Source organism: Phoenix dactylifera, unplaced genomic scaffold (genome assembly GCF_009389715.1).
Source record: "Phoenix dactylifera cultivar Barhee BC4 unplaced genomic scaffold, palm_55x_up_171113_PBpolish2nd_filt_p 000546F, whole genome shotgun sequence".
Taxonomy (NCBI): Eukaryota; Viridiplantae; Streptophyta; class Magnoliopsida; order Arecales; family Arecaceae; genus Phoenix; species Phoenix dactylifera.
Genome location: NW_024067955.1, coordinates 130,838 through 191,785, shown reverse-complemented (window position 1 = coordinate 191,785; position 60,948 = coordinate 130,838). Strand labels below are relative to the sequence as shown.

Here is a 60,948-nt window from a genome sequence, read left to right as displayed (position 1 = left end):
TATATAATCTATGTACTTGTTTCTATATCGACTTGTCAAACTTGCAATTATAGTTGTAGAAGGTTACCCAATCTTATAAGCTTGATACAACGCAAGATGAACCAATAAGAAATTAAATTGGTGTTGACTTTGGAGGATAGCTTGGAGTTCATACCATGCATGCGAACAATCTTTATAACGTATTCCATGTTATCAGAATGATAGCTTGCTTTATCTGACAGGGTCCACATCATATCATCTTTATCTTAATGCACCTGAAGGATATGCCCATGACCCCAAATCTACTGCAGCTTTGGGAGCAACCGGACAACAAATCATCTGTTGCACCTATAACACAAAACAGCATAGATACGTCAAAATCCCCTGTAGTTGGTGTGATCTAGGGAGATAATAAGAGTACGTGGCAAGCAAGCATGGGGACAGCATGTAAGTCTCGAGCCTTCAAGTTAGCAGATTGAAGAAAGGGGGTTATATACACGTGGTGAAGGGTGCGAGGCGTTTTTCATTAGAAACATGACGTACTGAGTGATAATACTCCAAATTATTGCTTCGAAAGGGCTTCCCAAGAGTAGCGGTATGCATGTTCCCAGAAGCAACTTTTCTTACAAATAGCTATATTATACCAAAGATCGGCACAAGATCAGAAGAAAGCAGCCATTGAGCTCTCCTCTGAAACCATTTTCTTGGAGCTTTTACTGGTTCCAGCGAATGGCTAGCGACGCTGAAAAACTTGCAAACTCTCCACCTTCTAAGGGAAGTCTGGTCACGGTTCTGAGCATTGATGGTGGCGGCGTGAGAGGGATAATCCCAGGAACCATCCTCGCCTTCCTCGAATCAAAGCTCCAAGTAAATTTTACTTCAACTATGAAATGAATCACCTTTCTTAAGCTTCTTCCTTCCTTCAAAATTTTATTATGATCTTAATGAGAGGTTGGTGGAAGCAGGATCTTGATGGAGAGGATGCAAGGATAGCAGACTACTTTGATGTCGTTGCTGGAACGAGCACAGGAGGGCTCGTGACTGCAATGCTTACAGCTCCCAACAAAAATAATCGGCCACTCTTTGCGGCAGATGATATCACCAAGTTCTATTTAGAAAACTCCCCTAAGATTTTTCCTCAAAAGTAAGTAGGACAAGTTATAACTTGGTCCCTTTGTGATTGCATGAAAGAGTAGCAATTGAAATAAAACAATTCAACCGCAACAACGGATCATGCATGGCCATTAAGGAACTGATTGTAATGGGTATGTCATATCTAGTTACGTACCCCATTTTTAGGGATTTAAAGAAACTTTTCCTTCTTGCAGGACTGGGATTTTCTCTTCAACGTGTAATTTGTTTACTGTAGTCACAGGGCCTAAATATGATGGGAAGTATCTGCACTCGATAATACGAGAATTACTTGGTGAAACAAGGCTTCATCAAGCTCTAACTAACATAGTTATTCCTACTTTTGATATTAAGCTTCTTCAGCCCACTATCTTTTCCACCTTTGAGGTATCAGTCTGCCATCCCTCCATAACCTTATCTCATTTTGTAAGTCTCATTTTGCCCTTGTGCGTGCAGGCAAGACATGCACCTCTGAAAGATTCTCTTCTGTCTGATATATGCATTAGCACATCTGCAGCTCCAACCTATCTTCCTGCCCACTACTTTGAAACAAAAGATGCTAATGGAAACACGAGAAGCTTTAATCTTGTTGATGGAGGGGTTGCAGCAAATAATCCGGTTAGAGTTTATAGATTAATATTACCTTTGTTTTAACACCATAAGCTTCTAATAATAATATAATCCAATAACTTGACAGACATTAGCAGCGATCAGCGAAGTTACGAAGGAGATCCTCAAGAAAAATGAAGATTTCTCTCCCATCAAGCCAATGGACTATGGCAAATTCCTTGTGATCTCTCTTGGGACGGGGTCAGCAAAGAACGAAGAGAGATTCAGTGCACAAAAGGCCTCCAAATGGGGTGTACTAGGATGGTTGTACAACAATGGTGCTGCGCCTCTGATCGACATTTTTACTCAAGCTAGTGCTGATATGGTTGATATCCATGCATCTGTGGTATTCCAAGCACTCCATTCTACGGGAAACTATCTTCGCATACAGGTAATTAAGCTTCCCTATTTCTCCACTATTTCGTCCCCCCTTTTTGCAGCAAGGGTTACGATTATGTCGATCATTGTTAAATATAGGATGACAACCTGACTGGAAATGCTTCATCTGTGGACATCTCTACGGATGAGAACTTGCTAAAGCTTGTGCAAATTGGGAAGGATCTCCTCAAGAAGCGAGTGTCAAGGGTTAACTTGGAGACTGGCTTGTCTGAGGAGGTCAATGGGGAGGTAACCAATGAAGAAGCACTTATCCATTTTGCAAAGCTTCTCTCCAATGAAAGACGGTTGAGGTGTGGGAAAATGCTGGAACTCTGACAATATGGCTTACCCTGGCTTGTATTGGCTGTTACGCACAAATGTTTCAGTTACCAAAGTGTAATTCTAAAATTGCCTGGAGCACAGGAATCTCCTATTTCTACCTTCAAGTCACTTGTTGTTGTTGGTGTACTCGTGGCATAAATAATATAATAAAAGGTTTTTTTTGCATATTCCATCCAAGATTTCATCAGTATTATGTAATAAAATTCCTTTAATCCCCATTAGCAAATTGACTCAGACAAAGTTATGTTTATTTGCAATACATGCTTTAGGTTAAATTTCTAACACTAGACCCTAGATAAGGTTGCAAGTAGGTTGGGTTGACCCGCGACCCGACCCGACTCGCTTAGACCCGATCCGACCCATTTTGAAGGACCCGTGGGCTTGGGTCGAGTTCTAAAATTAGACATGTTCCATTTTTTGAGTCAGGTCTGGGTTTACTGAATTTAGACCCAACTCGACCTGAACGGAACCAAACCCTAGATTTTTATTTTCTTGGATTATTCGGGAGAGTAACGACGGTGCCTCCGATGGCCAGGCCTTCAGGCTTACTTCCTAGAGCTAAACCCAGCAGCTTCAGAGTTTTGGCTAGATCTTGCACTTTCTGGACCTAGTGAACTAAATGAGAAAAAGCCTCAGAGTGCATGGGGAGACAAAGGAGCGAATCTCGTCGGTGGAGCGGGTGTGGAGTAAGGGGCCAGAGCCGTCTATGATGAGGATCCTAGTATTATTTTGATGCTTACAAAGCTATTGAGGCCATATGGAAGTGCTAATGCCATTAACTCAAATACGTATGCACATAAACACTCAAGGAAGAAAGAAATGATACATTCTTGATACGCTCGATACATCACAAAACATTATGAATATAAGGTCAAAACAACTCTCAAGAGTTAATTTCGAGATAAGGTTTATAGTAGAGCAAGAGAGAAAACTTAGAAATTTATTATGACAAAATTTCAAGTTAAGATAACTGTAAAGGGTAATTCTGTAATTTTTACTATCAAGAGAGTAAGACCTTATTGTGCCGAGCATCCCAATTTCCTTGGAATATATTTTATATACCCTATATGTAAGACTAACCTTAAGATGCAGAAAATTATGGGTTGAGTCGACCCCAAAGAGGTTTGGAGTCGACTCTGATACATATGGCATGCATTGGCATGGAGTGACACACTTGGCACAAGGCTAGAGTCGACCCTAGAAAGGTTAGAGTCGATCCTGGCACGATTTGACATATTCTGGCACATTCTGGCAAATATAGCACAAATAGCACAGAGGTGGAGCCAACCCCAAGAATTCTTGAGCCGACCCCAGATGGAGCCGACCCCAAGAATAGATCAGCCAACCCCAGCTTCAACCATTACAAAAACAACTTTCTGGAAATTGACTGAGAGGGCCGACCCCAAGTAATCTTGAGCCGACCCCAGGTGGAGCCGATCCCACTGTAGCTCGGGTCGACCTCACTGTAGCATGGGTCGACCCCAAGAAAGCTTGAGCCGACCCCAGCCTGAAAAGTCAGAAAAACAAGGTTCTGGAACTTCTGAGAGGGTCGAACCCAGAAAAGCTTGAGCCGACCCCACTATAGCAGGAGCCGACTCCAGAAAAGCTTGAGCCGACCCCAACCCGTGAACAGTAACTTAAGACGACCCCAGATTTGCTCGGGTCGACCCCAGCACGGCTGACAGCATAACGGCTAGTTCTGCAAAAGCACTTTTTGAGCTTCCAACGGCTATAAACGGCTAGTTTCTCCATTCTGACGGCTTGGAAGTGATCTTTGGAGATTGGAGAAGTATTTAAGAGCCATTATTCATTAAAGGAAGTGACCTTGGTGGAAATTAAAGTGTACATTCAAGAGAAAAGAAAATCCAAGAGAGTTTTATTCATTGCTTCATCTCAAAATCTGAAAAAAGATGATTGAGCAGAATTCAAAAGACTTCAAGAGCTCTACCAACCCTTGAGGAGTGAAGCAATCTCAGCAAAGAAGAGAAGAGGATCTTCAATGCGATAATTATTTTCTTATTTCTTCTTGAAGTGTATATTTATTATTTGCTCACTTAGGAACTTTAAACCTTATATTTTTCATTCATTGTAAGGTTTGTTGGTGAGCCCATAAAACCAACGGTGTAGGTTGTTGGTGAGCCCGTAAAACCAACGTAGGTTGTTGGTGATCCCGTAAAACCAATTGTAAGGATTTTTGGATTGTGAGTCCGGAAAAACAATCCAACCATAATCCGAGGGATTATAGTGAATTTCCAAGGAAACGCTTGGGGAGTAGACGTAGGTGCTTTGGGGTGCACCGAACCACTATACTCGATTGTGTTTGCATTATGTGCTTCTTGATTTATTTTCTTTACTTAAGTAATTGCTCTAGCTTAAATTCTAAAAGTGACTTAATCACAATTATTTAAAGTTTTACTACAATTGCTTCCACTGCACCTATATTTTTCACATAGGCTAAACCGCATTCACTTAAAAATTAATTTAAGGTCTTAAAATTTAGAAAACCCAATTCACCCCCCCCCCCCCCCCCCCCCGCTCTTGGATTGTTACCTTGGACAACAAGTGGTATCAGAGCTGGTGCTCTATAATCTCTTGCCTTTTGATTAATTTCCTAATCTCATTAGGAGAATTAATTGATTTGGGAGCATGCATCCTACGACGCCATGTGGACTTTAAAGTCCGCATAGTGTGAATACGACTTAAGTCATATTCATCCTACGACGACATGTGGTCTTTAAAATCCATACAATTTTTGGTTTAATCAAATTGACCCAATCATGAACCCAAATCAATTTGGGTCGAACCCAATTTGATTTGGCTCATTAAATCAGCCCAATTGCAATCCAATTGCAATCAATTCCACTTAATTCTTCTTCCATTAACTCACTAACACTTAGTGGGTTAATTCAATCACCAATCATATTGATAATTGACTTCAATTGAGATTCTAAATTGTTGCCCAGATAGACAACCCAAGAGGGGGGGGTGAATTGGGTTTTAAAATAATTATTGCAATTTAAAAGCTTTGTGAGTAACTAATTAAAACTTTTGCAAGTGGATTAATTAGTTGCTATATGCAGTGAATGAAAGAAAAGTAAGAGACAATAAAGCAATCACAAACACAAGAAAATTTATAGTGGTTCGGAGCTAACCCTTGCTCCTACATCCACTCCCCAAGCCTCACTTGGGAATTAACTATAATTCCTCGGATTACAGCCGGTTGTTTTACAAGCTCACAACCTAACTTGTTGTTTTACGAGATCACAACGAACTCGGTCGGTTTTCCCAAGCTCACCGACTAGAACCACCCGATTGTTTTTCCGGGATCACAATCAAACCCTTACACCGTTGGTTTCAACCTAGGCTTACCAACAAACCTTTACACCCTTGATTCAATCAGGGGATTGAATCAAGTAAGAAACAAATGGTTTGAAAAACAAACAGAAAAATAAAGCTTCTTAACAAGTAGATATTCAGCGATATAAATAATAGAGAAGTTAAGAGCCCTCAAACAAATTTATGAAGATGTAGAGAAGGGCTTCTCGAACTCGGAGTCTCCTCTTGAATGTCTCAAAGACTTGATGACTGACGGAGACTTCTTGAATGCTGGGAAGAGTTGGTTGGATGGAGTTTAATGCCCCTCTTCCTTCTTTTCCGTGTATTCCCTTTGAAAAATTTTGGTAGGTAGAGATTTCTTGTTTTTTTTTAAAGGAATATCACTTCTCTACCTTGCTACAGTTCTCTGTGGCTATTTAAGCCATTTCCCACGAAAACTAGCCATTAGACACAATATTGTAGCCGTTCTGCACATTCTGCAACTCCTGACAATGTTTCCGTTGGGATCGGAGTCGACTCGCGCGATCTGGAGTCAACTCGCCTGTTGCAGGAGTCGACTCGTGCTTTTCTGGAGACGGCTCGGCAACTGTTCCGGATTTGAATTGAAGTGCTGTCTCAACTTGGAGTCGACTCGACTCAACCTGGAGTCGACTCCCCAATGTCCGGAGCTGACCTGGCATTTTTGGAGATGACTCGTTCCAAGGAATCCTGAGATGTATTTTTCAAGTTTGCTCACTCGAGTCGACTCGGAAATTCTGGAAGTCGACTCGGCGCTCAGACCCAGAAATTCCGATCTTCTGTCTGTCGACTTGTGCCGTCTCGAAGTCGACTCGGCTCTCAGTATCCGAAAAACAGTCTTCTGTCTTTTGGGGTCGCGCTGCCTTGGAGTCGACTCGAACTGTCTTGGAGTCGACTCGCCTCTCAGAGACGAAAATACCGTCTTCTGTCTTTGGGGTTGCGCTGTCTTGGAGTCGACTCGGACTTTGCGGGAGTCGACTCGGCTCACAGTGTCCGAAATTTGCTCTCTGACTTTTGCCTTGTTTTTCTCTGGGAGTCGACTCTCGCTTTCTTAGGAGTCGACCTGCCAGCCATCAGAGTCGACTCGAGTTCTTCAGGAGTCGACTCGGCTCTCAGGGTCCAAAATAGCTTCTCTGTCTTTCTGTCTGTTACTCCCTAGAGTCGACTCGTTCTACTCTGGAGTCGACTCGGCAAGCATCGGAGTCGACTCGCGCTCTTCAGGAGTCGACTTGTTGACAGGTTCTAAGATGATTCTTTCTGTCCATCTGTCTGTTCTCAGTCGGAGTCGACTCGTAATGTACAGGAGTCGATTCGAGCTCGTGCCAGTGCTACTGATACGCTTGGAGTCGACTTATAATTTTCCGGAGTCGACTCGAGTCTCAGACTTTGGTTCAAATTGAGTTCTTTACTTATCCAAAATGTATTGAACCAAATCTAGAGACACTTAACCATAAATTTACAAGTATTTGACTGAAACACTAGATTGAATTCATTAGTACAACATAAGATACACTCAAATGCTTTGAGCTCATCAAAATCAAATAGGGTTATAATCAATCACTCCACAATCTCCCCCTTTTTGATGATGACAAAATATTGAGTATATGTAAAGTGAATTGCTCAACAAACAAGGAGATTTATAGTAAAATTTTAAAATGAATTCAAGTGTCTAGTTATTTAATTTATCCAAAACTGAAAGGTGTGAAACAGTAAATTTTGAAGTTAAAGCTCTCCCTTTCATTTGGAATTATATAAGCCTTCATGTCATACAATCAATTGTTTGGCTTATATATATTTAATGAGTTTGCTTTCTTAAAATTTCAGATTCTCTCCCTCAACACATGCATTCAACTTTGTTTAGATTCTCTGAATTTTCTTTTAGTGTATTGAAGCTTTTGAACTTGAATTTTTGTTTTTAGAGAAAAAATCTGTCAATTTGTTCTTGAGTATGATTCGACTAATCTCCGAATATCCCTTGAATAGATTCTGGAGATTACTCCTTTAGGAACCCCAACAGAGAGATAATGAGCCTCGAGGTATCGAATCCACTTAGAACAAATTATTTTGTGTTTTAAAAGGTTTCTTTTATTGATTCCCTTTACATGTCTATTCAATATATTTTCTCTCCCTTTTTGTCATCATAGCAAAAAGGAAGAAAGCACATCACAAAAGCAATTAGAGATCAAATTTGCAATATTTTGGAAGAGAAATGTCTACTCATTGTATTGATGTATATTTAAGTACACTTGTAGACACAACAAAAAGTAAAGCAGTAAGTACATATCAAAAAGAGAAAACAAGCTACACTAGAATTTCTTTGTGGAGGATGTGGCTCCCTTGCTCAGTCTAGATTATTGCATAATTAGACTGATCCCGTCTGTAATGTTTCCTAGTTGCCTTATGATCTTCGAGGTGGCCCTACTCTGGATCGAGGTGAGCTCAGTCAGATTCTCCTGAAGGATATCCAACTTGGAGATCAGTACATTGGCTAGACGCTCGGACCCCTGACTCTGGCTGCCTAGGTCCTGTCGGATGTCATCTCGCATCTTTCTTGTGTTACTCGTGATATCGCTCATATTTGAAAATTGGGCTTATATAAGGCTTCTGACATTGTAAATCTCTTTCCTCAGATGAGCCGTCATCTCGGTCATGGCTGCCAATGAAGGAACCAGGGCAGTGGAGGGAGCAGCCGCTGGACCTCGGAGCTCCCGCAGTAGGTCGTCCCGAAGATCCCTCACGATCTCCTGCCGCAACTCCCGGAGTTGCTCAGGAGAGATCCGGACCTCCTGTGGCTGAGAAGGTGGTGCAGTGGAGGGTCCGGCTGAAGTGGATGGTGCTGAAGTGGAGGGATAGGTGGAAAAATCGGAGTCATGATCAAGGCTGGGGGAGTGACGAGTAGTAGGGTCAGTAGGTGTGGAAGAGGATGGTTTCCGGACCCAGACTCCCTCAACCTTATCAAATCCCATCCTGTGAAGAGTTTCCTCACCCATGCGATCTGTGTATCGCAGTGCGCGAGAGGGTTCCCCCTCAGGAATGGGGACCTCTAACTCCCTGAAGATCAATGTGTACAGCATCCCATAGGGAAGAGTAAGCCTTGGTTTGTCTTGAGGCTCACATAGGTATTTATAGATGAGCTTAGGAAAGTTGATTGGGGTATCTTGAAGAATGTAGTACATTAGGACTAGGTCCCTCTCAGATACAAAGTCAAAACGGCCAGTCTTAGGGAAGAGAGTCCTAGATATAATACTTAAGAGGAGCCGCATTTCAACTGATAGCTGACTTGCAGACATCTCATCTAGGGGGGACTGGGGTGGACTCCCTAGTATGGCCGTAAGGGCCTCAATCCTATCGGCTGGGTGAGAGAGAAACACCCCTACTTGGGGAAGATGAAGGATTTGTGCAATGAAATCCTCCGAAATAAATAAAGGGACACCCGCTACGGTTTCCTGTATCCCACCATGACCCCTAGCTACTGTCCCGTAAAACTCCCTAGCTAGCCCCGGGTAAGTAGGGAGATCTAGGGAGCAAAACATCTCTAACCCTTGGGTCCTTAACCTATGCCCTATTGTAAAGCCTTTCCAGGAGAGGAAGTCAAAGTTGACATACCTTCCGATGGAGACCGCCTTTCCGGCGCACGGACGCGAGGAAACCGGCCTCGGCGGGAAAGGAACCGGAGGTTGTGGCCTCACGGGTTCATTTCGAGCCTTGGACCGTCGCTCGGCGCCGCTCGCGGATTGGGGCCTCTTCCGGCTCGGGACAACAACTTTCTGAGGCATCCTAGACCGAAGGAGGGGGGAAAGACACGAGGAATCGGGGGGAAACTCGACGGAAATGCCCTAATGGAGGTCGGAGACGAGGTCAGAGACGACTCTAGGGTTTTTGAACAGTGGAGGCGGTGAATAGAAGTGTCGATTAAACGCTTCGATTAGAGTTAAAACATCGGATTCCCGACCGCTAGTCGACTCCAGTAAGTCGCGAGTCGACTCGACCTCGAGTCGACTCCAAAATATGCGCGAGTCGACTCCCCCTATGATGCCATCGACCTCGAGTCGACTCCTATCTATGTGCGAGTCGACTTCCCCTCATGAGCCGACTCTAAAATGTATCCGAGTCGACTCGTAATCTGGCACGCACCTAAAAATCATGTTATTTTCGTACCAAACAAGGGATAATCACTAAGTTTATGATCTGATTTGATAATCATAGATGAGAAACTCTATATTTAACACAAGCTAATCATCAAAATCAATGAACTAGAAGAGAACATCACTAGGATGGATCAATCACTCCTAATTCTCTTCTAAGCACACAAAATCGCTCTTCACTCAAGGGTTTTGTGAAGATGTCAGCTAGTTGATCATCAGTGCAAATAAATTGAAGTGTAACATCACCATTCAGTACATGATCTCTTATGAAGTGATGTCTTATTTCAATGTGTTTGGTTCTTGAGTGCTGAATTGGATTCTTAGTTAAGTTAATAGCACTAGTATTGTCATAATTAATGGGAATTTTATCTTGTTTAATTTCATAATCTTCAAGTTGTTGTTTGATCCACATGATTTGAGCACAACAACTCCCGGCAGCAACATATTCGGCTTCAGCAATAGATAATGCAACCGAGTTTTGTTTCTTGCTAAACTATGAGATTAGATTTTCTCCTAAGAATTGACATGACCCGTTGGTGCTTTTTCTATCAAGTTTACAACCAGCAAAATCTGAATCTGTATACCCTATTAAGTTCTGGCTAGATTCTTTAGAATACCATAAACCTATATTTTTTGTTCCTATTAGGTATTTAAAGATTCTCTTAACTGCAATTAAATGTGATTCCTTAGGATTAGATTGATATCTAGCACACATGCATACACTAAACATGATATCAGGTCTACTTGCAGTGAGATATAATAAAGATCCTATCATACCTCTATACATCCTTTGATCTACTGATTTACCTGATTCATCTTGGTCTAGTTTGCATGATGAGCTCATGGGTGTGCTGATTGACTTGTTTCCTTCCATATCAAACTTCTTAAGCATCTCCTTAATGTATTTAGCTTGATTGATGAAGATTCCTTCTTCAGATTGTTTGATTTGGAGCCCGAGGAAATAGTTCAGCTCTCCCATCATGCTCATTTCAAATTCACTCTGCATCAAGTCAGTAAATTCTTCGCAGAGGCGATTGTTAGTAGCACCGAAAATAATATCATCAACATAAATCTGCACTACTAACATTTCTTTGTTTTTCTTCTTTAAAAACAGTGTTGTATCTACATTTCCCCTAGAGAACTCATGATCTAGTAGAAATTTGCTAAGTCTTTCATACCATGCTCTAGGTGCTTGTTTCAAACCATAAAGTGCTTTGTTTAATTATACACATGATTGGGATATTGATGATTTTCAAAACCAGGAGGTTGTTCTACATACACCTCCTCATTAATGTACCCATTCAAAAATACACTTTTTACATCCATTTGAAATAATTTGAAATCTTTAGAGCATGCAAATACTAGTAACAATCTAATTGCCTCAAGTCTAGCTACAGGAGCAAAGGTTTCATCAAAGTCTATACCTTCTTCTTGATTATAGCCCTTTGCTACTAGTCTAGCCTTGTTCCTAAGTACAATTCCATTTTCATCAAGTTTATTTTTATATATCCATTTGGTACCTATTATTGCATATTCAGAGGGTCGTTCAACAAGGTTCCATACCTTGTTTCTAGTAAATTGGTTTAGTTATTCTTGCATTGCATTTATCCAATTTACATCCTTTTCAGCTTCTTCTATGTGTTTAGGTTCAAAATGTGAGACAAAAGCTAGATGATTATTCAAGTTTCTAAGAGATGCTCTAGTCCTAACAGGTTGAGATGGATCATCTAAAATTAATTCTTTAGGATGCCCATGAGCATACCTCCAAGCCTTAGTCAGCTCATGATCCACAATTGCCTCTTGGCTTGATGATGCATTTCCAATTAGTTTTTGTTCATCTTCTTGTAATGTCATCTCATCAATCTTTTCTTCAAGAATTTCAGCATCATCATCAAGATCAACTCTCTTGCTAGAAGAGATATCACTAGTGTCATCAAAAACAACATGTATAGAATCTTCAATAACAAGGGTTCTTCTATTAAAAACTCTATAGACTTTACTTGTTGTAGAATACCCCAAAAATATACCATCATCAGATTTAGAATCAAATTTACCTAAGTTATCCTTCCCATTATTATGAACGAAACACCTACATCCAAAAACATGAAAATAGTTTACTTTGGGCTTTCTATTTTTCCAAAGTTCATAAGGTGTTTTCTTTATAATAGGTCTCAATAAAACTCTATTTAATATATGACATGAGGTATTAATGGCTTCTCCCCAAAAATACTTAGGGAGGTTACTTTCACATAACATGGTCCTAGCCATTTTCTCTAAGGTTCTATTCTTTCTTTCCACAACTCCATTTTGTTGTGGTGTCCTAGGTGCAGAAAAATTATGAGTTATCCCCTTTTTACCACAAAATTCATCAAATAGATGATTTTCAAATTCCGTTCCATGGTCACTTCTAATAGCTATGACTGAAGCATCTCTAGCATTAGTTACTTCCTTATGAAATTTCTTAAATACTGAAAATGCTTGATCTTTATGAGCTAAAAACATGACCCAAGTATATCTAAAAAATCATCTACAATAACAAGACCATATTTGTTTCCATCTAGACTTGTGGTTCTAGTTGGTCCAAATAGATCCATGTGTAGTAGTTCTAGAGGTCTAGAGGTAGAGACACAATTTATGGATTTAAAGAAGTTCCTTGATTGTTTGCCATATTAACAAGCTTCACAGATTTTATTTTTCTCAAATTTTAGTTTTGGCAAACCTATCACGGAATCTCTTTTCACTAGTTTTGATATTGTATCCATACTTGCATGACCTAACTTACGGTGCCATAACCAACTTGCATCATTATCCTTAGTTTCATTAACAACTAAACAGGGGTTATGTTTGGCAAGATCCTCAAGGTCTACTACATACACATTGCCACGTCTTATTCCTTTAAAAACTAAACTGTTGTCAATTGAGTTGGTTATGATGCATAAAGATGGTTTGAACAAAACATCAAATCCTCTATCACACAACTGACTAATGCTAAGTAGGTTATGCTTAAGACCATCAACATATCGAACATTATCAATAAAGGTCGAAGGGGTGATTTGTACTTTACCTATACCAATGATGTGACCTTGGTTATTGTCTCCAAATGTCACAGCACCTCCCTTCTTAAGCTCAAGGGTGAAGAATTGGTCTTTGTCACCCGTCATGTGTCTTGAGCAGCCACTATCCAAGTACCAACAGTTTTTGTTGACCTTGGCTGCAAGACACTCCTACACAAGCAAATCATACAATTTTAGTAATGTTGGTTCCTTTTGGAACCCAAACCCTTTTAATTTTTCTTTTAGTTTTTCTTTTTCTATAATCATACACATTAGCTTTATGTCCTATTGTTCCACAGCAAAAATAGGTTATTTTCTTAGTTTTGCTTTCCCCTGCTTTTACAAAGAAATTACTAAGGAGCTTTTGCTTATTTTTTGGTTTATACCCTAAACCAGCTCTATTGAACACAGCTCGTTGACTATTAAGTATCATTTTCAATTTTTCAGAGCTATATGTAAACTTTTCTACAAAAGGTTTGTACTTTTCAAGTTCTAGTGCCAACTTTTATTTTTCTGTTTTTAGTGCATTTAAGTCTTTTGTGAAATTATCTCTATAAGTTTGTTTATCCCTTTTAAGTTCAGAAATTTTTTTGGTTAGTTTTTCGTTATCTTTAATTAAGGTATTAGTTTTTTGAATTAACAGTTGGTTGCTTGTCTTAAGTTCTGAATTTTCTTTACTGATAACATCTTTATCCTTAACTAACGTATCATACTTACGGAAGAGAGATTGGTTAGTTAGTTTCAATTCTTTGTTCTTAAGGTTTATTGTCTTATATTCGTCCATTAATTCATTAAAAGCATCATATAATTCATCGAAGGTAAAGTCTAAATGTATTTCAGATGTTACCTCATTGTCATTTGCCATAAAACATAGGTTGGCCTTTTCTTCTTGTTCCTCATCCGACGATGATGATGATGTATCGGAGTCCGATAGGGTGGAGACGAGGACCTTCTTTTTCTTGTACTTGCTGGCCTTCTTGAGCAAAGGACAGTCTGCTCTGAAGTGTCCCGGCTTCTTACATTCGTAACATCCGATTCCCTCATTTTCCCTTTCCTTACCTTTATCCTTGTGATAGGAACTTGAGGGGCCTCTCCTTTGATGAAAGGACTTCTTTCGGTTGATGAATTTTCTGAACTTATGCACGAGAAGAGCCTCATCATCTCCCTCATTGTCTTTCTCTTCACTGCTGCTGCTGCAAGATAAATCTTTGTTAGTAGAAACAGATTTGAGGGCTATTACCTTTTTCTTGTGGGAGGACTCTTCTTCACTGTGTTGCTTCATTGTTAGTTCATGCGTCATGAGGGATCCAAGAAGCTCCTCGAGTGGCAGCTTGTTTAAGTCCTTGGCTTCTTGGATTGCCGTTACCTTGGCTTCCCATAACCTTGGCAAACAGCGAAGAATCTTCCTGACAAGTTTTCACTGTTAGTATAATTTTTGCCAAGCCTTTTTAGGCCATTGACAATGTCAGTAAATCTAGTAAACATGCAAGTGATTGTTTCATTAGAATCCATCTTAAATAATTCATACTTATGAACTAATATATTTATTTTAGATTCTTTTACTTGATTTGTGCCCTCGTGGGTCACTTCAAGTCTATCCCAAATTTCTTTTGCAGAATTGCAAGTAGAGACTCTATTGAATTCATTTCTATCTAAAGCACAATAAAGCACATTCATTGCTTTGGCATTTAGTTGTGCCTTCCTTATATCATTGTCATCCCAATCCTTTTCAAGTTTGGGTATAGTTACACCCTCTACAAAAATTGATGGGACGTATGGTCCATTAAGTATGGTGGTCCACATCTCATAGTCTTGTGCTTGGATGAATATTCTCATCCTTGCCTTCCAATATGAGTAGTCGGATCCATTAAAGAATGGAGGTCTATGGGTGGACTGGCTCTCAATATGAGAAGATCCAAATGGGGTTGTCATTTTGATCTTTTACTCTTTTGGTAAAAGAGTTCCGGCTCTGATACCACTTGTTGCCGAGATAGACAACCCAAGAGGGGGGGTGAATTGGGTTTTAAAATAATTATTGCAATTTAAAAGCTTTGTGAGTAACTAATTAAAACTTTTGCAAGTGGATTAATTAGTTGCTATATGCAGTAAATGAAAGGAAAGTAAGAGACAATAAAGCAATCACAAACACAAGAAAATTTATAGTGGTTCGGAGCTAACCCTTGCTCCTACATCCACTCCCCAAGCCTCACTTGGAAATTCACTATAATCCCTCGGATTACAGCCGGTTGTTTTACAAACTCACAACCTAACTTGTTGTTTTACGAGATCACAACGAACTCGGTCGGTTTTTCCAGGCTCACCGACTAGAACCACCCGATTGTTTTTTCGGGATCACAATCAATCCCTTACACAGTTGGTTTCAACCTAGGCTTACCAACAAACCTTTACACCCTTGATTCAATCCCCTGATTGAATCAAGTAAGGAACAAATGGTTTGAAAAACAAACAGAAAAATAAAGCTTCTTAACAAGCAGATATTCAGCGATATAAATAATAGAGAAGTTAAGAGCCCTCAAACAAATTTATGAAGATGTATAGGAGGGCTTCTCGAACTCGGGGTCTCCTCTTGAATGTCTCGAAGACTTGATGACTGACGGAGACTTCTTGAATGCTGGGAAGAGTTGGTTGGATGGAGTTTAATGCCCCTCTTCCTTCTTTTCCGTGTATTCCCTTTGAAAAATTTTGGTAGGTAGAGATTTCTTGTTTTCTTTGAAAGAAATGTCACTTCTCTACCTTGCTACAGTTCTCTGTGGCTATTTAAGCCATTCCCCATGGAAACTAGCCGTTAGATACAATATTGTAGCCGTTCTGCACATTCTGCAACTCCTGACAATGTTTCCGTTGGGATCGGAGTCGACTCGCGCGATCTGGAGTCGACTCGCCTGTTGCAGGAGTCGACTCGTGCTTTTCTGGAGACGGCTCGGCAACTGTTCCGGATTTGAATTAAAGTGCTATCACGACTTGGAGTCGACTCGACTCAACCTGGAGTCGACTCCCCAATGTCCGGAGCTGACCTGGCATTTTTGGAGACGACTCGTTCCAAGGAATCCTGAGATGTATTTTTCAAGTTTGCTCACTCGAGTCGACTCGGAAATTCTGGGAGTCGACTCGGCACTCAGACCCAGAAATCCCGATCTTCTATCTGTTGACTTGTGCCGTCTCTGAGTCGACTCGAACTGTCTCGGAGTCGACTCGGCTCTCAGTATCCGAAAAACAGTCTTCTGTCTTTTGGGGTCGCGCTGCCTTGGAGTCGACACGAACTGTCTTGGAGTCGACTCGCCTCTCAGAGACGAAAATACCGTCTTCTGTCTTTGGGGTTGCGCTGTCTTGGAGTCGACTCGGACTTTGCGGGAGTCGACTCGGCTCACAGTGTCCGAAATTTGCTCTCTGACTTTTGCCTTGTTTTCCTCTGGGAGTCGACTCTCGCTTCCTTAGGAGTCGACCTGCCAGCCATCGGAGTCGACTCGAGTTCTTCAAGAGTCGACTCGGCTCTCAGGGTCCAAAATAGCTTCTCTGTCTTTCTGTCTGTTACTCCCTGGAGTCGACTCGTTCTACTCTGGAGTTGACTCGGCAAGCATCGGAGTCGACTCGCGCTCTTCAGGAGTCGACTCGTTGACAGGTTCTGAGATGATTCTTTCTGTCCGTCTGTCTGTTCTCAGTCGGAGTCGACTCGTAATGTACAGGAGTCGACTCGAGCTCGTGCCAGTGCTTCTGATACGCTTGGAGTCGACTCGTAATTTCCCGGAGTCGACTCAAGTCTCAAACTTTGGTTCAAATTGAGTTCTTTACTTATCCAAAATATATTGAACCAAATCTAGAGACACTTAACCATAAATTTACAAGTATTTGACTGAAACACTAGATTCAATTCATTAGTACAACATAAGATATACTCAAATGCTTTGAGCTCATCAAAATCAAATAGGGTTATAATCAATCACTCCACATAAATCACAATTATGATAGTCTGACTAATTAAATTCTCTATATGTGTGACTCCGTAAGTTCTATTCTGACTAGTAGTGAGACATATTGAGATCTTCATGTCAATATCACTGAAACTCCTTTCAGTGGACTGAAACGATTTCAATTCTACTCTTAGGGTTCACTGATCACCAAGTGAATGCCTTCGAGTCTCACAATCCACTAGTGACCCTAGCAGTATGTGGTGGCAACCCAGCAGAATGGAATGTCTGAATCTCTAGGTACAGTTAACGTATGATACAATCCCTCTATCATGGATCCCGACGTGACGGAGGTTATGGATATCTCGTCAAACCCCATCGTCCGTCATATGTCAAATTTATACGACTTCCAGTTCGAGATATGGAAAACTCTTTTTTCAAAATACCTGGCCAGAAATTGATCAAACTCAGTCTCATAAATCACATAGGATCACTTCTAATCTATCAAGGTCGATAGATCCCATCTAGATGCAACTCTATTCCAAAATGAACCTACTGCAGCCAATTCGCACTACAAGGATCCGAATGGCTAGGGCCCAAGTTCACATGCTCATCAAACTACAGCAACCTCACAGTGAATAGCTGAGGCATCACAGGTCAAAGGACTAGTTATACAACTACAGCATAAGTAGTCACTGACGAGTGGATAGACATCCATGTGACTACTATCTTTAGTCACGCTCAGTACCTTGTTCTCTAACAAATACTTGCATAATCACTCCAATGTCTCTACACCGTGGACTCGAGACTCGTCCATCTGACTAAGTGATCTGTGCACTAATCTCAGCGGATCGATCACCGTCCCTCGTGATGGATCCATTAATCAGGAGCATTTAGAAATTAATCCCTAATGACACATGCCTCAAATTCTCAACTTCTTGAGAATATGTGTCATATCTATTAATTTCTTGGACGATTCATGGACACATACAAACATGAATGAAAAATAAATTGCCCAATCTTATTTATTAATAAGTATCAAATTATAAATTTACGTCCCAAATTACAAATATGCGTCAGCCACGTTGGCTTCTAGGGCATACTTCTAACACTCCGCTATTTAATGACATAAACTACACACATATTGGAAAGCACACATGCACATTTTTATTCAAGCACATGACTACGATTTATGGAGTATCATAGTCAATTGGCCACACACAAATACTAATCATGATAAGAAAATGGCTCAGCAAAATGCAAAAGCCATAAATATTCTATGTTGTACATTAGATGATAGGGACTTAATTGCATATCTTTTGCACAACTGCTAAAAAAATATGGGATATGCTTGAAGTTAAATATGAATGCACTAACAAATTTGAAACATTATGTGTAGAAGAAGAGCAGCATCATATTGGAAATTCATGCTTAATGGCACATGAAGATGAGATATATGAGGTACATGCTGAAACTAAAAATAATTTTATATTTGATGAACTTCATGATGCCTTTTCTGATTTGTATTTAGAGGATAAGAAACTTATTTGTAAGAATAAGAACTTGAAGAATGGAAATCAAATCCTAATAGATGAAAAATTGAAATTGACTAATAAAACTGAAATCTTAATTAAAGAAAATAAAGAACTAAATCAGAGAAATCAACTTCTCACTGAAAGCTATAATAAACTTAAGAAGAACAATGAATTGCTTTCAGAAGATAATAAAAAATTAACTAAAGAAGTTGATAATTTGAAACCTATTGTTGACAGATTCACTCTCAGCTCTGAAAAATTGAATTTAATGATAGAAAATTTAAGAGCTGTATATGACAAAGCTGGATTGGGATATAAACCTTGGTACACCCAAAAATCTTTCAAGAATATATATCTTAAATCCTCCACTGTTCATCCTAAAACAGTTTTTCACAAATCTAGTGAAACTAATAAACTGAAAACTGAAAATTCATTATCTATTTATGCTAAATCTATGTTGTTTAAATTTAACAAGAGTATGCAGAAGTATATTATTTATAATCCTAAAACCTGCGAACTAATAGACAAAATATCAATTAAGAAAATATGGGTTCCAAAAGGAATAATTATTACCAACCTGCAAGGACCTAAAAAGACTTGGGTACCTAAAATGAAGAACTAAAATTATCTTGCAGATGTGTCAAAGCAACCCTTGAAACCCATGTAAAACTCTTAATTGGGTGCCATGACACATGACTTACAAATGAATTTTATTTCATTATTTATGAATGTAGTCTAAATTATCTTGATATGCTTAATGTTGTAAATTTAATTATGCCTTTGGATATTTACTAAATGCCTTATATGTATGATAAATTTTATCTCAACAATCATAGCATGAAATCTTCTAGTGCTTGCATTATGATAAAAAAATAGTGAATGAATATGCATAACTTTCTTCTTTGAGTTTTCAAAATCTAAATTCCCTCTCTAGTATAAATGCTTGATGCTGATTTCATGCTAAAACTTTGTTGAACATAATACTTATGAAATCTTATTTCATCTTTTGTGAAGGTATGAACGTAATTTATCATGTTATTATTATACCATTCATTCCTTATATGATCATCTGAAATGTATTATGATTTGTTTTATAATTCTCATATGTGCATCATATATTAAGTCATAATCATCTCAAATTGGTTCAATCATAAATGATTAATGTGTTATGATCCCAATGAGAAACTTACTTAAAAGTTTTATAATAACAAATCATTTTCCCTCTTACAAGTAATGTTCAAGACTATTCTAAAATTTAAAATCAATAAATCTGATCATTAAAGTATTTCATTGAGCATAATCATTGTATCCATGATTAATATCTTTCTCTAAAATTATCTCAAATTTTGCTAATTAATTTTTACTCATCATGTTTAATCTGAGCATAAAAATCTTTTGAAGCATGAATATTAATTCTTTTGAACTATCTCTCATAAGTCAAATATAAAATCTTATTTGCTTTAAAAGAAGATTGCTTATCTTCGTGAAACATGATTATTTGTGTTGAAAGCTAAATCATGATCAAAATTTTTGATAGAAGTAACTGTTTAAGATAATTTGATTAAAACTCAACTTGTATATCTTATTGATAATTATCTTAAGCAAATAGAATCTAAGCTAAATTGATTCTGAAAATAAAAAATTGATTTGACCTTGATGAATCTTCCTATTGCCTCATATGCTTGTCCTTGAACCATTTTGCTTAATGAAGCCATCTCTTTAGTTCAAGTAATTTGTGCTTGCTTATATTTGGGTAATCTCTTGAATAGAGTGACTCAATATTCAATTATTGTCATTTCTTATGATGAGTCATCTAGTTAAGAAATACGTTGTCTGAATATTTTGTATCTTGAAGAAACTAATGATTTTTCTTCAAGAAAGAAAAAAATTTTGCTAATAATGCAGGATCTATGAGCAAGAAATGAGAAATTTCAACTTGAAGGACACCTCCACGTAAGGTACAATAAATATTCACATGCAAACAAGAGAGAGGATCCTCTTCAGCCAAAAGTATACACATAAGAAATCTAGTAGGTATTTGACTTGAAGAATGCAGAATAAATCGGTAATTTCATATACCTCTCTTATAAATTAGCTAAGCAAAGTCAATGACTTAGATCTTATTGTGGCATGATTAAAGTCTTTAATTACTAATTTCTTGATATCATGTCTATATATGTATTGATTGACTTATGCTTTTGGAAATTATTTCATGATTTGCCTAAATTGAAATATACCTTTACCTATGTGATGCATAACTATGAAATACACAAGTTTATGCTTCAAATTTTGATTTAAAATAACTTGTGATAAGCTATTAATCTTTGAGTATAATGAAAATGTTGTTTGCATGATATACATTTATATGATATATTAGATTATTTCTTTATTATGCTATTTCATGTAAATTACTTGAAAATAACAAAAAGAGAGAGAGATAAAGAAAGAAAATGAACATTATTCAAGAAAAGTAAAAGCTAAGTAAAAATAAATACTCCAATCATAAGTAAAAGCAAAACAAGCATAATATATTCAGTACATTTGTGAGACTTATGTGAGCATTCTTTTGGAAGGGATAAAATCCATAATAAACTATATTTAAACAGAAAGAGTTTGGAGTGAACATTTTGTTGTTAAAGAAAACGGTTTAACGTTTCTATATTGTTCATCATAGGAATGGTGCCAATAGAAAGGCTAGTGGTAGTATCCGGCACTATTTGATCCAACTATTCGGTGTAGGGTATATTAGGGACGGCACAAGAGGGAGGCTAGTGGTAGCACCTCGTGCCCCTTCCAACTCCACCGGATAGGGAGCAAATAGAGTATAGAGCATAAGAAAGTAAAAACGAAAAAAAAAAATGAAGATAATTAAAATGTTCATGGATTGCTTAAAGAAAGAAATTCAAAAAAAAAATTGAGGGAATGAATCACAAGATAAGTGAAAGTATACAAGAAGCTTGTGAAAAACCAAATGAAGTTTCAATCACTTGAAAACATACCTTAAGGATAAAATCAGTATAGAATTATACTTAAATAGATGAAGTTTTTACTTGAAAAGAATTGATTTTGATCCTTGACATGATTGTCCTTAATGCCTTAATACTTAATGTTATGTCTTCTTTAAATATAACTTGTAATGCTCCATACTTGAGCAACTTGTTTGAAACATGTTTCTATCAATAGTAATTTTATTTTTCTTTTTGTGACATTCATAATTTGAAATAGGCTTTAACTTTGCACACAAATTTTTTCTTCACCTTTGACTTCGAAATAACTTGTGTTCCAAAGCCTAATGAAAATTGTTTTCACTTGCATTCCATACTCATCAATGATATCTTGGATTTCTCTTATACTCGTCTGATCAAAAGTTTTCTTATTAAATCAATTTCAATGCTTGAATATTTGAAAAATTACATAAGAATTTTTCTAAATTATTTTTGAAAGAAATTTCAGATTTATCGTTCATGATCACCTTTGAAATCTAAAAGTTGAATATATTTGCAAAAGAAGAAGAGAAGGATCCTTCTATTTTAATGAATATCTTTTGAAAAATAAAAAAGAAAGAATAATCTAAATTTGCAAATTAGGTAGAATAAATTGATACTAAGTTATCTTTCCAATTGCCTAACATTAGTACATAATATCCTCCAATTTGTACTAAAATTCAATATGAATTACAATGTGCTCTAATATTTTTGAAATATGTATTTTCAATTTTAATAATTTAAGATGAGCTACAATGTAGAGGATGCATATCTCAAATTATAATCTTGAAAGCTTTCTTGAAAAATTTTATGAAATTCAGAATCTAATTTTGTATAAAAGCTTAAACTTAATTTAAAAATACTTCTATCGTTGCATTTTTGTAACTTTCATTATATGCTTCATTGATTGCATCATTCAAGAGAATGACTCAATATGATCCCTAGATGAAAACTACAGTTTAAGAAAAATAGAATATGTCTTGGTTGTTTGGTCCGATACGCATCTGAAATATATCATTTTCTATCTTATAAGTTTACTGAACTTGGTCTAAATGATGTATTTTTCAATAATCTTGATTGCGAATAAATGTTTCTAAATATATGATTTTATTTTAATATTAAAAAGATATATTGTGCTTCATGTATACATTGCTGAGAAACTATGGCTAAAAAAAATTGAAACTTATAAATATATACTTGATTGATCTTCTTTATATTTTTTCTGCATAATTAATTGCTTCTATCATTAAAAGAAAAAGTAATTTTTAAGAAGAGAGTAAATAATCCTAAAGCTTGAAATATTTCAACTCACTCAAATAATTCTTAAAGAAAAAAAATATAATTATTTTTGAAAGAAATTTGAGCTTCAAAAGAATTATTTTCTGATTAATATTTTGGTGCATATTCTCAAAAATTAAGAGGAAGCATAATTTGTTCTTGAAATATTAAAAAGAGTGATTGCTATAAATCTTGAAAAACTCTAGATCACTCTACATTCTTGATATCAAAAAATTTCAGTTTTATTTACACTTATTATTAAAATTTGAAATTTAATAAAAGAAAAGAATATTTAAAGAACAACGTATCTTTTGAGGAAGAGCTTTAAATATTCAATCTATTTGCGTTCTGCATCTTATTCAAAAGTCACTTTTATTTGATGCATACCTTGAATGTTTTATGTTTGATTCATGATTATTATTGTCAATTTTTGAATTTAATTATTTTACTTACAAAGCGTGAACTGATATCAACAGCCTTATATAAATGAAAGAGAAATGAATTTTTTTAAAACTAAATCATTAAAGATTACTTTATATAAATTTGGCAAAGGACTTTTAATATACTTTTAATGTCTAATTGGTTTCAAACTGATATCAATTTAAGCATCAATTTAAGCATATTTTGGTATTAGACTTTGTACTTCATTGAATATTTTTTGAAAGTTAGATTTTCATCTGTACTTAATTGGTAAATCATTTATTTTGAAAACTAATTGAAAAGAATTCTATTTGTCTTAGTGTTGGAAATTTACTTTGGAATTTACTAATGAGCTCTTATTGGCTTGCACTTTAGTGTTTTAATCCTGAGTCAATTCATTTTAATTGATTTTGATGCTATCTTTAAAGGAGTAAAAGAAAGTCTTTAAAAGAGCTCTAAAAGAACCTTCAAAGCTTTGGATTTTATGTATGCTCTAAGATATATCATAAATTGTATAAATTTATGTTTTAGTATCTGTGCCCCAATGCTTTTATATTTTGGAAGAACTTTGATATCATTAAGAATTAATAATTCAACATGATCATGTGTTTTTCGAGTATATAAGTTTTGATATTTATCTGCTCTTATACTATACTCTGAAAATTAATTAGATTATTCTCATGTTGCTACATACTTAATATATTGGAAAAAAATTTAAATAAAAAAGATTTCATATGATATTAAAGATCTTTCAAAAAAAAAAAAAGATTGGACTTTCATTCGTGCTTTCTTTGTATATCATTCTTGATACTCATTGAACTAACTTGAGAAAGATTCCATCCATACTTGATTTGAAAACTATCTTTGGAATCAACATTTAGAGATCTCTTCTAGTTCGTATCTCAAATATCTCATTCTTAAAGTCAAACTTTTCATTCTTGATTTTGATGATATTTGTCACCCCTGAAATTGTTTCAGGTTTACTCTTTTTGAAAGAGAGGTAAAAGAACTTTAAAAGAATTTTAAAAATCATCAAATTTGTTGCGATCGATCATAATTTTGAAACTATCTTAATTGGCTCTGATCTATACTTATTATCTTTCCCTGACATTATTGCCTTGAGTTACGTGATTCATATTCTTACAATAATTTGATATGCAATGAATGAAATATTGTCTTGTGCTTAATATTTCATTATTTTGCAACCTTTTTGATATTGTCAAAAAGAGGAGAAACATCTGAGTATACACTACAAAAGAAAGGATATCTCCCGGCATTTTGTTTGGTCTTTACCGATGCTTTTATGCGTCGGTAGATTTCCTGCCCACGCCCCCCAAAGCGTGGGTAAGACGTCATGCAGGTGGGCGTGGGCTCGGTTTAGGCCGACGCGTCAAGAAAGCGTCGTCGATCTATGCCGATGCTTTTAAGCGTCGTTCATCATCGAGGTAACCGACGCTTAAAAGCGTCGGCAAACTTGGACCGACGTTGGTACTAGGCCGACGCAATAAAGCATCGTTAAAGGCGTACCAGTTTTCGTGCCAGTTGCTTTTTCCGACGCTTAAAAGCGTCGGCAATAGAATTTTTTTAAAATTTTTTTTTCAAAAAATTAATTTTTAATACTCTGTATACATTAAATTCTAACAAAACAAATACACTAAATCACATATATAACAAAATACACGTCACAAATAAGAACTTTGATTACATTCATATTATCATATTGGATTACATTGTACTTCAAAAACATTCTAAAAACATACATCTCAAATTCCTAAGTACACAATCTATGATATGTATCAAGGGTCGACGGCATCATCATCTCTACGAGTAGATGAAGTATCATCAACCTACAAGAAAAAAAAAATTAGAAACTAAAAATATGAAAGTCATCACGCTCATACAAGAATATATTATAATTACATAAAATATTCAAATGGATTTAGTTATGTACCGGAGGAGCAAATCTCTGCAAAAAGGATGAAATATGGTCAAATTGATCCTGCAAAGATTGTATCTTCAACTCTTGGCTCTACTTCAACTCTGCCATATCAGTCATATGAGTCTACCTCATCTCCTCTATTCTTGTCTCATATGACTGCTTTATCTGTGCCATCTCTGTCTTCAAACTACAAACCTCTGCAGTGCTAGTACCTTGTCTGGCATCTTGGGTATATCGGCTCACTGCAGACAGCTGAGCGGGGGTAACTCCGATACCGTAACCCCTTACGCGACCATAACGTTCTGGGCCCATTAATTCGGCATAGACCTGAGCCTCGACGCGACTGGCCACGTCGGATGATGATGACTCCCCGACGCGCTCTGAAATAAGATTTGTAGCTCTTTCCTATATCTCTCTCAAAAAAAAACAGTCACATTAATATTTTAAAAGAAGTAAAATTAATAAAAAAACTGTGATCAAATAAAAAATGAATACATACAACTATATCTCTCGACTCGTCCCGGACAAAGCTGCCATCTCGGTGAGTGTGGGTCATCTTATAAAACTTTACCCCACCAGGCTCCCTTCCATACTCTACTATCTACACATACGGAAAGTATATTGGCAAACTATATATCATGATACGTGCTATATGTTAGTAGAGTTTTCAAATAGTTTCAAAAGAACTTACGAATTCATTTCTACGTCTCGCATAACTCTTCGAGCCTGAAGTATGAGGAACTGCTTGAGATGCTCGTGTAGCTCTACCAATATTAGAATATGTCTGCCAAAATAAAAGCACACAGTATAATATGATTCAATGTATATATTTGCAATCTATATTAATAATAAAAATAATATAATATATTGAAACAATATACATGACCTGTCCTTTTTCAGAAAATCAATAGTGAATAAGCTCCCTCCACTGCTGAGGGTATACATCAGGAGGAGTCACACGAGCAACCTCCTACTCTGTCATACCCTCGCGCTTGAAGTCCGTCTTCAATTTTACTTTATATTCTTTTCATTTGCGATTGAGGGACTTTAGCACCCAATCATGGCTCTCTGGAAGGAGTACAAACTTACCCTACAACAAGATACAGAATGTTATAATAATATTAAACCTCAAAAGTAAAATTATGGTAGTAAGCAAATTAACATACAGAAGGTGTCAAATTAAAAAGAACAAATTCAATTCATTACCTGTATGAGTCTAAGAAGCTCAACCTTATACGAAGGAAGCATGTCATTCCACTTCATATAGTTGAGCGGACACAGCTGACCCTTGCGTGCAATCGATCCTAAAAAGCTTGATAGAAGACTTCCAGCTCTATTGATGGGCTGCCCCAATTCGTTGCATCGGATGATGATCTTCTCACCCGGAGGAAGCTTCCACACATCCTTTGCTTGAGTAGGTCCCCATCTCGTCCTCACCGTCCCTTGTCCATCTATTAAAATTAAATAAAATATGTCTTAAAATGTTGAAGACAAATATGAACATAAAATATAAACTTTAAATCGAATTACCTTGGATTTGGAGCTCATCCTCCGGGCAATCAGCAGAAGGCTCGCGCTGAGATCCTGACTCATGCTGTTGGTGCTCACATGGCTGCTGGGATAGCAGGGACTGATCAAAAGTAGATCCCACCTGAGAATGCTGGAACTCCACATCTCTAAATCGTCTCCCTCGGGGCATATTGTTACCTGGTAGCAAATCTAAGGCATGCATTAGGACCCTCGGGATGCTATTTTGCCTGGATTGATTAAAAAATGTAACCAATTTTTCTTTACAAGCATAGTTTATCTGACGACACACACTATATCGAAGTCCATGCATTGCTACTTAGTATATTGATTGAACAAAATTCCAATATGATTTAATCTAATTTCTACTTGACTTGCGTGCAAACTAAATCACCTATCAAATTTGATCGAACTAGTAGCTTTCCAGATATTATATCTCCAGAATTCAATTGATGTTTTGAAGATAGAAATATCTTTACATAATTATAATTATTAAATTCAACAGAAATTTCAAAGAGTTAGCTCTTCACAAATGCAAGGTAAGTGTATAATGTGGTAAGGGTTTCTCCTTTGGCATCAATGGCATTGCAATCAGTCTCTTAGGATGCACACAATAAATTATTTACAACCGTAAGATGCATTACTAGAGTCACACAGTAACTTCTACAACATGGTGGAAGTAACATAGAGCATAAATACTACTCTGTGCACGACAGGATTTTATGTAATGACACAATTAGGCCGAAGATGATTGAATAACTCTTTACAGAAGTGTTCTCATGAATGAACAGTGGTAATATACACTCTTATGTCAGAGTTTGATGCTCCTAGTTACCTTGCTGCTTTGAAATTTCACATGTTCAAGAAAGAAAGTAGGGCAAAAATTTATATATTTACTTGCACCTACAAGTGACATAATGTAGCTATTAAGATAGGATTCAGATATAATACCAGGGAGAAACAATTACAAAGGACAAAACTATTTATCCTACGAGGCAAAACAATATACAAAAGGTATAGGTAGCTGAGATTGTATTTAAATACTATTTTGAGTGCTGAGATTGTTGAATTTAATTCAGAAAAAAGGCGATCAAATGGTCACACTACCGAGATCTCATTGGTGCTGCCTATGATGTTTATATTTGGTATGATGTTTATACCTAAAAAAATAATTATATAGTCTTTTATATAAAGTGTAGAAATATAATTATATAACTTTTTAAATATAAAGTCTATCTCGGAGAATAGCTCTAACAGAATTTTTTTAATAGATTTTATGTTCCCATACAGAAATGTTCGGCAAAATTAGGAACAAAATTTCAGCATCTACCATTGTTCTAAATTTGCTACATACAGATTATTCAGATTGGATTTTAAAGAAAGTCTTCGTCTCAGCATCTGGAGCTATATCTGGCCAAGAGTTGTTGTTATAAAGACAGAGCAATCACAAATGACTGTGAATCTGAATTGGGACTGGGCTTCTTGATCAAGATTTCTATGGTCAATTTTTTAACTTAGCCAAATAGCAACAAAATAATAAAAAATAATAATTGTTCAATGTGCATCAACGATCATACTTATCAGGGTTGCCGCTCGATCGAGGTTTAAGGGCTGCTCGGACGGCGTCGGAGAGGAGGGAGGAGGAGGAGATCCTCAGGTGGAGGCAAAGCTAGAGAATCAGTAAAAATAGAAAAAACACCCACGAACACACAAGAAGAGGCGGAGAAGGAGGAGAACAAGCGAGAAGAAGGGAGAGGAGGGAGGAGGAGAAAAATACCTCAGGTGGAGGAGGTCGGGGTTGGTCGGTCGGCGCCGAAGAGGAGGGAGGAGGAGAAGAGGGGAGTCGGACGGTCGGCACCGGAGAGGAGGAAGACGGGTGGCTAGGGCAGCACCGGAGAGGAGGAAGACGGAAGCTAGGGCAGTGCCGGAGAGGAGGAAGATGGAAGTTGGACAAGAGGAAGACGGAAGCCGGAGAGGAGAAATAGGGGGAGTAGCTAGGGCAGAATGAGGGCTCGATCGGGGTCGGGCGCTGGGTTTTGAGGGTTTCTAGCCTTAGACGACGCTTATAAGCGTCGTCTTGGATCGACGCTTATACTAATCGTGTTTACTCGACGCGTATGAGCATCGTCTTAGGCCGGGAACAACAACGACACTTAAAAGCATTGTCCTAGGTCCAGTTCTCACGCTTTCCAGCAACAGTTTCGCTAGACGACTATGACGACACTTTTAAGCGTCGTCGATTCTTTGAAATTGCCAAAGCTCTTAAAAAGCATCGGCAAAATTTGGCAAAAGCATCGTCGATTCTTTGAAATTGCCAAAGCTCTTAAAAAGCGTCGGCAAAATTTGGCGCTGCAGAAACTTTTTCCGACGCTTTTTCCTTGCGTCGGCAAAAAAGGGTCGGCTTTTTCTAATTTTACTGTAGTGATATGATCATAATGCTTTATAATACTTGAAAACAGATCAGTTTAGATTGAAATATATTGATTATGTTAAAGCCGATTAACTCTAAAGCCTTATCATGAAGTATGCTCTCCTAGATTTTGTATTTGTTTTGACTTGTATTTACTCCTCGTGGTAGTTTATATTTCTTCTCTACAACACTGTACTTTTGGCATAGATGAAATACAATGTTTCTCTTGAGTTATGATCTTTTAGATTGTCATTACAATGTTATCCATTTCACTGCTATTCATTCTTTTTGATGATGACAAAAAGGGAGAGAAATATAAGAGAGAAACTAGAAGCAAATTCTATAAGAAAAATTATATAGGGGAGAAAATATGAGCATCAACCTTAAACTAAGAGGCATATATTATGTACTTAAGGGGGAGACATGTGACAAAAAGAAATTTTGACAAAAAGAAAATCTGAATTTTGGCATATAATCATAGAGATTTTTCTTACCTCGATACATAACATGAAACTCTTGTTTTGGCACAAATTTTTGGAAATTTTGCTTTTAATAATATACAAGAGTAAGGGGGAGCAAAGCTGAAATTCTTTTGACATTCATTTGGATAAGATAGGGGAAACTTTTGGTTCGTTAATACATACTTTAAATTGGACTATTTTGAAACTCTTGAACCAAAAGCACGTTATGAATATTAAATTTAATTTTTCATATGAATGCCAATTTATTTATACTCAATGTTTTGTAATCATTAAAAAGGGGAAGATTGAGGATCCTAGTATTATTTTGATGCTTATAAAGCCATTAAGGCCATATGGAAGTGCTAATGCCATTAACTCAAACGGTTCTTCAAAACAAAAAGCTATCCAAACCTATAAAACCCTCTCCAAGGTCCAGATTGATACTCCAATAGCACCAAAAAGACAGCTCACTTCTGGACCAAAGAGAAAGGAGGTTCTTGTACATTCTGAATGAAGGACCAAGGCTAGGGCAGACCGGGCAGTGGATCCTCCTTGGGAAAAAACTCCGCCACCTCAGCCAGATTTGGCTCCTTTGTCACTTTCGTCTTCGATTCCGAAGCCAGAATCTCTTTCCACCAAAACCGTCTCCCCGAAAGGAGAGTCGATTTCGGGTTTCTAGAGAAGGAGAACTTCCATCTAGGTTAGAATTTGAAGGAGATGGGATAGGAATACTTGTGCTCCTTGAACCTTCCAACATATCTAGACTTGGTACATGAGTTCTACAGCAACGCCAGATTTGGATAAGGTTAGATCTTGTCCAAGATCAAAGAGACTCCTCTCCTAATTTCAAAAGAAATTCTTGGGAATGCCCTTAGGGTTCCCATTGATGGAGAAAGTTTAGATCACCTAGAGGACCGAAAAGCAGGGGTCAGCATCATTCTGAACAAAAAAATTTCAGAGGAATGGACAGAAGTCAATGCAAACTAGTTGAATGCAGAGATGCGTTTGCTGCATCACATAGTCAACAAACTGCTGTTCCTAAAAACTGGAAGGTTTGACTATGTCTCTAAGAGAGACATATTGGTCATGCACTATATCATCCAAGGTCTTCCACTGAACCTTTCTTGCATGATGATCAGATATATGGAAGATCAAGGTCAAAGGAAGGGAGGTTCACTTCCTCATGGTATGGTCTTGACACTGGTTTTTATTTACTTCAATGTGAATCTGGAAGGAAAGACCAAGAAGGAACTGCTGAATTCAGATGTCTACAATGACAAATCACTGAAGAGAATGGGATTTGTCAAACTTGGGGACAAATGGACTCACAAAGGCAAATGACCTCAAGAGGAAAGTGGTCAAGAGTCTCCAAGGCCACTTAAAGGAAAAAGAACTGCCACTGAGATCCCTCAGAAAGCTGCTGAGGTCAATCCACCTCCACCAGTCCAAATTTCCACTGTTCAGCCACTTCGACTTGAGAAATGGCAATTGAAGCTCATTGGGGACAATATCATCAATGCATTATTCAACTCCAGGGTCTGCTGGAATTCTGTTTATGATCTCACTAACTTGACCAAGGAGATAAAAGTGAAACTTCAAAGACTGAGACATTTGCAGCTAATCAACAAAGAAGAATTACTGAGATTGAAGAACAGTTGAAGCAGCAAGGAAACTCAATTCAAGGTTCACTACAAGAGCTGAAGGAGGAGCACTCTCATCTCTCTACCTCCCTCTCTGCTCTAGACTCCAAAGTGGACAAGCTGATAGAAGAAAAGAAGGAAAATTGGTCTGGACCTTCAACCTCATCAAAACCTTCAGACCTAGACTGAACCCATTTTTTTTCTTTATTTTTTATCAAAAATGTTTTATGTTGTATTTGTCTTTATACCTTTTTAGTACTTTTGTATTTTGATTGAAGATATCAATTGTATTTTGATTGTGTACTTCATCCTTTTTGCAATGAATATGCTTATTCTCTATCTCATTGCTTCTTTGCTCTGATATATTAGTACCTTATTGGCTCTGATCTTTCTCTCTTTGACAATATCATTAACCTTTAATGCTAAAGATCAACAATTTTTTGTTGATGACAAAAAAGGGGAGAAGATATGAAAAGAATCTTAAGAAAAGAAGAAAGAATCTTAAATAAAGAAGACTGTTAATTAAAGAAGACTATTAAATAAAGAAGAATGTTAATTAAAGGGGGAGAAGAAGAAAAATGAAAAACTAAAAGGCCAATCTTAAATAAAGAAGTTTTCTACATAAGTTAATCATTTGCAATTGACAGGGGGAGCATCTAGTCTGCGAACTTGCTAAATTTATGACTTTAAATGTTATAATTGTTCTGAACTTTAATGCAAAATTCTTTAAGACTCAATGGTTTTGTCATCATCAAAAAGGAAGAGATTATTAAACCTAAAGGATGAATTTTGATGATTACAAAAAACTTGAGTTAATGTTGTATACTGATGCTGTTGGCTTGATTGTGAAGATCGAAAAGTCAAGAAAAATCAAGAAGAAAAGAAGCACTCCAAATTTTTTTTTTAGACACTTCATTGGATACTGTTCTAAAAGAAAACCCCTAAGTGAAGAGGACATGTTAGAGTCGACTCTGGCACGGCATCTGCCTACTGGCACATTAAATGAGTCGACCCCCGCAAGACTTGAGTCGACCCCAGTGTAGTTCAAATTTTACAGAGAGCTTTTGCCGCCTGAGATATTTCTTCATGAGTCGACTAGTTGACCCCCGATATCAATGAGTCGACCCTTGTGTTTCAAGAGTCGACCCCAACTCAGTCTCAGCGTTGGACAGAAAGTCAACCTCTGGATTTCTCATGAGTCGATCCTTATGTTTAAAGAGTCGATCCCCGATCTCAATGAGTCGACCCTTGTGTTCCAAGAGTCGACCCCAGCTCAGTCTCAGCATTGGACAGAAAGTCAACTTCTGGATTCCTCAATGAGTCAACCCTTGTATTTGTTGAGTCGACCTCCGATGCAGATGAGTCGACCCTTGGGTTTGAAGAGTCGACCCTTTGAAGCTGCTGCTGGATGAGCCGTCTCAGGATTTTGTTGTGCCAACCCATGATAAGCACGAGTCGACCCCTGATAAGTATGAATCGATTCCTATACACCTGGCACCTCGACAGCTAGTGTGTAACAATTTTTGTCTTTTTTCCTCACCGATTGCTTTCTCATCAGAACAGCAAGAAATCTTTTGAATTCCTCTGAGGGAGCTATCTATAAATTAAAAGGAACCTCAAAAGGGGAAGCACAGAAGAGAAAACAACAGAATTGAGAATATACTTTGAGAAAATCGCAAGAGAAGAGAGAAAAAGAATTTTCAAGTTCATCCTCCTCACCTGCTTTCTTTTGAAACCATTTTTCTGTGAGGAAATCAGTTGAAACTTCTCATCCATTGATTCAAGAAGAGTTGGTGCTCAGCATTGGAATCTTCATCAACAGCCAACCTCTTTATCAGCTTCAGCAGTATTTTTATTATTTCATTCTAATTTATTCTTAAGCTGTAGTTCTGTTACAACAATCCTTTGGTTGAATTTCTTGTTGTTGTAACTGTTTTATTGATTGAAACTTGTAAATGCATTTTCAAGCCTTAATTGGAAGTTGCTAAATTGGGTTATTCAGCAAGAAAAAGTTTGTGGTTGATTTATCTGAAAATCAATTGGGTTGTTTGTGAGCCCGGAAAACAAACTGTATAAAGGTTTGTGGTTGGTTGCCTGTGAAAACCAACTAGGTTGTTTGTGAGCCCCAAAAAAACAAACAGGGATAGGTTTGTAGTTGGTTGCCTGGAAAAACCAACTGAGTTTTTGATTGTGAGCCCGGAAAATAATCAGGCTGTAATCTGCTGGATTATAGTGAACTCTCAAGCTTAGCTTGGGAAATAGATGTAGGTGCTTGGGTGTGCACCGAACTACTATAAATCTCCTTGTGTTTGTGTGTGGCTTGCCTTCTTTCTTGCTGCATCATTTTTACTGTTTTCCTTACTTTGCTTACTGCACTGTTTATGTTTCTCTATTTCTGCTGCTAAGTTCTCTGAGTTTGTTTAAAGTTTTAAGTTGTTTCATAAGTTTTAGAAAAACCCAATTCACCTCTCTCTTGGGCTACATATCTGGGCAACATCTATTTAGAGCACTGCCCCAAGATTTTTCCTCAAAAGTAAGTAGGACAAGTTATGATTTACTCCCTTTGTGATCATCACATGAATATGCAGCAATTGGAACAAAAGAATTAACCTTAATATGTAAGGCATCATGCATGGCGATCATGGAACTGACGGTAATAGGTTTGTTATATATAATTACGCATTGCCCATTCTATTAGGGACTAAGAGATAAAATTTTACTTTTTGCAGGACTGGGATTCTCTCTTCAATTTCTAAGTTGTTTACTGGAGTCACTGGGCCCAAATATGACGCGAAGTATCTGCACCTCAAAATACGAGAATTACTTGGTGAATCAAGGCTTCATCAAGCTATAGCTAACACAGTTATTCCAGCTTTTGATATTAAGCTTCTTCAGCCCACCGTGTTTTCCACCTTTGAGGCATCAGTCTACCATCCCTCCATAACCTGATCTCCTTTCATGTTTGTTTAATGAATACATCATTTTTTTAAGTCTCATTTTCCTTTTTGTGCGCAGGCAAGGAATACACCTCTGAAAAATCCTCTTCTATCTGATATATGCATTAGCACATCTGCAGCTCCAACCTATCTTCCTGCCCACTACTTTGAAACAAAAGATGCCCAAGGAAACAAACAAAGCTTTAATCTTGTCGACGGAGGGGTTGCAGCAAATAATCCAGTAAGAGTTTATAGAATGATATCATCTTTTGTAACACAACAGACTTCTAACCGTATAATCTAATAACTTAACAGACATTAGCAGCGATGAGCCAAATTGCAAAGGAGGTCTGTGTGGAAAACAAAGACTTCCATTCCATCAAACCAGTGGACTATAGCAAATTCCTTGTAATCTCTCTTGGGACCGGATCAGCAAAGTTGGAAGAGAAGTTCACTGCACAGGAGGCATCCAAATGGGGTGTACTAGGATGGTTGTACGACAGTGGTGATACGCCATTGATCAACGCTTTTACTCAAGCCAGTGCCGATATGGTTGATATCCATTTATGTGCAATGTTCCAAGCGCTCGCTTGCAGGGAAAACTATCTTCGCATACAGGTAAACTTTACCACTTTATCATGATGAGCAAAAAAGAAAAAGAAGCTTTTCCCCTGTTGCGGCAAGGAATATGATTATGTTCACGTTGTTAAATATTAGGATGACAACTTGATTGGAAGCACATCATCTGTGGACGTCTCAACAAAGGAGAACTTGCTAAAGCTTGTGCAAATTGGGAGTGATCTTCTCAAGAAGCATGTGTCGAGGGTGAACTTGGAGACTGGCTTGTTTGAGGAGGTCAAAGGGGACGTAACCAATGAAGAAGCGCTCACACGTTTAGCCAAGCGTCTCTCTGATGAAAGACGGTTGAGGTTTGGGAAGATGCGTGACAACTGATAGCATGGCTTAGCCCTGCTTTGCAATGGTTTTTAACCCACAATATGTTTCCGTTACCAAGGTGTAATTTTAAGTTTGCTTGGAGCACAATAACCTCCTAATCCTGCGACAGCTGTGTGTTTATGTCGAAAGGAGAGGGGAGGGGAGGATGGAATGTCTAAGACTGTGATTTGTTGGACTAGATAAAAGGCTATCGATCACTGGAGAATAATTATGGGAATTTCTCAGAGTATTCATCATTAGGAAAAAGCTGTAAGTTTGAACAAGTTCAATAAATTTGCCAGTAATGTAGTAGGAAACCTCACTAAAGCTCCAATTATTTGAAGTCACTTGTTGCCGTTGTTCTTCCTTGTATAAATAATATGGTAAAATATCATGCAACTCGTGCTAATAAATAAATAGCTAACAAAATTTATTAATCAATTAAATCTGATGTTCACCAACTTACATTATAAACAACTTATACCACATATAAACAATTCTTTTTGTACAGAATATTCATATTTAAAAAACCACAAGTTTGTTCGCAATGGAAGTTTGGTAAGCCTCGTGCCCTTAAACTCTGAATTATATATATATATATATATATATATATATATATATATATATATATATATATATATATATATATATATATATATATATATATATATATATATGTATATGTATGTATGTATGTATGTATGTATGTACGTATGTATGTATGTATAAAGCTCCAATTATTTGAAGTCACTTGTTGCCGTTGTTCTTCCTTGTATAAATAATATGGTAAAATATCATGCAACTCGTGCTAATAAATAAATAGCTAACAAATTTTTTTAATCAATTAGATCTTATGTTCCGCAACTTACACCATAAACAACTTATACCATATATAAACAATTCTTTTTGTACAGAATATTCATATTTAAAAAACCCCAAGTTTGTTCGCAATGGGAGTTTGGTGAGCCTCGTGCACTTAAAAGCTTGATTTGGCTCCATTCTAGTAGATCTCCACTCAGATCTGATCTAGTGTAGATTGAATAACGGAATTTTGGGACCTCAAGTCTATGCATCGAGTAACTTTTTAATTTGACCATTTAATACATATGTTAGAGGTCCCCAAATCATATGATCTTTAGTTTGTAAAAAAATTAAAGGTAGCAGATGACTTAAAATGGTTCAAATCATCGGTGTTTTTGGGATAACTAGAAAAGGCGATAGAATTATGCCAATGCTAGAAAGAAGTGTCAGAAATAGATTAAGCGAGCTCAGCTTTGCCGATGCTAGATAAAAGAGTTCTCTTGTTATGGTTTCCGGCAATGCTTCTTTGCATCGGCACGTTAAAACTATTTTATCGATGCTTTTTTTGAAGTGTCGTAAAATCTATGATGCTTTAAAGCATCGTCGGAAGCCAATAAACATACAAACCTTAGCTCGACTCAGCCTTGCCCTTTCTAAATTTTTTCTCTCCTGCTCCACTGCCTCCCTCGGCCTCCTCCACCTTCCCCTCTCCTAGCCTCCTCCTCCTCCTTCCTCTCACCCAGCCTCCTCCTCTGTCACTAGCCTCTCTAGGCCCCCGGCCTACTCTTCCTTTGCCTCTCGCCCGACCTCCTCCTCCCTCACCAGCCTCTCCGCCGGCCTCCTCCTCCATCGCTTCTCGCCCGGCCTCCTCCTCCATCGCCTCGTCCTCGATCCTACAAAAGGTTAGTCCACTTGCATCTTTTCATCCTTCCAGCTATTTACGATTGTTCTTTAGCATTAGCTGCCGCAATTTATTTCTGTTCATTTTGGATACCATGGGGAACCCAAGATTTTCCCTCAAAAGTAAGTAGGACAAGTTATGATTTACTCCCTTTGTGATCATCATATGAATAAGCAGCAATTGAGAAACAAAAGATTTAACCTTAATTTGTAAGGCATCATGCATGTTGATTATGGATCTGACTGTAATAGGTGTGTCATATATAATTACGAATTGCCCATTCTATTAGGGACTAAAAGATAAAATTTTACTTTTTGCAGGACTGGGATTCTGTCTTCAATTACTAAGTTGTTTACTGCAGTCACTGGGCCCAAATATGATGGGAAGTATCTGCACCTCAAAGTACGAGAATTACTTGGTGAATCAAGGCTTCATCAAGCTCTAACTAACATAGTTATTCCAGCTTTTGATATTAAGTTTCTTCAGCCCACCGTCTTTTCCACCTTTGAGGTATCAGTCTACCATCCCTCCATAACCTGATCTCCTTTCATGCTTGTTTAATGAAGACATCATTTTTTTAAGTCTCATTTTCCTTTTTGTGCGCAGGCAAGGAATACACCTCTGAAAAATCCTCTTCTATCTTATATGCATTAGCACATCTGCAGCTCCAACCTATCTTCCTGCCCACTACTTTGAAACAAAAGATGCCCATGGAAACAAACGAAGCTTTAATCTTGTCGACGGAGGGGTTGCAGCAAATAATCCAGTAAGAGTTTATAGATCGATATCATCTTTTGTAACACAACAAACTTCTAACCGTGTAATCTATAACTTAACAGACATTAGCAGCGATGAGCCAAATTGCAAAGGAGGTCGTCTGTGTGGAAAACAAAGACTTCCATTCCATCAAACCAGTGGACTATAGGAAAGTCCTTGTAATCTCTCTTGGGACAGGATCAGCAAAGATGGAAGAGAAGTTCACTGCACACGAGGCATCCAAATGGGGTGTACGAGGATGGTTGTACGACAGTGGTGAGACGCCATTGATCAACGCTTTTACTCAAGCCAGTGCCGATATGGATGATATTCATTTATGTGCAATGTTCCAAGCGCTCGCTTGCAGGGAAAACTATCTTCGCATACAGGTAAACTTTACCACTTTATATCATGAAGAGCAAAAAAAGAAAAAGAAGCTTTTCCCCTGTTGCGGCAAGGATTATGATTATGTTCATCGTTGTTAAATATTAGGATGACAACTTGATTGGAGGCACATCATCTGTGGACGTCTCAACAAAAAAGAACTTGCTAAAGCTTGTGCAAATTGGGAGTGATCTTCTCAAGAAGCATGTGTCGAGGGTGAACTTGGAGACTGGCTCGTTTGAGGAGGTCAAGGGGAAGGTAACCAATGATGAAGCGCTCTCACGTTTAGCCAAGCGTCTCTCTGATGAAAGACGGTTGAGGTTTGGGGAGATGCGTGACAACTGATAGTATGGCTTAGCCTTGCTTTGTAATGGTTTTTATCCCACAATATGTTTCCGTTACCAAGGTGTAATTTTAAGTTTGCTTGGAGCACAATAACCTCCTAATCCTGCGACAGCTGTGTGTTTATGTCGAAAGGAGAGGGGAGGGGGAGGATAGAATGTCTAAGACTGTGATTTGTTGGACTAGAAAAAAGGTTATCGATCATCGGAGAATAATTATGGGAATTTCTTAGAGAATTCATCATTAGGAAGAAGCTGTAAGTTTGAACAAGTTTAATAAGTTTGCCAGTAATGTACTAGGCAACCTCAGTTAAATTATTTGAAGTCACTTGTTGCTGTTGTTCTTCCTTGTATAAATAATATGGTAAACTATCATGCATATTGTGCTAATAAATAAATAGCTAACAAAATTTATTAATCAATTAGATCTTATGTTCACCAACTTACACCATAAACAACTTATACCATATATAAACAATTCTTTTTGTACAGATTATTCATATTTAGAAAATCCTAAGTTTGTTCGCAATGGAAGTTTGGTGAGCCTCGTGCACTTAAACTCTGAATTATATATATGTGTGTGTGTGTATGTGTGTATGAGAGAGATAGAGGGGAGGAGAGAGAGAGCTTGATTTGGCTCTACTCTAGTAGATTTCCATTCAGATTTGATCGAGTATAGATTGAATAATCAGATTTTGGGACTTCTAGTCTATGCATCAAATAACTTTTTAATTTGACCATTTAATACATAGGTTAGAGATCTCCAAATCATATAATATTTAGTGTGCAAGAAATTTAGAGGTAGTAGATGACATAGAATGGTTCAGATCATCAATATTGTTGGTGTCAACTAATCTCAGCCACCAAATGGAAACTTGCACAAGAAGAAATAATCCTAGCCATTGCCTCATTGCTAATTTTAACTTCAAATATCCTCCTTTTTGGTAGACTCTATAGGAAAAACTCACCTTTTCTGGCGCTTTTTATAACCTTTAGCGACGCTTATAAGCATCGGCTAAAGTTCCGGCGATGCTAATCAAAGCGTCGCCGAAGCGTCGGCGATACCGGAGTGGAAAAACTTTTTGCCGATGCTACATGAAATCATCGGCAAAAATGGAGATTTGTCGATGCTAATAAAGCGTCGGCGAATACCAAACGGATAAATTCCTCACGGTTTTGCACGTGGTTTTCCCCGACGCTTTAAAGCGTCGGCAAATCCTGATGCTTTAAAGGGTTGGCAAATTTCTATTTTGCCGATGCTTTCATGTAAGCATCGACATAACCCTAACTTACACTGACGCTTTAAAACGTCGGCGTAGGCGTGCCGGGCAAGCCATGATGGTTTTTACCGACGCTTAAAAGCGTCGGAATTTATAATTATTTTTAAAAAATTAAAAATACAAATGCATATGCCATAAAACACACATTATACAATATGAACCAAACATTCATATTACATTGACATTGACACAAACATTCAGATCATTCGAAATATTTATATTGTCATATCTGATTAAATTTATATAAAAAGTTTAGAATTACAATGTACTTTAAAAAATATAAAAAACACATACATATCAAACTCCATAAAAAATAATCTACAAAGTATCAGGGATGGGATCAGCTCCATCATCATCATGTCTATGAGCGTTTGAAGTATCAGAAATCTACAAAAAAAAAAGATAAACCTTAGAAGTTAGGAGTAATGTGATACATTAACTCCTACATCATAATTAAAAATACGTAAAGTATTCAAATATATATAGTTATTTACCTGAGAAGGAAGAAATCGTTGTAACAAAGATGAAATATTCGTAAGCTGAGACTGCAAATTTTCTTGGTTTTGCTTCAGCTGTTCAATACTTGCTCAAAGATAATGAACTTCTGCAGTGTTACTATCTTCTTTGGTATTTTTGTATACATGCCCATTGCAGACAACTGAGTGGGGGTAACTCCAACGCCGTAACCCCCACTCGACCATAATGCTCTGGGCCCATCAATTCAGCGAGCACTTGAGCTTCGATATGATTGGTCGCATCGGATGATGATGACTCCCTGACGCGCTTTGAAATAAGATTTGTTGCCCTGTCCTATATCTCTCAAAAAAAAAGTTAAATTAATGAATGCCAATAATAGAACAAAAAAAAATTGTTGCACAAATCAAAAATGAATACTTACAACTATATCTCTTGACTCCTCTCGAACAAAGTTGCCATCTCAGTGGGTGTGAGTCATCTTATAAAACTCTATGTTATCGGGCTCCCTCCCATTATCATCCATCTACAACAAAAAATATATTTCAAAAGTATACATGCTATACGATAGAACAATTTAGATAAATTTAAAGAGTTTCAAAAAAACTTACGAATTCAGCTCTACGCTTCGCATAACTCATCGAGCCTGAAGTGTGAGGAACAGTCTGCAATGCTCGAGCAGCTCTACCAATGTTGGAATATGTCTTCCCCAAAAAATAGTAAACAATATAACATATACAATGTATAAATTTCTAATCTATAATAATAGTAAATACAATGTAAGGTATTGAAGAAATATACACAATCTGAGCTTTCTCGAAAAACCAGTAGTGGACAAGCTCCCTCCACTGATGAGAGATTACATCTGGAGGACAAACACGGGCTACCTCCTCTTCAGTCATGCCCTCGTGCTTTCAATCCACCTTTAGCTTCACCTTATATTCTTTCCATTTCCGGTTGACGGACTTCAGCACCCAATTATGGCTATTTGCAGGAAGGACAAACTTTTTCTGCACCAAAGTCAAGAATGTTATAACAATGTTAAATCAAAAAATAAAATTATGACAGTAAGCAAATTCAATTATTTACCTTAATAACTCTAAGAAAATCAACCTTATACGAAGAAAATATTTTAATTTATTTCGTATAGTTGAGCGGACACAACTGACCCTTTCGTGCAACCGATCCGAGAAAAGTCGATAAAATGCTTGCAACCTTCTTGATGGGCTGTCCCAGTTCATTGCATGGACGACGATCTTCTCATCCTCATGTAGGGTCCACACGTCCCTTGCTTGAGTGGGCCCTCGTGTTCTCCTCAATCTCCCCAGTCCGTTCATAAAATAAGAAGTCCATTAAAGGCAAATGATTTAAAATACTTAGATTGTAAGAGAAATTAATATAAACTGTAAATCAAATTATTCTGGATATCCACGTCATCCGTGTCTGGACAATCTGCAGGTGGCGCATGCTCAGACTGGGACTCGTGCTGAGTGTGGGACTCATACTGCTGGAGCTCGTCGGGCTGCTGGGACCGCAAGGAATGATCAGAAGAAGATCCCATGGATGTGTGCTGAAACTCAAAATCTCTGAAACGTTATCCTCGCGGCATGTTGTTATCTAGTATGCACAAAAAAGAACCAATATTAGTTTAATAATAAAAGTATAGAAATAATTTAAGAATTGCTAATTAATTTAATGTATAGAGTAATGTTTTTCTTACTATTAAGAAACTATATTATCTCATTCAACATCCATCCTAACCAAACTAGTAGAATTCAGTTTATCAATTAGCGCAATATTAAAAGGCATACACTGAGTATAAGTCTCATTATCGTCCTCTTCTAACCCTTTTTCCATATCATACAGGTCCCTAGGTTTATCTTTCTTGCACAAAGAACACTTGTTGAGCTTGAGATGAAAAAACGAATGGGTCATCTTTCAATAGCACACCAGTATGTATCAACTTTGAAAAATTTACTAGTGAAAAGCCATTTATATCTTGCCTCAAACCTCTAGATGAGTTTATATCCACCCAATCACATCGAAATAATACTACCTTAAAGTTTCTATAATAATCCAACTCATAAACATTTGTTAGGGCACCATAATAAGTTTTTCCATCCGCTCAACCATAACCCCACTGTTTTGGATTTTTCTAAATTTTTCACACTTTTTAGTATGAAATTTAAAACCATTTATAATGAACCCATCATATTTGTTGACAATATTGTTCGGACCTCGAGCAAGGGCTATTAATTCATTGGAACAATTTCTCTCCATCATCGTCGATACCTAAAAAAATTTATAGAAGTAATGATTAATTTTTCAAAGTTCTGAACATAGAATATACCCAATCACCTAATATATTCAATGTCTAACCTGTTTGAATAGCCATTCAGAAAATAACTCAACCAACCATCTTTGCTCAATCCTTGAGGTAGGATGAATGTTATTGTTGGCGCTTCGCTGAGCCACTAAAAATTCTCTACACGAGCAAAAATTAATTTTTTTGAATATCATATCAAAGTGGACAGTAAATTGTGATTTCTTATAACCAAACTGACCTGTGATACTCGGATATTAGTTCACTGTGAAGTAAGACATAGCGATGTGCATGTGCCAATAATTTGTGATGAACTACAGTACTTTTAGCTTTTTCCAAAAATCTTCCACCATATGAGAACTTGTACTCCTCTGCATTCTGTACAATATCGTAATTCCTTTGTGGTCGATTGAAAGCAGTTTCAACACCTTCAAGATATCTTGAGCAAAATGTCAAACACTCATCAATAATATATTCCTCAGCAATCGATCCCTCGGGATAGGCTCGATTGCGTAAATATTTCTTTAAGCGCACAAGATACCTTCAACAATAAATTATAAAGCTCAATATCAACATCGAAAGGAAAATAGAATACATCCATATTAATAATAAATATGGACATTCGAGTTTAGAAAAATCACCTCTCAATAGGATACATCCATCGGTAGTGAACCGGTCCACCAAGTTTAGCTTCGGTTGGGTAGATGATGTTGGGATTTGTATCCTAAATGTCAATCGTCAGCATATTGATGATTGAATTTTGTAAATGAATTGACAAATTAATAAAGTGTTATTTGGCATTATTCATCATTTCATCTTCAAATGAACTCTTATATGATGAAGTCCTTAGGACTTATGTTATGATAAAGGAGGATTTATCTTTGAGTCCTTAAACTTGTTCGCGACCAAATGATATGTTGTTACTAGGACGACAGCATTATCGAGATTAGGTCGTTATGTGACATATACGTTGGTTGTCCTCTTAACCAAGGAGTGTGGAGACACTGGTATGCCACACAGGTGAAGTGTAGGAGTACATTTCACTGAACGTGACCAATTCCGGAATGCTCTACTGTCGAGAGATGTTCCGAGTGGATATGGGTATAAGTTTGGCCCTCTGACCTGAGACCGCAACCTGTGACTAGAAGCAACTCACTGTACTTTGGTACCGGACTATCTGAATTTCTAATTCAGTGACGGAAGGTCACTGGGTGCAGTCAAGTACTTGCGTAGTCAGTTGTGAGTCAAGATGGAATTGACCCCTCCTGAAAACAGGAGATAATGTCTTGTGATTAATTTAGCAAAACCTTGGCCAGGGTAATCCCAGTGAGGAGTCACGGGATATCTAAAGTTAATCATATAATGGATGTACTAATTATAGGGTTGACAGTGAGCTCTAAGTCATCCTGGCATTAGGAGTCAAAGGGATTGAATTATACAGTAACCATAGTTCAGGGTTCCAGAATATTTGCTTCGCATATATTCGGCCTATCCGGACGTTGGGTACCATTGCTAGATGGTCACATCAATTAGTGTAGGAAATTGTTCCTATACTACCGGCTTAGGTTCGAACCTATGAGGTCACACGCATAGAAGATTCCTGATTGATCAAGAAAGCTGATGAATGATTAAGAATCATTCAGGGATAATTTGGTCAATTTGATTGGCAAATTATCTTATAAAATAATTAAAGTAATTATTGAAGGATTAATTAGTAATTAAATTACTAATAAACTCAATTTGATTGAGTAATTGTGCTAAGGATGAGCCAAATTGAATTGGATTCAAGTTTGGGCTCAATCAGGATTTTGACCTGATTGGATTAGGTTAGAACCAAAAAGGACTTAAGCTGATCAAATTAATTTTAAATTAATTTGTTCTTAATTGGGGATTGACCTAATTGGATTAGGTCCAACACAAAGTAATTAATTCAATTTGATTGAGTTTGCATGAGCCAAAATTGAATTGGATTCAATTTGAGCTCAATCAGGGTCTGACCTGATTAGATTGGGTTCAACCAAATTGCTTTGTTTTAATTTGGGTTTGACCAAATTTGATTAGGTGCAACCCAAGAGGATTAGGCTCAGATGATGTGGCAATTATTGGTGACATGGAATTGGATTTCATGAATTTTAAATAAACCAAAATTATTGCATGGCACATGGACCCATTGCTTGACACATGGCGACATTGTTTGTTATTTGAATTTAAATTCAAACATTAAGCAATGTGTTAAATGATTTTAATCACTCAAACCATCAGCCAAGGTGGCGTATGAGTTTTTGAATGGATTAAATTCGAATTTCAAGAGGTGATTTCGAAATTATGAAGTGTTTTACCTTGCCGCATGGATTTCAAATTCCTTCCCTCTTGCACATGTGTTTAAAATTTGAATTTAAATCAGATTTGGTTGAGATCTGATTTGGGTTGTTCCTATTCCTTTGCATGTGCCAACTAAAAGAGGTTTTCTGAAAATAAATTTCGAATTTTGAATGAAAATTCGGAGGCCATTAAAAGGGGTCAAACATGGGCACCAAAAACACATCTATTGCAGCCTTCTTCCTCACCCGCCTCCTCTTCCTCTTCTTCTCCATTTTAGATAGGGTTTTCAGGGTGAATATCTAGAAGATTCAAGATCAGATCTGAGTCCTCTACTTCTCTTACAAACCTCATCTCCATCTGCTTCAAGACGATTGATCAAGAGTTGATTGAATCCCGACGGGCAGATTTCAGCTTTCAAGAAATTCTGCGCAAGCTAGCACTTCCGCAGGATTGGATCTCTTCAGGAACTTCGCGTGGACTTCTCGTAGAGGCCATTCGTGTGCGTGGCTGCGAAGTCGAGGATCAGATCCACAAGTTTCTTCCATCATAAAAGGTATTAATCCTACATTAATCTTTTATTATGGTGTCAAGATCTAGGTCTGATTCCCCGAGGTTTTACCCTCTTTTGGGGCTCCTCACGGAGATATCTCCAGAATCCATTCAATGGATATTCGGAGATTAATCAGAATAGAGTTCTTAAATTTCAGATCTGATAGTTAATCATGCATAAAAGTTTTAGCATAATTGTTTAAACGATTCCGGCATAATCCTATGTGTTCTTAAGGTGCTGATTTCTAGATTTGATCTTGTAAGCATGCATGAATTAAATTGTTTGATTCGATTTTTCTGCTGCGTTTTAAAACTTAAAAAGAACTACGTATGGCTTGATCCCCCTTATGAAGGGGTACGTAGGCAACCCGATCAGGTTCAGCCATGGTTTTTTTAAAAAAAAAGAAAAAATCAGCATGCTTAACACCGAAGAACCTAGGATTCACTTTCATTGGTATCAGAGCCAGGTTTATGTTTAAACTTTTATGTTTTAATTCTTGCAATTAAATCTGAAATCATTAACATGTTTAGATTAGATCTAAAGTGCTTTTTATGATTGATTTAATTGCTGATTATGCATGATTAAGTAGATCTGAAATTTTGGATGCATATGATGCATGTTTGTGTTAGGATTAGTAACATGAATAAATCTGAAATCATAATATTGTTTAGATTAGATCTAAATAAAGTTTATGATTCATATGATCTCTGATTTTAATGAACAAATCAGATCTGAAAATAAAAGTGAAAAAAAAAATACATAAGATGTATGTTGTTTGTATTAATTCATGTTGTTATGTATATGTGATGCATGAACATAAAACATAATGACTTAAACATGAATTAAATCTGATTACATGTGATTAATTACAAAAACTCAGATCTGAAAATATATTTTAAGAACTGAAAGATTGTAATTAATATGTAATTAAAAAGAAATATGCAATGATCAAAACTTTCATAAGTCTAAACTTAATTGAGAATTAAGTGTTATGAAATAGAATTGTAACTCAATTAATTGACATTGCATAATTCTTTGGGCATATGGGTTAGCTTGAATCAAATTCTTAGGATTGGGTTAGACCTAAGGTTAGAATCATACATGGAGAAATAGAATTAATTGATCAAATCTAATTAAGTAGTAACTAGATTAGGTCAAGAAAATTCTAGATCAATTTACAATAGTTGTAGATGGATCAAGTCCATGTCTTTGATTAGACCAAGATGGAACTTGATTTAGGCTCAGAGGTGTAGCCCGAGTCATTTGAGTAATCAAATCGAAATTGATTAACCAGTCGGTGTCTAAGGTAAGTTTGGCAGTTTTGACCGGTGGTTTTTAATTGGGAGCTACTCGCACTGATTCGTCTTTGCCGAGTTAATGGCATATCCCTTCCACCGATCTCACTTACCTGGCTGACATGGTCAATCACATTTTGATTGGATCACTTAATGATTCGAGTTAGCCCATGCCTATAAGGAAAATCAGTTTGACTGATTTAGGTGTCTCCTTAACCGGTTTGAGTCTAATCTGATTTGGTGAAGTCAGTGGGAGAAATTAGACTAACCGGATCTTCTCATCTATCCTAATTATGAAATCCTCTAAAATTATTAGGTCCTTAAAATGAAATGGTTATGGAGATAACTAGGTCATAGCCTCCCATTAAGTTGGGTGATAATGGGTCCAATGTTTTGATAATTATTGGAGGCGCGACACGCCTGGTACTTATCAAGCATTGGAATTGTCATTCAATATATGATGAGTTAAGTGTACCTTCAATAGGCGATCAGGTGAGCCGAGCCACACTCGGGCTTGGTCGTCTATTAGTTGATTAGACTTAACCCTATCATTTAATGGTTGGACCTGACTAGGGTATTCGGTGGAGGCGCCACACGCCTGCCGGAAAACCTAGGGCAAAATCATCACTAGAAGTTGCTTGGTGAAGCAATTGGTTAAGAACCTACCAATAGGTGCATATGGGTTGGCCGAGCCACACTCGGGCCTATATGTGATCTATTGGGTTCTAGTGCCCACTAAAGAATTAGGAGTAATTTTTCGAATTAGAGGTAGAGGCTACCAATTTGTATAAAATAGTGGGAATACCTTTAGACTAAAGTCCAAGTCTATTGAGTTTAGTCAATTCATATACTAATAGCCAAATTTTCTTTTTATGCAGAAATGGCCACTAATTTGTCACTTCGCTCATTGTTGGACAATGACAAGTTGACTGGTCCAAATTTCAATAATTGGCATAGGAAACTGAAAATAGTGCTAGAGCATGAGAGGATCCTTTATGTGATAACGGATCAAGCACCTGAGCAGCCCGCTGCTAATGCATCAAGATCGGCCAGAGACACTTATCAGAAGTGGCTCAGTGACCGGATCACTGTTCGATGCATCATGTTGGCAGCAATGAGTGATGAGTTTAGTAGGCGTTTTGAGAATACGCAGCCGGAAGATATCATTCAAGTGTTGAATGAATCATTCGGCGTTCCTGACGACGTTGAGAGGCACAAAACTAGTTGTGCCATCTTCAGCGCCCGAATGAAAGATGGGACCTCGATAACTGATCATGTACTGTACATGATTGAGTTGATCGAGCGTCTAAGCTCTCTTGGCTTTCCCCTTCATGATCAATTGGGGAAGGATGCCATACTAAACTCATTGCCTGGATCATACCGTCCTTTTCTCACTCATTTTCGTATGACGAAACCTGTAGTGAATTATCACCAATTGTTGGGGTTACTACAAACGTTTGAGAATGATCACCAACTTCTTAAGAAGACGGTGAACTTAGTGGGAGGTTCATCCAAGGGTCGCTCCTTTAAGAAAGGAAAAAAGAAAAATAAAATCCAAAAGAAACAGGTGCACCATGCTCAGCCTAGTCAGAAAAAGAATAAAAAGGCTGATCAGAGAAAGGCGGAGTGCTTCTTCTGCAAGAAGCAAGGACATTGGAAGAGGAACTGTCCTCTTTACATTGCATCCCTCGATCCGAACCGGCCTAAGAAAAATGGGCAATCAGTTGCCAATCAAGATACTTATATGATAACACCTTGCAATTTTTCTATTTGTGATAATTCGACCTGGGTATTGGATACCGGTAGTCCTTTTAATATTTGCAATTTGTTGCAGGGGCTACAAGTCAGTAAGAGATTTGAAGAAGGAGAAAGGTTCCTGAATGTTGGAGATGGAAGACCAGTTCCAGTTCTAGCTTTAGGAATTCTTAAACTTAAATTCAGCTCTCATGTAAATGTCCTTAGTGATTGTCACTATTGTCCAAGTTTTCTATTGAATATCATTTCTGTAGGCCTTTTGGCCAAAAATGGTTATGAAATATCAATAAAAAAGGATTATTGCAATGTCATTTGGAATGGTGTTGTTGTAATGAATGGAATTCTGAGTAATGGCATTTACATTTTGTCACAGCCTGTTCATGTAATGTATAAATCCAATAAGCGCCCTAGAATAGATAATGTCACGGATGTCTACCTTTGGCATCATAGGCTAGGTCATATTAACAAGAACAGGATGAACAGGTTAAGTAAAGAGGGAATCCTTGATTTTAATGATTGTGAATCATTGACAACCTGTGAATCATGTCTTCTTGGTAAAATGACCAAATCACCTTTTACCGGAAAAGGTGAACGAGCCAGTGATTTATTGACCCTTGTACATTCTGATGTATGTGGGCCAATGAGCACAGATGCTAGAGGTGGGTATTCATATTTCATTACGTTTACAGACGACCTTTCTAGGTATGGTTATGTCTATTTAATGAGACATAAATCTGAATCATTTGAAATGTTCAAATTATATCGTAATGAAGTAGAAAAACAAACTGGAAAGTGTATTAAAACTCTTCGATCAGATCGAGGAGGTGAATACCTCTCCAGTGAATTTTTGACATATCTAGGAGAAAATGGGATTCTCTCTCAATGGACTCCTCCTGGTACACCACAATATAATGGTGTGTCAGAAAGGAGAAATCGAACTCTGTTAGACATGGTTCGATCCATGATGGGGTTTGCTAATCTGCCCATATCCTTTTGGGGATATGCTCTTGAGTCAGCCTGCTATATTCTAAATAAGGTTCCAAGTAAGTCTGTAAATAAAACACCACATGAGATGTGGACTGGACGTAAGCCGATGCTCTCTCACCTTAGGATTTGGGGGTGTCCGGCGTACGTCAAACGTTTGAAGACAGACAAACTTGAACCCAAGTCTGACAAATGTTTCTTTGTTGGTTACCCTAAAGAAACTAAAGGATATTACTTCTACTTTGCTGAAGAACAAAAGTTGTTCGTAAGCAATAGAGCAATTTTCTTAGAAAAGGAATTCCTTGGTGAAGGAACAAATAGCTCTAATGTTGAGCTTAGAGAAGTTCAACATGTAGAAGATCCGACACCATCTACTGAACCAGTTGAGTCGGATTTGATTAGATCAGATCCAGAACCCATATTAGATGTACCATTAAGGCGATCGGGTAGAGTACCACGTCAGCCGGACAGATACTACGGTTTCTTGGTCCGGGATGGGGATCCTATCGAACTTGATGAAAACGATGAGGATCCGATCACATATATGGATGCAATGCAGAGGTATGACTCTGATAAATGGCTTGGAGCCATGCAATCCGAAATGGAATCCATGAAGGTCAATGATGTTTGGACATTAGTTGACCCACCCGAAGGAATTAAACCCATAGGGTGTAAGTGGATATTCAAAATGAAACGGGGCGCAGACGGAAAAGTAGAGACCTATAAAGCCCGTCTGGTTGCCAAGGGATATCTTCAACGTTATGGTATTGACTATGACGAGACGTTTTCTCCTGTGGCAATGCTCAAATCCATTCGGATTATGCTTGCGATAGCAGCACACTTAGATTATGAGATCTGGCAGATGGATGTTAAAACTGCTTTTCTAAATGGAGATTTAGAAGAAGAGGTGTATATGATGCAACCTGAAGGTTTTATATCTGCAGATGAGTCTAAGGTGTGCAAGCTTCAAAAATCCATTTATGGATTAAAGCAAGCTTCACGGAGTTGGAACATACGATTTGATAAGGTGATCAAATCATATGGCTTCATTAAGAATGAAGAGGAACCTTGCATTTATAAATGGGCAAATGGTTCAGTTATTATATTTCTTGTTTTGTATGTGGATGACATTCTTTTAATCGGGAATGACATTCCTGCATTACAAGGAATAAAGGTTTGGCTATCATCTCAATTTGCCATGAAGGATTTGGGAGAAGCATCTTACATCCTAGGGATGAAGATCTATAGAGATAGATCTAGAAGATTGCTTGGATTATCCCAATCCACATACATTGATACTATACTGAAAAGGTTCAGTATGATTAATTCCAAGAAAGGCTATCTTCCAATGGGCCATGGAATTAACCTCTCTAAAAGGGATTGTCCGACAACCTCTCAAGAAAGAGAGAGTATGGATAGAATTCCATATGCTTCGGCAGTGGGATCTATAATGTATGCCATGACATGTACTAGACCAGACGTGGCATACTCACTAGGAGTAGTGAGCAGATACCAGTCTGATCCAGGTAGCAACCACTGGAAGGTTGTAAAAACCATCCTTAAGTATTTGAGAAATACTAAAGATCAGTGGCTTGTCTATGGTGATTCTGACTTAAAACTTGAGGGATATACTGATTCAAGTTTTCAGTCAGATCAAGATGATAGCAAGAGCGTGTCAGGATATATCTTCACTCTTAAGGGTGGGGCCATCTGCTGGAAGAGTTCCAAGCAGCATACAGTGGCAGATTCTACATGTGAAGCAGAATATATCGCAGCATCTGATGCCGCCAAGGAAGCTGTATGGTTGCGAAAGTTCATCACCGAGCTTGGAGTGACACCCTCAATTGATGGTCCAGTGCCTGTATTTTGTGACAATACTGGAGCCATAGCTCAAGCAAGAGAACCCAAAGCACATCAGCGGACCAAACATATTCTACGTCGCTACCACTTGGTTCGAGAGATCGTCGAACGAGGTGATATTGATCTTCAGAAGATCGACACAAAAGAAAATCTGGCTGACCCATTTACCAAAGTCCTCGGCATCAAAGAGTTCGACGAACACAAGTCGAAGATGGGTATTAGATACTGTGCCGATTGGCATTAGGCTAAGTGGGAGTTGTTGGGATTTGTATCCTAAATGTCAATCGTCAGCATATTGATGATTGAATTTTGTAAATGAATTGACAAATTAATAAAGTGTTATTTGGCATTATTCATCATTTCATCTTCAAATGAACTCTTATATGATGAAGTCCTTAGGACTTATGTTATGATAAAGGAGGATTTATCTTTGAGTCCTTAAACTTGTTCGCGACCAAATGATATGTTGTTACTAGGACGACAGCATTATCGAGATTAGGTCGTTATGTGACATATACGTTGGTTGTCCTCTTAACCAAGGAGTGTGGAGACACTGGTATGCCACACAGGTGAAGTGTAGGAGTACATTTCACTGAACGTGACCAATTCCGGAATGCTCTACTGTCGAGAGATGTTCCGAGTGGATATGGGTATAAGTTTGGCCCTCTGACCTGAGACCGCAACCTGTGACTAGAAGCAACTCACTGTACTTTGGTACCGGACTATCTGAATTTCTAATTCAGTGACGGAAGGTCACTGGGTGCAGTCAAGTACTTGCGTAGTCAGTTGTGAGTCAAGATGGAATTGACCCCTCCTGAAAACAGGAGATAATGTCTTGTGATTAATTTAGCAAAACCTTGGCCAGGGTAATCCCAGTGAGGAGTCACGGGATATCTAAAGTTAATCATATAATGGATGTACTAATTATAGGGTTGACAGTGAGCTCTAAGTCATCCTGGCATTAGGAGTCAAAGGGATTGAATTATACAGTAACCATAGTTCAGGGTTCCAGAATATTTGCTTCGCATATATTCGGCCTATCCGGACGTTGGGTACCATTGCTAGATGGTCACATCAATTAGTGTAGGAAATTGTTCCTATACTACCGGCTTAGGTTCGAACCTATGAGGTCACACGCATAGAAGATTCCTGATTGATCAAGAAAGCTGATGAATGATTAAGAATCATTCAGGGATAATTTGGTCAATTTGATTGGCAAATTATCTTATAAAATAATTAAAGTAATTATTGAAGGATTAATTAGTAATTAAATTACTAATAAACTCAATTTGATTGAGTAATTGTGCTAAGGATGAGCCAAATTGAATTGGATTCAAGTTTGGGCTCAATCAGGATTTTGACCTGATTGGATTAGGTTAGAACCAAAAAGGACTTAAGCTGATCAAATTAATTTTAAATTAATTTGTTCTTAATTGGGGATTGACCTAATTGGATTAGGTCCAACACAAAGTAATTAATTCAATTTGATTGAGTTTGCATGAGCCAAAATTGAATTGGATTCAATTTGAGCTCAATCAGGGTCTGACCTGATTAGATTGGGTTCAACCAAATTGCTTTGTTTTAATTTGGGTTTGACCAAATTTGATTAGGTGCAACCCAAGAGGATTAGGCTCAGATGATGTGGCAATTATTGGTGACATGGAATTGGATTTCATGAATTTTAAATAAACCAAAATTATTGCATGGCACATGGACCCATTGCTTGACACATGGCGACATTGTTTGTTATTTGAATTTAAATTCAAACATTAAGCAATGTGTTAAATGATTTTAATCACTCAAACCATCAGCCAAGGTGGCGTATGAGTTTTTGAATGGATTAAATTCGAATTTCAAGAGGTGATTTCGAAATTATGAAGTGTTTTACCTTGCCGCATGGATTTCAAATTCCTTCCCTCTTGCACATGTGTTTAAAATTTGAATTTAAATCAGATTTGGTTGAGATCTGATTTGGGTTGTTCCTATTCCTTTGCATGTGCCAACTAAAAGAGGTTTTCTGAAAATAAATTTCGAATTTTGAATGAAAATTCGGAGGCCATTAAAAGGGGTCAAACATGGGCACCAAAAACACATCTATTGCAGCCTTCTTCCTCACCCGCCTCCTCTTCCTCTTCTTCTCCATTTTAGATAGGGTTTTCAGGGTGAATATCTAGAAGATTCAAGATCAGATCTGAGTCCTCTACTTCTCTTACAAACCTCATCTCCATCTGCTTCAAGACGATTGATCAAGAGTTGATTGAATCCCGACGGGCAGATTTCAGCTTTCAAGAAATTCTGCGCAAGCTAGCACTTCCGCAGGATTGGATCTCTTCAGGAACTTCGCGTGGACTTCTCGTAGAGGCCATTCGTGTGCGTGGCTGCGAAGTCGAGGATCAGATCCACAAGTTTCTTCCATCATAAAAGGTATTAATCCTACATTAATCTTTTATTATGGTGTCAAGATCTAGGTCTGATTCCCCGAGGTTTTACCCTCTTTTGGGGCTCCTCACGGAGATATCTCCAGAATCCATTCAATGGATATTCGGAGATTAATCAGAATAGAGTTCTTAAATTTCAGATCTGATAGTTAATCATGCATAAAAGTTTTAGCATAATTGTTTAAACGATTCCGGCATAATCCTATGTGTTCTTAAGGTGCTGATTTCTAGATTTGATCTTGTAAGCATGCATGAATTAAATTGTTTGATTCGATTTTTCCGCTGCGTTTTAAAACTTAAAAAGAACTACGTATGGCTTGATCCCCCTTATGAAGGGGTACGTAGGCAACCCGATCAGGTTCAGCCATGGTTTTTTTAAAAAAAAAGAAAAAATCAGCATGCTTAACACCGAAGAACCTAGGATTCACTTTCAGATGAACCATAATAGTAAAAAACCCAGAAGAAAAGATCTTCTCCATATGGCATAGTGTAAGTGCAACATTAGACTCCAATTGATCAAGCTTCTTAGGATCAAGAACTTTGGAACATAATGCCTTAAAAAATGATGATAACTGAAACGCAATTGCAAGAACTTATTTCTGCATTGACGATCTTAAAGCTAATGGAAAGATATCTTGCATCAAAATGTGGCCATCGTGACTTTTAAGATTTAAAAGTTTTTACTCCTTAAGATTAACACATCTGGAAATATTCGATGCATATCCATCTGGAACCTTCATATTTTTCAAAACCATTAGAAAAAGATCTTTCTCTTGAGTAGACATTGTGTAACATGCAGGAGGTATAAAATATTTATCATTGGTTTGTTCTTTCGGATGAAACTCTTGTCTTATGCTCATGTCTTTCAAATCAAAACGCACTTTCAAGTTATCTTTGGTTTTTTCTTCAAAATTTAACATTGTTCTAATCAAGTTATCGCAAGCATTCTTTTCTATATGCATGACATCAAGATTATGTTGAAGAAGATTATACTCCCAATAAGGTAAACCAAAAAATTGCTCTTTTTTTCCATAATTGCTTCTATGTAGATACCGAGTTGGTGCCATCGTCATTTTTTTGTCCAAAATGTTGTCATCATTCTCGAAGTTGTCAGCATCCTCAAAAACCTGTGTCATTGAGCTGCCAACATCCCCCCCCCCCTTCCCCGCTTCTTTGAACTGTTGGAGACCTTACCAGGTATATAGTTAGTGCCATGAGTTTGTTTAAGAACTTCAGTTTTAGTTGGTAGAATAGGGGCATATCGCAACTCTATGGTACCATCAAACTGATTATTCTGATGTCGAAATGGATGGTTTGCTTCTAACCATCGACAATGACCCATATAATAGAATTTTCTTTCATGTTCTAACCAATATGAATGAGTTGAATCTCCACAAGAAGGGCATGCAATACGCCCCTTAGTGCTCCAACTAGATAAATTAGCATATATAGAAAAATCATTGATTGTCCAAATAAGAGCTGCACGCAATTTAAATATTCGGCCAGTGAAAGCATTAAATGCATCAATACTCTACCATAATGTTTTCAATTCATCTATTAAAGGCTGCAGAAAAATATCTATATCATTACTTAGACTGAGCAAGCTGGTTGAGGTACCGGGCACTGGTCTTCTCTACTAGGTATCCTACAAGAAGTCTACTTGCCGGAGAGTTTTCGGTGTGGGACCCTTCGATGCCTAAGTTAGAATAACGAGGTAACAGTGCGAAAGAAAGAGATTTGAGCAGAGGGTGGTCTTGTAAGCGATAGTGAGTGCTTATTATGCATGTGCCCCCTGGATTGCCCCCTTTATATAAAGGAGTCAGTCTTGTCGTTACTTGGGTCGGCATGACCTGTAAAGATGTCAGGCAGCAGCTAGTGGTACGGCTGCGATGCAGAGGTTAGTCTGCAATGGTAGAGTGCAGCACAGGTCTGATGCAGGATATGGGACTGCCACGATAGCGGACTACTAGGGTTGTCAGCCCTGGTCGATGCATGCTGATGGTTCTCCTCGACTGGTGACTCTTTGATTGAAGCTAAAATCGTTCACCTTAGTTCATGTCCGAGGTTAGGGAGATCGGTCTGACCTAAGGTCGAGGTGTTCCATATTTCTCCCATTAGATATACATAGGACTAACCTTACCATGCCTAACTTCTGCAAACTCCTATCAATTAGATCACAAATTGCTTTTTAAGTTAAATCACAATACAATCAGTATTAAGACATTGTTGGACAAGAAAGAAGTATGTTCTAGTTGCTCTCGATAATTCCCACCACTACTGTAATATCTATTACAACTGATAAATTATCGAAATTTATAGACTGGGAGAGTATAGCACAAGAAGCATAGAAACCAAAAATAATTCACTTTATCCTCACAAGGAAGATGCTCAACTTCGGCGCCGTCGGGGTTGATCATATATAAAGCTTCCGTGTCCTTCGATCCCACCACCCTCTCAAACCGAGCTCTAAAGTACGTCATCTCCCATGGCAAGACCCCTAGCCATGGACACACTTTAGAAGTTGCATGACATGTCACTCATCGTCGGAGGTATGCTTCCTTCTTATTAAATATCCCAACTTTTGGCCATTGCTGTAAACATCCTAAACGTATTCCTCAATGAGCTTCTTTTTGTGAGTCCTCGTCTCACTCTCAAGCGCAATCTTCACCAATCCAGATGCCATTTCTTTGTGAAGAGAGCTTGTGAGCATGGGGGACCCTATAAGAAGGTGAGTGGAGACCTAGGGTCTTCTTGTATGGCCAAGCTCTCCCTTCCTCTCCTATATCTAAATAAGGGAATGGGGGTAGCTTTGTTAGACAGTGATCCTTTGCTTGGCTTGCCTAAGAGGGTAACCATCTTGCAACTAGAGGTGAGCATGGGAAATAGTTTGAACATCCAAAATATCCCCTCACCGCCCATCTTGGTTCGACGGACTTCGGTGGTGTGCCAAAAAAATAACACCAATCCTGGTATCTCCATTACTGATGATGTTGGTGGAAAATGCGTTCTTTAATGTTAAAATATTTGCAGAAGTGCAACACAAGAGAAAAAGAGAGAGAGAAAGAATTTTACTTTTTTGTTCCAGCACATTCAGTACATCTCAGGGGTTATATATACTTGTGCACAGACTCCCTACAAAAAAAAAAATATATGTTGATTTAGGATCATGCTAATAAAAAAATAATATTCGCTGATACAAGTTATTATTTGATCTCTAAAATCACTCTAACAAGATCATACTAACAAGAAAAATAATACTGGTCGATATAGGATCACGTTAACAAAGAAAAATATTATGAGCTAATACACGTTGTTAATGATCTCTAAAATTACGCTAACATCTCTTTTCAAACTCAAAATAGTACTATAGGTGCCAATTTGTGTTTGAAAACTAGATCACGAATGCATTTAGAAACTTACATACTAGATGAAGAGCTAAAGTAGCAACTCAAAAACTGACGTGATGATTAGGAGCTGACATAGTATCTCAGAGGCTTACGTGGTGGTAGATCAAGAGATGATGTGGCAACATAGAGCCTAATGTAGTGGAACACGAGCTGTTGTAGCAGCTTAGAAGTTGATATAGCAAATTAGGAGTTGACATAACAACTCAAAAGCTGATATAATAGTCTAATGTATCTGAGTGATGTGACAGACTGACATCTCTATCGATGTGACTGATTGACTTATCTGATGATGTAGCGGTGAGAAGACACATAGAAGATGACAGTTGCGGCGAGGACAGAGCTCGGAGAAAAAGCAACCGAAGATCGACAATCCTCGTAGATGGAGGCACCATGGAAGAGGTGTATTGGTCGATTGACTTGCTTAATGATGTGGCAGCGAGAAGACACATAAAAGATAACAGTTGCAGTGAGAACAAAGTTTAGAGAGAAGGCAACCAAAGGTCGACAATTTTTATAGATGGAGGCACCATAAAAGAGGAGCAAGAAATTTCAAACTAGATGGTGAAGGAGCCAGAAGCAGCAAATAAAACTAGAGATAGAGAGAGAGGGACCGAGCCATGGTGAGGAGAGACGACTGAAGATCTAAAGCTGAGAAAAAAATTGGTGGAGAAGAGCTGCATATCCATTAGAAAATAAAGGATTTTCGGATATTAATCTACCAGATATAGAGAATAAACTAGCGGATCTACCAAAAAATAGAAGATCTTCGGATGTTGATTCACGCAGGAACAAAGATTGATAGTTCGACAATGGAGGTCTTCAAAGCTTCTAGACGTGGCAACAACGGCCACAAAAAGAACGAAAGAGATGCTGGCAGCAGATTATATGATCGGTTGCTCTAATACTATATTAAAATACTTACAAAAAAAGAAAACAAGAGAAAAAGAGAGAAAGAACGAATTTTAGTTTTCTGTTCTAGGATATTTGATATATCTCAAAGGTTATATATACTGGTGTATAGACTCCATACAAAAAAATAATATAGGCTACTCCAGTATCATGCTAATAAAGAAAAAATAATATTTGCTAATACATGTTGTAGTGATCCCTAAAATCGCTCTAACATGATCATGCTAACAAAAAAAAATAATCTTCGCTGATATAGGATTACGTTAATAAAGAAAAATATTATGGGTTGATATAGATTGTTACGTGATCCCTAAAATTACGCTAACTGGTATAAAAAAATGATACTGACTGATACAGGATCACACTAACAAAAAAAAATACTAATGATACAGGATCACATTAACAAAGAAAAACAATATGGGTTGATAAAGGTTGTTATGTGATCCCTAAAATTATGCTAACATTCTTCTTCAAACTTAAGATGGTACTATAGGTGCCAACTTAGGTTTGAAAACTAGATCACGAATATATATAGAAACTAACGTACTAAATCAAGAGCTGAAGAGCAGCTCAAAAACTGACATGATAAATTAGGAGCTAATATAGCAGCTCAGAGGCTGAAATGGTGATAAATCAAAAGCTGATGTGGCTATATAAAGCCTAATGTGGTAGATTACAAGCTATTATAGCAGCTCAAAAGTTGATGTAATAGATTAGAAGTTGAAACAACAACTCAAAAGCCAATATTGATGTGTTAAGCCGATGTCACAATACAGAATTTGATATTGCAGAATAGAAGTTGACATAGTAGCTTCAAAACTGATGCGACAGATCATGGAGCTTATGCAGCAAATTGATTTGTTTGATAATACTGACGTAGCTAACTAATATGATAGACTAATATGTCTATTGACGCAGCTAACTAACATGGTAGACTGGTGTGCCTGACTAACATGACAGACTGATACATCTGTCGATGTAGCTAATTGACTTATCTGATGATGTGGTAGCGAGAAGATATATAAAAGATAATAGTTGTAGCAAGGATAGAGCTTAGAGAGAAGACAACTGAAGGTCGACGATCCTCGTAGACGGAGGCACCATGGAAGAGGTGCATTGATTGATTGACTTGTCTGATGATGTGGTAGCAAGAAGATGTGGTTGCAAGAAGATACATAAAAGATAACAGTTGTAGCAAAGATAGAGCTTAGTGTCACGCCCCGAACCCATTACCCGGGTCCGGTACGTGACCGGCCGCATGAGCCCTAGAGCAGTGCCCTAAAGATCATGCAAGGCCTAAGATAAACAAATAATTTCAATAATTCCATACATGCCAAAATCAATGATTAATGAAATTAAATCAAATCCAACCAAAATGTACGGATTTATTACATAATTTTCCAATGTCCATAAACAAAAGATAAATTAACTTCTATCTATCTAGCAGTCAGACTACATGCTGATCTCATTTCTCGTCCCACCCAATGGACTCTACAAATCCAGTGCCTCTGAAAAAGAAAGTAAGAGTAGTATGAGCTTTTCCAGCCCAGTAAGAATCCCAACAGCCACACACAAAATATTCATAAAATAAATCAAGCATCAAATAAATGCTATTTCATCATTCAAAAAGCTCAACAAACAACAAGCGTATATATTAGTACATATACATAAATCCTCTTTCACATTATGTGATCCATTCACATATTACTCTGATTCCCAAGTTTCAAAGTTTTTCACTTCTGGCATTGGACTAACCAAGTTCATGTCCCAGTCCAAGACTGCACAAATCCCACGCATAAGCTCGTGGCAGCTATCCCACGCGTAAGCCCGTGGAGGCTATCCTACGCATAAGCTCGTAGAGGCTATCCCATGACAAGGTTAGTCCAACCCAATTTACGTGTCTAGTTTTACATGTTTAATCAAATTCCAATCACATCACATATTTTCTTAATTTCTCAAAAATATGTTAATTCTTTCCAATTTAATTATTTCAATATTTTCATAGCAATCAAAATGCACATCTCATATGTGTCATACAAGCTCATAAAATTAATATCAACATACTGATAAAAATATATCCAAAGATAAATTCCATACATGCATAAATAGAGGTACTCAGTTGTAGGAATTCTTATCGAAATTTGTGGACTGACTCAAATACGGATCCGGATCACAACATACGAGCTGGGGTGCTGAGTCCCTTGATCAAAACCTCCTGGCACCGCTGGCTTTTCCCCTACAACATCAATTATATTTCACAGACTAAATTATTCAATATTTAAATATTCTAAACTATAATTCACATCTACTATGGGGTCCATCACCAGGTCCCCAAACATCTCAATCCCTCAAATCTAGGGCAGTTGGGATGGCCCGACTCCCACCCTGTACCACCGGTCTATGTCGTCGCCAGCCGTGGCCGCTGCCACGCCGGCGATGATGGCCGGTCCCGGTGAAGAGACCAAACGGAAGGGATGATCCCTCTCTCTTCATGGTTGGGAATACATCTTCCTTCCTCAAATCCTTTTTGATCCAAGGGCAACACCCATGGTGGCTGTGCCCTCTCCTTCCCCAACCCGACAACACCACTGGCCGAACCATCGCTGGCCGTCTCTGCTGCAGTTGCCGGCGATGGTGGCCGGCCAAAAGAAAGAGAGAAGAGGAGGTCCCTCTTCTTCTTCTTTCCCCAACACCCGAAAGGTTCCCCCCCCCCCCCCTCTTCTTGTTCTTTCCATCATCAGCCGAAGGCCCTCCTCATGGTGGCTCGGCCTCTTCCCCCCTACCCGACGGCAACCCAAGCAGCCTCCCCTCCGACCGCCGTCGTCGTCGCCGGTGGCCAACCGACGAGGGGAAGAGGAGGAGAGATGGGATCCCGAGGAAGAAGACCTCGGATCCACCCTCCCTCATCACATACAAACCCTCTCCGGCCCCCTCACAGACCCAACCAACCTCACCCGCCATGAATCCCGACCAACCCGGCAGCCGGCGGCGGCGGGATCGGGAAGAGAGAGGCCGAAACAGGGTACCCCTGTTTCGGACTCTTCTCCGACGATTCACCGGCCAAAAACCCCTCCAACGCCACCCAAAATCCAGAAAATAAAACACAAAGGAAGGACCCATGCTTACCTCGGTCCGGTGGGGGTGCTCCGGCGGCCTTTCCGGTGAGGACTCGTTGGAGAAAATCC

The 60,948-nt window shown here is 37.9% G+C and overlaps 1 protein-coding gene and 2 pseudogenes across 3 annotated transcripts; 2 read left to right on the top strand and 1 right to left on the bottom strand.

The window, feature by feature from the left end:
- Nucleotides 1-219: 219 nt before the first annotated feature.
- On the top strand, nucleotides 220-35,326 carry LOC103720540 (patatin-like protein 2). 3 transcript variants are annotated; one of them, XM_039119421.1, is made up of 6 exons: nucleotides 220-846; nucleotides 945-1,123; nucleotides 1,308-1,497; nucleotides 1,567-1,728; nucleotides 1,808-2,110; nucleotides 2,197-2,596. In XM_039119421.1, the coding sequence occupies exons 1-6, from the start codon at nucleotides 709-711 to the stop codon at nucleotides 2,431-2,433; spliced, it is 1,209 nt and encodes a 402-aa protein (XP_038975349.1). In that variant the 5' UTR covers nucleotides 220-708; the 3' UTR covers nucleotides 2,434-2,596. The 3 variants fall into 3 exon arrangements, with proteins under 3 accessions (XP_038975349.1, XP_038975347.1, XP_038975348.1); XM_039119420.1 differs by lacking the exons at nucleotides 1,567-1,728; nucleotides 1,808-2,110; nucleotides 2,197-2,596 and adding exons at nucleotides 34,127-34,288; nucleotides 34,363-34,665; nucleotides 34,765-35,326 and having other exon boundaries at nucleotides 694-846; XM_039119419.1 differs by having other exon boundaries at nucleotides 1,308-1,728.
- A 204-nt stretch (nucleotides 35,327-35,530) lies between these two features.
- LOC103697502 lies at nucleotides 35,531-38,170 on the top strand (annotated as a pseudogene).
- A 1,594-nt stretch (nucleotides 38,171-39,764) lies between these two features.
- On the bottom strand, nucleotides 39,765-56,366 carry LOC103699362 (annotated as a pseudogene).
- Between the last annotated feature and the right edge of the window lie 4,582 nt (nucleotides 56,367-60,948).

Bases quoted from the DNA above. Each gene is read 5' to 3' on its own strand.
- LOC103720540 (XM_039119419.1), top strand. From the start codon at position 709: ATGGCTAGCGACGCTGAAAAACTTGCAAACTCTCCACCTTCTAAGGGA. The intron at 847-944 runs GTAAATTTTACT...TGGTGGAAGCAG, and splicing joins TCCTCGAATCAAAGCTCCAA to GATCTTGATGGAGAGGATGC. The intron at 1,124-1,307 runs GTAAGTAGGACA...TCCTTCTTGCAG, and splicing joins CCTAAGATTTTTCCTCAAAA to GACTGGGATTTTCTCTTCAA.